The sequence below is a fragment of the Mesoplodon densirostris genome, chromosome 17, assembly GCF_025265405.1.
Source record: "Mesoplodon densirostris isolate mMesDen1 chromosome 17, mMesDen1 primary haplotype, whole genome shotgun sequence".
Lineage (NCBI taxonomy): Eukaryota > Metazoa > Chordata > Mammalia > Artiodactyla > Ziphiidae > Mesoplodon > Mesoplodon densirostris.
This window is the reverse complement of record NC_082677.1, coordinates 74,014,454-74,086,542: the sequence shown is the minus strand read 5'-3', so window position 1 is coordinate 74,086,542 and position 72,089 is coordinate 74,014,454. Positions and strand designations below refer to the sequence as shown.

At 38.7% G+C, this 72,089-nt stretch overlaps 1 protein-coding gene across 2 annotated transcripts; it reads right to left on the bottom strand.

Annotated features, from left to right (window-relative positions):
- Positions 1-32,751: 32,751 nt before the first annotated feature.
- Positions 32,752-66,466, bottom strand: TNFSF13B (TNF superfamily member 13b). 2 transcript variants are annotated; one of them, XM_060080139.1, is made up of 6 exons: positions 66,137-66,466; positions 65,971-66,058; positions 50,190-50,246; positions 36,436-36,548; positions 36,198-36,348; positions 32,752-32,864 (listed from the first exon to the last, which is right to left on the bottom strand). In XM_060080139.1, the coding sequence occupies exons 1-6, from the start codon at positions 66,464-66,466 to the stop codon at positions 32,752-32,754; spliced, it is 852 nt and encodes a 283-aa protein (XP_059936122.1). The 2 variants fall into 2 exon arrangements, with proteins under 2 accessions (XP_059936122.1, XP_059936123.1); XM_060080140.1 differs by lacking the exon at positions 50,190-50,246.
- Between the last annotated feature and the right edge of the window lie 5,623 nt (positions 66,467-72,089).

Here is a 72,089-nt window from a genome sequence, read left to right as displayed (position 1 = left end):
ATATACTTTTACAGTTACAAAAACAGTTGCTTAATCATGTGCTACATAGGGTATCATTGTCAACTCCATTTAGAGGCAAAAATCGTAGTAGTTTCAGTCTTTTTGTGATTCTAAAATCACAGACTTTTCATTTTCATGCTCTGTCCCTCTGGTAGGTAGGTGACATCTCTGACCTATCATTGGGAGGATGTGCCCTTGGGGGCACCTTTATGATGTGGGAGGATTTGCGGGTCACTCCATGTAAATTTCCTTCACTTCTTTTGTCCTTAGTTTGCACTCCTTATAATTAAACTTTTAAATTATAACTCAATTTTATATTGTGAATCTACAAGAACTAAAGGATAATTCGGGCAAGTACTTTGCCCTGTGTGAGAATATATCCCCACACCTGTAAAATGTGGAAAATAATACACATTCCAAAGATTGTTGCAAGGGTTAAATGAGATCGTGGATGTCACTTGGACCACAATAGGTGCTCAGCAAATAGTATTATTTGAAAGCACTCAAGGAGGACCCAGCTCAATTCAGTAGGGCTGAGTTGGGATGATCAGTATTCGTGTTTGCTGCATGTATTTTGCTCCTTGTAAAAAATGCAATTTATAGATCTACTTCACATTTTTGCCTTGTCTTGGTGAGTTTGTATCCATCACTAGTAGCTTGTGCAACTGTGCTACATATATTTGGCTTTCTGCTGTCGATTCTTCTAGCAACACTCCATTCAGACACGTCTTTCATATACTTCATTATATTATAGTATCATACTGTGAGGGTTTTTAAAAAGTATTCCATGCTGCTTGAGAGGTTGAATTCTGTGGCTTGGCTTTCATTTCAGTGTTTTTTTTTTTTTTTTTAAGGAAAAAGAAAACCTTTGCTATGGTAGTAATTAACAACTGGTGCTTGGATGACATCCATTAAAAGTTTACCCCAGAACAGCTGTAGTTTCTATAATCTACCACCCAGCTGTCCCAGATGGTATTTTTAGCATCACACTCTCCAAATACAGGAGGCAGGAGTCAAAATATAGTTAAAAGATAATATTATTATGGGGATTCTCAGAAGAGAATTGGGTTTCTTTCCTTTTTCTAAAATTTATGCTCTCTGCAAATAATAGACCCTAACACAGTTGACAAGTGTACCTTGATGGGAGGGTCAATCAGTAATCACCAAGATACACTTTTGAAAATTGAAATCATGAATATGGAGTCTCATATTAATTCAGGAGTCTCATCTCTGCTTGAGTCCTATAACAATAGTTTAAAATTAGGACCATTATCATGGTTCTAAAAGAAAAATACGGTTTTAAAATTTTTTTATCTCTAAACAAGAAAGTATTCATTGAGGGCTTACTAGGTGTCTAACATTATTATGAATTATGCAAAATGGATCCTTTCTCTGTAAAAAAACAAAACAAAAACAAAACACTTTATTGTCTAGTTGGTAATCTCATTGTAAATGAATAAAACAATTAAGAACAAAATAAAATGCTCAATTGTGGGGAAAATATTTTAATACATGAATATGTTTATTTATATTTGTGAGGGAATATTTGCATCTGCAGAATTACTGACTGAACCGTTCTGCTACTTCAACCCTTCTCCTGTACATGCAATGAAGACTCGGATTTCACAGTTATGTAATAGTCAAAGCCAAGGTCAATCTTTAACCAAGTCAATGATGCACTGTGAAGCCTAACTAAAAGCTGCTCCCAAGGCAGGGCCTGGAATTCCTCTGACATTCCAGCCACCAGCACAGGCCTGCTCTGAACATCCCAGGTTGGGCCAGCCTCAGCTCCAGTCTCTGCCTCTTTGTCTGTTCTGATGAGGCTTTTGAAACAATCTGACTAATTCTATAGTTGGTATCATCCAGCTTCATAGCTTTAAATACTACCTGTCTGTTGATGTGTCCCAAATATATATCTCCAGTTCAGACTTTTCCCCAAATTCCAGAAATCATATGTCCATCCATCTACTGGTCTCTCCATTGAGAATCCTACTAGTATTAAAAAGTTACATCTACAAAACAAACGGACTCACAGATAATAGAGAACAAACTAGTGGTTACCACTGAGGAAAGTGAACAGGGGGAGGGAGGAGAGAGGGGTATGGGATTAAAAGATAAAAACTATTATGTGTAAAACAGATAACCAACAAAGACCTACTGTATAGCACAGGGAAGTCTGCTCAATATTCCGTAACAACCTAAATGGTAAAATAAATTGAAAAAGAATAGATATATGTATATGTATAACTGAATCACTTTGCTGTACACCTGAAACTAACACAACATTGTCACTCAAATATATGCCTCCAATATAAAACAAAAAATACAAAAGGAAATGAAAAGGAAAAAAAGATAAGCCACAAGGATATATTGTACAGCACAGGGAAATACAGCCATTGTTTTGTAACAACCTGACATGGAGTATAATCTATAAAAATATTGAATCACTATGCTGTACACCTGAAACTAATATAAAATTGTAAATCAACTGTATTTCAATTAAAAGTAAATAAAGCAAAAATAAGAATAGTTATATCTAAAAACAAGTTTCTATATTCCCACGAATGTGATCTTATCCCAGGAAGTCTTCCCCATCTCAAGCAGTGGGAACTCTATGTTACGAACCTTCATCCTTGACTCTGCTTCTCCTCTCACATCCTACATATCTTCCAGGAATAAATCATGTTGTCTTTTCTCACTGCCCTCAGGACCAACTCCCTGGTCAAGGGCATCATGAACCCTGTGTTTAACTATTGATCTAACTTCTCCCTGATTGTACCACAGCTTCTTACTGTATACTCTCAACACAAGTATCAGTACAAACCTATTAAAGCCTAAGTCACACATTGTCACTCCCCAGGCACAACTCTACAGGAGAGTCCCATCTCGGAGTAAAAGCAGAACCCTTTCCACCCCGTACAAGGCCCCCACTGCCTGTCTGATATCATCTCCCACTACTCTGCTTCCCAGGTGCCGAGTTCCCCAATGCACAGGGCACCCTCCACCCAGCACTTTCCACTGACCCCTCCCTTTCTGCTCCCCTCCTGTCAGCCACGTGACCTGCTCCTTCCTTCATTCGGTTTTAATTCACAAGTCACTCTCTCCGTGAGGCTTTCTGAATCTACACCCTCTAAAATGTCAATACCCACTCCTTCCCTGGACTCCAACACTCCATAGCCCCACCTCCCTCTTTGATAGTTTCTCTTAAGCACTTATTACTGGTGCATATACTGTCTGCTTTACATATTCAACTTGCTTATTGCCTGGGTCCTCCACTGGAATGGAAGCTCCCAGAGTGGAGATTTTTGTCTTGTTCCTTCCAACATCTCCCAAAACTAAAACAGGGACTGACATGGAACAGGCTGTCAATTAAAATTTGTTTCACATTCATCTACAGGGCATTAAGGATGACTCTTCAAGGGTTGTGGTCTAGATAGCAAGACATGGGATTATGGTTTTATAGAGGAAACACCAAAACAGCCCATTAAGAGAGTACATTCAGTTAAATAAATGAGCAAAGAAACAGGTTGACTCATATTTGAATCCACTCATGTGATCAGTTAACTCAATAGCCTAAAGACACGTAGACTGTATGTCCCTTTTCACGTCTGAGTCATGATCTGTTATGTTTCCAAAATACCTGGAGCTTCCATGAGTTTGACTATTTTCAATAACTCTGATAAGTAGAAAGTTGAATGGTGGCATTCAGGGCCTGGGGAGGGGGGGGGAGATGAGGAATTGCTGTTCAAGGGACATAGAGTTTCCATTATACAAGATGATAAAGAAGCACTAGAGACCAGAGATAGGACATTGGGCTTGAAGTTAACAACACTATATCCTCCACTTAAAATTTTGTTAAGAGAGTAGATTCTTGTTATCTGTTCATCTGTTATCACCACAGTAGAAACACAAGAGGAGTGTCAAAGAAGCCAAAACACCACCTTCCCTGAGATGGACACCAAACATATGCACACGTGGCGACAGCCCTATGACTGACATAGCAGCCTTACAAAAGAAAGAGGTACATGATAGTCCTCACTGCCCAGAGCCTTAGGCTCTAACTGCTCCTCAGAGGGCTGAAGAAAGTGTTTGGTGACCTTCCCGTGAGCATCTTCCTCTGTTGCTCATGAAGTGAGAGGAATATTAATTATGAGTGTTGACTGCCCGCACGAGGGCTCATCCCCCCCTCCTTGGATGAATATTTCCTTCTCCATGACCCCTTCTCTGGTTTCATCTGTAGCAGAACAGAATTTAATATAAACATCTGTGAGAGTCAAATAGCACAACAGGAATGGCAACCTAGCTGCCGATCACTCACTAGATTAAAATTTAAAAGTGCAGAAGTTCCATTCTGGGGAGTTGGAACCCAACATCCCCAAAGGACGACTGAGTCTTCCTTGAAAAGAGGGTCCATGTCTTTTTCATCTTGAACTCTATGAGTCTGACAGCTATCTCACATGTACTCAGGAATGATTGTTGATGGAATGAGACATGTGAAGCTTTTAGAATAAACTATTGCATCTCAACTTTCCATTGAATATTTTAAGTAAAGCTGATGTGCCCCCAAAGATAAACCCAACAGAACGAAGCAAGAGAGCAGACCTCACCAGTGTGTCTGTCAGCCTTACTTACAATTTTTCATTTAAGAGCTATACTGTCAATATCATACTGATGAACAGAAATGCTGAATTCATCTTCCTGTCTTTCTTTCTATTCAGGCTTCGACTCAGTGATTCTTCAATTACCGAGACTCAATGACAGGACATTTTTGCTCCCCTATTTCCTGTATGTCAAACAAAGTTCAAAATATGCCAGATCCTTCCAACAGTTTGTCTTCTTTGACATGAGGTAGTTTTGAATACGTGTGTATATCACTTTGGACATAAGTACCTTGCTAACCTGAGAGAGCTCTTAGCACGGAGCAGTTCAATGCATCCAGCTCTCTGTTTCAACTTTACATACAACAGCTCTCAGAGGATTATCTAAGAAAAAGGTGAACTTGACAAAGACTTTGAATTCTATTTTCAATCTGACAAATTGTCAAAACACAATGACATTCTTTTTCCTATAGCAGTCATAAAATTCCAGAGTCTTTGAAACATAGCAGAACACAGCTTGGGCTCTTGAAATAAAGAATTATATCCCCAAAGAGCCAGAGGAGCAACTGTGACAGTAGGGTCATGCATTATTTTTTGGCAGAGCCACGCCAGAATCTCTAGAGGAAGAATTGCACAATTTCCCTCGGCACACAATTGCAATGCTTATGTGTCACTTTCAGGAAAAATAGAACCTGAATACTGCATTCTCTGGATCTCTTCTTGTTCTGCTGTCTTTGAACAGTGAAAGCAGCCAGCTCCCCCACCTTCATATTGAAGGTCATCCTTTATTCTCACTCCACCCTTTGCTTCTCTGGCTGAGATAATCCATGGTGACTAGTGGATTTATATCAAACCAAACAGATTTAAAATTTTTCATTAACACTATGACCTTAAGAGACTAAAATGACAATATTAAACATTAGCAATATTCAAAGCTTTCTATCAAAATGGTTCATTTAATGGTTTATTTCTCATTTCTTCACTATTCTTTTGCCATTTTTAATTTTTGTATGCTTTGATATGGAAAATATTTGTCTTAACCCATCTGTGTGCATGTCCTGTTCTTTCCCTTTCAAACGCCCCTTCCCTTTTTACAATGCCTAACTTTGTCAATGGATACTGGCCAAGACTTATATTTTCACAGTACTTTTAAAAGAAACAGACACCAATTTGCTAAGATTTGAGAACGTTCCAAGAAGATCTTACAACTTATCATTTTTCCTTGTTTACTGTACTAATAAAATTCAATTATTGTATATTTATTTCTTTGGTCAAATGCCATCCTTACCACAAGGGCATTATTTACAATATGAAGTATAAACTTTTTGGGGTCTAAAGACACTATAGAGCTGAGAGGAGATGCATGAGAGAGAGGAAGGAGACTGTCACTTATTTAGTGAGTATTATTCTCTAGACGTGTTTATATATATTCATATTCAATATCTGGAACAACCCATTTTATAGATGAGTAAACCAAGGTTTAGCAAATTTAAGAAACTTATCCTAAATAATCATCTAATAACTATCAGATTCTAAACCCAGTCAGTAAGGCTACAAGGAAAAATGCTGAAAAACATTGTCACCCTCTTCAGATTCAGTGCTCACATCAAAGTGGCTGGTTAATTTATTCCATTAAGACTGCAGGCACAAAAGCAACTTGCATGAAAGGTAAAAAGAGTTACCAAAATGATTCTGACTTTTCTCTATTCAAACTAGTTGCTTTTGCCTAATCAAGAGGAAATATAATGTAGAAAGAGCATATTTAATTCAAGTGTATTTGTGTACACTTGAATTAAAAGACAAGTTTTTCACTTTCTGGTTGTGTGACTATGGAAAAATTAGTTAATCTTGCTGATAAAATTAAATTGTTCTGAGAATAAAACAACTTGAGAATGAAGAATAAGTACTCTTATTCGAATACCTCGCACAAAGTATTTACTGAATAAACTAATGTCAGAATAATATATAATAATAATAACAACAACAACAGAAAACTGTAGTGGCAAAAAGCCTAAGAAGAAAGAAAAAACACTGCTTCTGAAATCTTTCAATGCAATAGTCATGGTATAAATTGTAAAACACAAAGCAGAAATCCTCATGTAACATGGAGACATTTATTTTCACTCTTGCTTTCATCTTTGTTTATGTCCTGTGTTTTCACAACAACTTTTTGCATTATGCAGTTTGAGGGGACTTCAAACCTAATCTAGGCTTTGTTTTCTAAAAGATCTATACCTCAGCCACCCTAGTCAAACAGCTGTAGGTCCACTGTGTCCCAGCTGGGCTCCACCTGTCTCTTCAGACAATTGACAGCTGCTACAAGTTTCAGATAGAAACTCAGCCCCACCAGCTGGTGCCATTGCTTCTTGACATAGAGCAAAATTTCGATTGTGCACATTCCCTTGTGCTTGGGAACACTCCAGTTGGGTTTTGAACCACAAGATTTTTGTTTTCCTTTGAGTGAGCACTTTACTGGAGACCTGAAGGCTGTAACCCAGGTCAACAAAGAGGTGGGAGGTCAGAGTAGTGAAAGGGGGTTCCAGGAACTGACAAAGCAGGGCCATGGTGTTGGAGAAACTATTGGCTAAACACAGATCATACACTCTCTGGATCACTGTAACCATAGAGCCGGAGAGGTAGAACATGAGACCAGGAATATATTTGAAATGTACATGGCAAGGGAATTCCATGAAGAAGCAAATGGTAAAGCAGGCCAAGTATGACGGGGTCTGCCAGCCCAGTTATCAGAGCTCTTTCTTTCCCTGCTTTTTACAAGCCTCTGTCTTTCCACTTCTTGGTTCCCAGGCCCTCTTTTCCTAGCCACCTCCAACACTTTCATTTTCTCCCCTCCAACATCCTTCACACTTTTGCCCACTTTGTCCTAGTACATGTACATAACTGCCTTCCTTCTGCTTAATAGAAAAATTGATTCCCCACTTTTCCTACAAGGTTGAATTTCCCTCCTTAGGTGATGTGTGAAGACCTGCACGGTCTAACACCCTTCTCACTCACCAGCCTTAGCCCCTCACCGTTCCCTTCTGGCCACAGACACCGACATGTGGGGTCTCTGGTGGGACTCAACTCGCACCCCCTCAAATATTCTCTTATGTGGATGAGCAGTTGTACCAGCACTGTCTGTTAAACAAGCCACACTTTTCTCACTGGACTAAAACACCATTTATATCTTTTTTTTTTTTTTTTTTTTTTTTTTGCGGTACACAGGCCTCTCACTGTTGTGGCCTCTCCTGTTGCGGAGCACAGGCTCCAGACGCACAGGCTCAGCAGCCATGGCTCACGGGCTTAGCCGCTCCGAGGCATGTGGGATCTTCCCGGACCGGGGCACGAGCCCGTGTCCCCTGCATCGGCAGGTGGACTCTCAACCACTGCACCACCAGAGAAGCCTCCAAATAGGTTTTAAAAAGAGTTTTCTTGGCTACCTCCAAAGATTTGCACTTCCTTATGAATTTTAAGATCATTTTATCCAATTCCAAATTAGATAAATTCCACTGGAATTTAAATTGTAAATTTAATTAAATTTACATATTAATATTTAGAGAATTGACTTGTGCTGTAGACAATTCTCTTTATTATGACTGGCTTTTTGAAAATGTCAGATACATTTTAATTTCTTTATTAAAGGCCCTGTTAATTATTTTACAAAAAGGGTATGACAAACCAAAGTAGCCATTTCAGACATCTCAAAGCTATTCTGCCTTTTTATAGCATTCTTTAGAGTAAGAAAAGAAAACTAAATGTTAAAAGGAAATATTGGTGGGGAACTTCTAGGTAACCGAGGGACTGGCAGCCACTTAACTCTGAACCACTTTACACATCCTTCAAAACACTCTTTAGATCACCAAGAAGAACAATAGCACCGAGTAAATATTATGCCTGCAGCCAAACAATATTAATGGAAAGCACAACAAATTCAACAAAAATGACGTGACAGAGCTGAAACTAATCATATCAGTCACATCAATATTTTAAATTTGGTTTACAAAGCAAGAGACACACTCAAAACAAAGTGATTCAGCAAAGCCAAACTAGAGGATAAGCAAAATACACGAGGCCAATGGAAACAACAGAATATCAGGGTGCTGATACTGATAGCAGACAATAGCATTTGAATTAAAAATGGCAAATGAAATGAATTAAATGCCATTTAGTTATTTTAAACATTTTATACTAAGATATAGGAGGTATGAATAACTAGGCTCTAAATACCACAATTCCTTCATAAGACAGAAACTATGGAAGACACGGGGTAGACTGAAACACACTCTTGGTGCAAGAAATAGCTAGTGGGCCAAAGATCAGTAAGAATAGTAAAGATCCCAAGTTCAATTCTAGATAAGTTTCCCCTTAACCAGACACTTTTTATTTTAAAAAACCCAAAATGAACAGAAAGTAAAGAAATCCCACAGTGATGGGGACATGTCAAAGGCCTACAAGAAATCAACTGAAAGAACATCCAGTAGCCAAAGCTGAAAAAATTTGAGCAATAAAGTAGTATTGGAATATAACCCAAAGTATAGAGCAAACATCCATAAGTCCATATGCTATAAATAAAAAAATTGAATAAATTAATAAATATTAGAGAAGAAACAAATCTTCCATGAAGAAGAACTTCAAATAATTTGTGTAGATACTCTACCCTCAAAAGGTGAAGCGTGACTTCCATTCCTTAGGTATTGGCTGAACAGTGATCTCCTTCCAATGTATACAGTATCAAGGGGATTAAAAAAACAATAATTTTGCAGTGGAGAGATCTGATAAACACTACCTGAGCCAAGTGATCAAGGCTCACTCTCCCAGGCATTCTAGCAGTTTCCATAATCTCAATTCCCTATATTAAATCCTTTATACTTGAAACACAGAGTGATTTCTGTTTCTCTGACAAAATCCTCCTTGGTTCTCAGACCCTGTCTTAGTTTTCTGGGGCTGGCAGAACAAAGTCCCACAGACTGTAGACTTAAATGGCAGACCTTTACGGTCTCATAGCCTGGAACCTGGAAGCCCAGGATGGAGGTGTCCACAGAGTATGTTCCTTCCCAGGGCTGTAAGGGATGCTCTTTTTCATTCCTCTCTCTTTGGTTTGTAAATGGCCATCTTCTTCCTGTGTCTCTTCACATTCCATCCTCCCTGTGAATATATCTGTTTCCAAATTTCCCCTTTTTTTTAAGGACACCAAGCTTACTAGATTAGGGCCAACCCTACTGACCTCATTTTTACTTAATTAACTTAGTAAAGACTGTATCTCCAAATAAGATTGCATCCTGAGGTACTAGGGGTTAGAACTTCAACATATGAATTTGAAGACACAATTCAACCCATAAAAGATCCAAAATAACAGTGACTTATACAAGACAGAAATTGATTATTTCTTGTATAATCTAAGGATATTATGTAAATAGCTGGTTTACTGCCCCAAAACATTCTCAGGTTGACAAGCTATTTTTTCTCAGCTTGGCATCAATGTTTTCCCTAAATTCACCTCATGAGCCAAAACTATTGCTGCAGCACCAGCCATAAGGACTATATTCCAGCTAGCAGGAAGTAGTACTGGACAAAGGAGAAAGTGGCAAAGAACATAAGCAAGTTATCTGTTAAGAAAGTTTTCCCAAGTACTTTTGCTTATATTCTTTTGGCCAGAATTAAGTTAAATGGCCCCACCCATCTCTTGTGTGAGATGTTAATTAACAAAATGTTTATTCTGAGAAGAAATTAACCTAGTGAAAACTTCTGTTGCTATGAAGGAAGGAGAGGATGGATATTGAGGTCAACTGGCAAAATGCTCCACAGTGAAGATATTACATAATTAATAGGCTGTGGTTCCAACTATTTGGTTGGAAAAAGTAGTGAAAAGACTTACATGGGTCAATGGAAATACCATCTATTCTGTGGATTAGTCAAGATCTCAAAGTTATTTCTAAAAGCAAGATTTCTTCTTTATCAAACATCTTTGGACACACTGTATGTCTTGTCAAAGGAAGAGTCAGAAGCAGAATCACTTTAAAGAGCAGAGAAAGCGTTTTTTCACAAAGACTTCTAGGAAAGTCAGGCTTCAGAAGACTGGCTCACCAAACATAAAATGCAACAGATATTTTTAACAGTGGCAAATGACCAAGCTTAGTACATTTATATTAGTCTGCTCATGGTGGAAAAAGAGCAATTCTCAAGCAGTTATCATATTCACAAAGTTATGTTCAAACACCAACACATTAAAAAAAAATCAGGGGGGGCTTCTTTGGTGGCACAGTGGTTGAGAATCTGCCTGCTAATGCAGGGGACACAGGTTCGAGCCCTGATCTGGGAGGATCCCACATGCCGTGGAGCAACTGGGTCCGTGAGCCACAACTACTGAACCTGCGCGTCTGGAGCCTGTGCTCCGCAACAAGAGAGGCCGCGATAGTGAGAGCCCCGTGCACCGTGATGAAGAGTGGCCCCCGCTTGCCACAACTAGAGAAAGCCATCGCACAGAAACGAAGAGCCAACACAGAAAAAATAAATAATTAATAAACTCCTACCCCCAACATCTAAAAAAAAAAAAAATTGGAAAAGGAGAAAGATTAAAAAAAAAAAAAAGATAATTAATTAAAAAAATCAGGGATAAAATTTCTTGTTAAGTCCAGTTTATACAAAATAGTCAAGATTTTATCTTTTGGGCATTCCAGAACCCATAAGTGTGATCTGTTAGTTTTGGTTTATCCCAAGGGCACGCAGTATGTTTTATGACAGTTCTTAGACATCTTAGCAGCAAAGCAAAGTGTTCGATTCTGATTCTGCAACGTCAACCAAAAATGTCAGTTCCTTCTTGCACGCCTCCATTTCCATTTTCCCTTTTATCTCCTTGGCAACAAGGACAAGACATCAACATTGAGCTTTGCTTCCCTTCTTTGGCCTGTAGGTAAAATATTTGGATATTATTACTATATGCCCTCCTGGTGTTGATTTCCGAAATTACCAGCACTTCCACGCCACCCGCGTCCTGCCATCACTGGTTACCTCGCCCTGTGGTCACTTCCTGCTGTTTCTCAGGCAGCACCTAGAGGACAGAGCAGGGATTGGGCAAAGGGCTATCCAAACACAGAACTGGTAAAACAGGAGGCTGGACTCAATGACAATTAAATGATCGATCTCTCATTTTCAAAAGACAGTTTATCAGTTATGTGAGCATTTGAGTGTACAGTTTTTGCAGTTGCTGAGAAGAAACGCTTTCTATTATTAGCCACTGAAGAAATGGAGAAGCAGGCATTGTTGCTGCACCCCATCTAGTGGTCACCACTGCTGAGATATAAGAGCAGCTTTTTGGATTCAAAATCAAGGACCAGGATGGGATTGAAGCCAAATTTTCTTGTGCCTTCAACTGTTCCCTCTTATAAATTAAGCCATCTGGAAAAGTATTAATTTTTTTTAGCTGTGAGATGATCAGCCAGTGAAATTTAAGGCTGATACTTGATGAAGAAATGTATTTCTTTGAAGATTTAAATTAAATGAGAGGTAATTATCAAAGATCATCATAGTTCAAGATTAGCCTAAATAAATCATCACTTCCCTTTAATTGTGTCTTTTCCCTCTTCTCAGAAGAAGGTATCTTTAATATAATTTTATAATGCAGGAATTTAACGTTCTGGCATTAACATTTTACTAATATTAGTGTCTATGTAAATACCCTATTGTTTGTTTAGGTGGTGCTAAAGGCTTAGACTTTTCAAGCAAGCATCAAAATACTAGGAGTGTCTTGCAATTTGGAAACTGTTTCTCAGTCCTGATTTTTTTCTTACAAACTCCAAGCAAATGATTCATTTATCCCTAAAGACAATCTCACTAATGAAAAAGAACCCTTTAAGATCACTCCAATTAATTGGTAGTAGCTACACAAAGCCCTGTGTTAAGAAGTCGCGTATGATTAGGCTGAAAGCAATTTAGCCAAAGCAATTTGGCTTACTGTGATGGAACTGAAAGTAAGATGTTCTGCTTAAAAGCCTAACTGAAAATGAGTATTCTTCCAATGATGTGCTCGTCTTTTAGTATGGTGCTTCGCAAAATGATTTCTTAAATATCTAAGAATTTTGGAGAGAAAGATTTCCATTTTATTCCTTCCTGTCAACTGAAAAAAATGCACAGCCTGAAAGTTGAGACTTATGTTTTATTCGGTGGACAAATCTGAGGACTTAAGCCAGGGACACAGCATCTCAGATAACTGTGAGAAATTGTTCCAAAGAGGTAAGGGGGGAAGGGAGGGAACCAGGACATATAGGAGTTTTTGGCAACAAAAGACAAGGAAATCAGGGACTTTCCTAGCGGTTCATTGGTTGGGACTCTGCACTACCACTGTAGGGAGGAGGGAATAAGATCCCACATGCCTGGTGGCATGGCCAAAAGAATAAAAAATAAAAAGACAAGGAATTCAGAACATCAAAAGATTACTGTTAATACAAGAAAACCAGATATCTCAAGTTAAGGAATTTAGCACTTTGCTATGTATGGGAAGATGCAAGGGTCTGGGCTCACTGAAATCATTCCTTTGATCTGCACCTCAGCTCTCTGGGGCCCGTACCCTGTGCTCTCTCATCCTGTGGCTGCAGCAGCTGACTGCTAGATGGGCTTGCCAGTGGGCAGACCTTTTGTCTCCATCCTGAGTTCCCTCAGGGCTCACCATCCGGGCACCTGTAATGTGATGGTGTGATGGCTGCAACATCCTTTGTTTACTGACATGACAGGCAATATTTTAGTTCACATTCCTAATTTGCTTTTTTAAAATTTATATTCTTCTATTACTGCAGTGCATTCTTTGCAATAGCAGAAATATGGAAAAGTCCAGCTACCCACACATGGAGAATTGTGAAGTCTTTCTTGTGATTATCTCTAGGTCTTTAATGTTGTGATATGTCCTTTGGAGGGGGAACACTTTTATTTTTCTACTTCAATGCATTACAAATAGAACTAAATCAATTAGAAAAATTATAAAAAAGAAATTGAAGCTATTGGTAAAGATCTAAAAATTCGATGGAAATATTGAAAGACAGAAAGAGGGGCAAAGCTCCAGTGAGGCACCAAAAGTATCACCATTCAAGGAATATTGTATGTTAATCATTACCTCTAACATTATTATTTGACTAAATTATCCTGGGGCCCAGCTGACACTTGGCTAAATAATATTGATCAACCTATGAGCACAGAGGGATGGACAAAAAGACCTCAGGGCTCAGCCAGGGAAAAGAATTAGATTGATCAGAGATGAAGGGGCAACTACATTACAATATGCTCACCTGCTAGAAAATAAATACTATTCCTACAAACAAAGAGAAAATGTTTGAGGAGAACACCTTGTCATCATCGTGCTGCAATAAAAATAGCAAAGAAATCATGAAGACTTTCCCAAGTGTTAGCCTTTAGTGGAGAAATATAATTTAAAACAGAATACTCTTCCAACCCGGAAATCCTCTCCATAAAGTCAGTAGAGAAAGAAAATAGTTTTATTGTTGAATAAGCATTAAACCAGAATGTGATGCACATAACAGGTAGTCTGCTAAGAGGTTGCAAGGAGAGAAAGCCCTCTTTTGTCACCAAGGGGATGCAACCCGTTTAGATACACGTTCTCAGGATAAACAGTAACTAGTCCTCAAGTAACAGGACTTGACAGAAACATTTGTCCCATGTAATTCATCCTAAATCTACCTGGTATTTGGGGTGACCATCCGTGTTGGTTAATTGACTTTATACAAAGGAAAAACAAACACCAATCTCTCTAGGGCAGAAGATGGAGCCCTTACCTTCCTTGATGTTATATCTCAAGGAGATGGCTCCCAGGTCCTTGAGAAAGACTTTCCCGGGCTGGGAAACCTAAGTTGAGCTTTTGGAAAGATTTAAAAATACTTCGAAGAGACAAAGAAAGAACTTGCAAGTTTTTTAAAGAAAATGTTCTAAGCAAAGGGAGGGGAAGCAGCTCCTCCCTGATCTCTAACAGGTAGAATGATGCCTCTTCTTTCCACTTTTATTTGCCCTACATCTTCCACATTTGCTTTTCTGGCAGCAGCCTCACTGCCTCTGCCAGCCTGCATCTTCAGGGCTTGCCGATCACCTCTGGGAGCCTGCTGTCAATGTGACCCCTTCCCCTCCAGAGTTGCCTGTGGCCACCTCGCCTCTTCTTCCTCAGTTTGCTCCAGAACCAAGCTGCCAGCCTTCTAGCAAATCTGAAGTGCTTGAAAACAGCTGTTCTCAGGGAATTTCACCAGATACTGTTGTTATGTGGTCTATCATTTCCTTTATATACTTCAGTATAGACAGAAGGATGCACATGTGTGTGTGCAAGTTGCCTTTCGTTCATAAGGGAGGGATGGGGGTCAACAAGGAGGAATCAGGAAACAAACTCCGGGTGGTCAACTCGAAGACCCTTGTTGGTATTCCAGCCTCCAGGGGGCTGTGCAGCTCTTCCTGTGATGCCAGATCCATTCTGCACTGCAAGACTGTGAATCTGCATAAGAGATGTCATAAATTATAGTTCATGGGAGGAATGAGTAGTGTTCACCCCGTATGGCTGCAAAAGTTGTTTGGGGCATTTCAACTTTTACATGATCATATAGAAAAACCTGGAGAGTAAAGTAGCTTAACTTTCCAAAACGGTGCCAAAGGTTTAAAGTTCTAGTCAATCATGTGACCAGGGCCTCCCTGGTGGCGCAAGTGGTTGAGAGTCCGCCTGCCGATGCAGGGGATACGGGTTCGTGCCCCGGTCTGGGAGGATCCCATATGCCGCGGAGCGGCTGGGCCCGTGAGCCATGGCCGCTGAGCCTGTGCATCCGGAGCCTGCGCGTCCGGAGCCTGTGCTCCGCGACGGGGGAGGCCACAACAGTGAGAGGCCCGCATACCGCAAAAAAAAAAAAAAAAAAAAAAAAATCATGTGACCAATAGCTTCAAAAAATGTGGTACATCCACCTTCAGAACATTGCTGAATTTGCATCTGAGGCAACTTTTCTTGCAAAGTCCTGGGCTATACACCTGACACTAACACGACATTGTAAATCAACTACACTTCAATAAAAAATGAAATTAAAAAAAATTTTTAAAGTACTTACTGAAGTACCAAAAAGGACAGAGAACTGACGATATGACTATAGGCAAAACACAATTCTCTCTCTCTGGAGCACACCTCCTGGTAGATAGCTTGCCTGGGTGCAGAGAAGTACCTGCCTCTAAATATTAGAAACCACTGATCCCCCCCAAAAAGGATATGGCAATTATGCATCACCAGACTATGTCCATTTTCAACAGATGTATATCTGTCTCAGAAAAAGGTTAATTCATTAAGTAATGAGATAAATGATTGCATATGTCAGTATAAGACACTGAAGGTAATCAAGCCAAAATTTAAGAGCATAAGTACAGTTTAAATTTTTTCCAGAAAAAAACAATGTTAACAATAAATAAGTGAAAAAATACATATAGAAAGAAATAAAATTGGTTTCATAAATTATGAATCCACCAAAAAAGACTGCAATGAAAATCTAAAAAGATAAATCGGTAGGGCATTTTTCTTTTGAAGCTACTTGTTAAAAAAAAATTAAGTTAGCTGAAAATAGCCCACAAAAGAAACAAAATTCTCAATTACAGTTAAATCAGGCTTTTCTGACCCTGGTTTACCGTCATTGTTTCTTTTTTACTAAGATAGTGTTTATATACAACGGCATATATAATTTTAGGTATATAGGTAGGTGAATGTCAATAATTGTAGAAAATCATGTTAGCTGAGTTTGGGCTACAAACTGGATTTCTTCAGCAGTTAGTTTGGGTCTCAGTTCAGATATTTTGTCCTCAGCGTTTGTGCTTTGCATCTGTTGTTTAGAGATGAGGAGGAGGGACTTCCCTGGCGGTCCATTGGTTAGGACTCTGTGCTCCCACTGCAGGGGGCACAGGTTCAATCCCTGGTGAGAGAACTGAGATCCCGCAAGCCAAGCAGTGGGGGGGGAAGGGGAGAGAGAGAGGGAGATGGGGAGGTAGACTTTGGACATCCATTCTCAGACTCCTTCCTTCCAGGATTCCCCACACTCCTCAACAGTCATGTTTTACCAGCTCATTTCTGATTTCCTAGAAATCCTTCTGGATTTTTCCACATGTGCCCCCAAGCCCCCCAGAGAAATCTCCGTGTACAGTTCCACCTCCCGGTTCAAGCATGTGTGCTCTCCCCCAACCAAGTCTGCTGGCTTCTCCCCATCCCCATGGCCTCCAGGTAGTTTTTGTACATGTCCAGTCTTTATAGTTTTTTCTTCCAGGGCTTTGTCTGGTAGAGACTGGGTCCATTTTAGGAGAAAGATAGACTCCTGCCAACAGAAGCTCTCCGACTCTCATCCTAACAGTTAATTCCCATCATGATCAGAAATCTCCAAAGAAGACGATGCTTGGATTAAAGAGGGAAAAGTAAGCCAGGTGCAAATGCCCACAGTTTCTCCATTAAAACATGTAGACAGTTGTATTACTTTTCCAGTTAACCTTTTTCTATGGCGTTTAAATCCAAGGAATCCAAACAGTATCAACTTTACATCAAATCTTTACTATCTGAATTGTGACTTAGCTGGAGTCATTTTTATTACTAGCTATTGACCACAAGTGCTACTGAACTGCTGTGTGGACACAGCAGGCGTTGTGTACACAGGAAACAATACAGCATCCTCAGCAAATTCTCTGTGGGCATTTCCACTTTCTCTATCTACTGGAGATAAAAAAATGTTTTACTTCTCTCAGTAAGACCATAGACGATGCACAATGAAAGGGTCTCCATCTCTTGACAAAGTGGCATAATATATGGAAAGAAATTGATGTAGGTGCAAGAAAGTAGACATGGCACCGATTTCCAGATTTTCTTAAGTTAGAGGTTATGAGGCACTTCATGCCCTTAATAATTTTTAAAAATTTATTTTATTGAGGTAGAGTTGATTTACGATATTGTGTTCATTTCTGCTGTGCAGCAAAGTGACTTAAGTGCACACATATATGCATTCTTTTTCACAGTCTTTTCCATTATGGTTATCACAGATTATTGAATAGAGTTCCCTGTGCTCTACAGTAGGACCTTGTTGTTTATCCATTCTATATAGAATAGTTTGCATCTGCTAATCCCAATCTCCCAATCTATCCCTCCCCCACTCTCCCTCCCCCTCAGCAACCACAAGTCTGTTCTCTGTGTCTGAGTCTGTTTCCATTTAAGTTCATTTGTGTCATATTTTAGATTCCACATATAAGTGATATCATATGGTATTTGTCTTTCTCTGTCTGACTTATTTCACTTAGTCTGATAATCTCCAAGTCCAACCATATTGCTGCAAATGGCATTATTTCATTCTTTTTTATGGCTGAGTAGTATTCCATTGTACATATGTACCACGTATTCTTTATCCATTCATTTGTCAATGTACATTTAGGTTATTTCCATGTCTTGGCTATTGTGAATACGTTCCTTTAATAATTTATTTATCAATTAAGAAACATAAGCTGATATCTTTTATGAGCAAAACACTGGGCTAAGTGATTGGAGATAGGAAAGTGGGTAGGACAGAGACATCCTTTGCCTTGAGCAGCATCAGCCTGGTAATAAAGGCACACATGGGACGGAGATCATTACCACACCTGCCATGGGCAGGAACTGAGCTACTGAGTGAGCTTATAAGTTTTATAAACTTATCTCTGGTTCCCACATCAACTCTGTACAGATTCCTATCCCTGTTTTACAGATCAAAAAACTGAGACTTGGAAAAGTTAAGGGCTTACTCAAGAACACATACCTAAAATTAACACAGTTGCAATTCAAATTCAAACCAGTTCATTGGACTCCAGGACCCCATGATCCTGTCACAACTCTATACTGCTTTTCAGGGTAATTTAATAAGATACACCAAATAGGTAAAAATGAAGTTCTGTGTCATTTCAGCAAAAGGCTTAAGCAACTCCCAAATGGAGAGAAATGCAAAATCTTCATGGCAAAGAAAGTAAATTCCTAGACAAGTACACACTGGTATTAAATTTTTAATTAATCAAGCAAAATGGAAGTGATTCCACCCCAACTGCCATTTTAGAGACGTATGTACACCGCTCCACAATTATTAATTCAAACTTATATGTTCAGAGAAATGTGTGCAGGTGAAGATTTACAGAAGGCTTTTCTTAGTTAAAGAGTAAAATATGTATGGTCTTTGAAATATCAAATATGCCCTGTACTTTTACATTGTTTTGGTCTGGTGCATAAATTTAAAAGAAAATTGATGGTCTGAAACTCCAAGATAAAGATGAATAACACAGTCATTAAAACTATAATATTTCTGAGTGTGGGTAACACGATCATTAAATTTTTCATACTTTATAGTATGTTATTAATACGATACCCAATAGAGATAAATCCGTTTACTCCTAGTGATGCATGGCTGGTCCAGTTCAAACAAAAGGAAGTGAAATTCGGTGAGGCTGCCTCTAGACTCAGGGTCTATTAAACTTAATTTTTTATTAAACTCAGAATCTAATTAGAACTGAAGAGAAAGGGATACAGCTGCGCTCTCTACCATGAATGGAAGCAGTTGGGTTCAGAAACAATGTGAAGGTTCTGATCATTTAAGCGTGAACGGAACTTCACCTCAAGAGCTTCAATGGGACTTGCGAGTATTCAGTTTAAAGAAAATGTTTTGTCACCATTTAAAGCGAAGGCGCGGAGGCTGTGAGCAGGTGTGCAGCTCACAGGAGGAAGAGGTGGGGAGTTTGGCTGCGGGGCGGAGTGGGACCGCGTGCCGCCCCACCGTCTGTGCATCTCGCAGTGGACAGTGCGAAACCAGCTCGTTAAACCACTCATTAAAACGATCTCATTGTTGCCTTATTAAACGGTTTGAAAATAGAACCACCAAGTCCTTTAACAAAGAAGCCCATCGGGACTTTGGATGTTCACGCAGAGCTGATGGGGGGATATCATGAAAAAAGCAACGGAATCCAAAGCTTCGACCTCACCTGTGCGGATGGTGGGGGGGTGGGAGTGAGGAGGCGAGGGGCACCCAGTGCCCGCAGCTGCACGGGGCGGGCGGCTCCCCGACAGCCCAGCAGAGATGGGAGCGCAGATGCTGGGAGGAGCGGGCCACAGAGAATCAGAGCCCTTGGCCCTGAATCCGGCGCCGCCTGCGCAGTCAGGAAACTCACCTCTTAAGTCACAAAGAAAACAAGGTCTCTCGGGCCTAGTGTCCTTTTCCTTCTCGGGACCTGCCTTCTGCATCCTCTACGCTGAGGTACTTCCGGCCTCTGCCTCCGGTGAAGCGGTACCTAAAGCGACCTCCTGCTTTTCCGCCAGGTCCCACGGATCTCACGCTCCCCGGATCTTGCAGGGCCTCCCTCTTGTCTACCCTCCAGCCACCTCTTCCCTGGACCCAGGGCTGGAGCCCGCATGCCGGCCGCAGATGCCCTTCCGGCTGTTTCCCTCACTCCTCTTGCATCATCCGAGGGCTGAGAAACTATCATCTTTCGTCATCAAAGTCCTTGAAATAAAACGCTTCGCTTCGGTTTTCCCAAGGCCCGTCCACGACCCCTCCGCTCCTCCTCGCACACTGCCTTCTAACCGGGCCCACGAGCCTCGCGTTCTCCCCGGGCGCGTCTCTCCTCCGCCCCCGCTCCGGGGACCCCTCCCCTCATCTCCTCCAGGCCCCGCGCTAATGCTGAGAAATTAGATGGTTCCAGCCCTGCAGCCTGGTGAATGTGGGAAAGGCTGATGTACTTCCCGGAAAATATTTCCTTGTGTTGAAAGAAAAACAACAAACAAGCAAACAACTGGCCTCCTTTTTTTTTTTTTTCCCGGTACGCGGTCCTCTCACTGCTGTGGCCTCTCCCATTGCGGAGCACAGGCTCCGGACACGCAGGCTCAAACGAGCATGGCTCACGGGCCCAGCCACTCTGCTGGATGTGGGATCTTCCCGGACCGGGGCATGAACCCGTGTCCCCTGCATCGGCAGGCGGACTCCCAACCACTGTGCCACCAGGGAAGCCCCAACTGGCCTCCTTTTGAACCTCGTTGATTGTGCTCTCAGGAGAGGCGCAGGACCCAAAGATGCTGCTGCTGCTTAAAGAAAGCACTGCAAGAGCGTGAAGGTACCACTCGTGCTGCCCTCCACCGCCCTCCCCTATCCCATCTCCCAAGTCCTCTCCCTCTCCCTCTCCCTCGCTGTCTCTCTTTCTTTTTTAAGAAACATTGGTAGAGGTGACAATACACCCCCAGTGTTACTCATCTACCTTTTCTCCTGTGCATCTGTTTGGATGACGTGGATAGTCTAGCCCTCTGCTGGGAAATTTCCAGGCCAAAGTGATTAAAAGTAAAGATAGTTGACCCCATGGCCTGACTTGTGAAGCTTCATTTTCACTTCTACCAAGGACCAAACGAAAATCCCCTGGGTTAAGTTATAGCGGATTTTTCCCCGCTCTTTCAAGAAACCATTGCATTGTTCTCTGACATTGAAAAAACCCCTGCTGTTGGTCTGAATGCAACGTTTTGGAAGCTGGATTTGATTTTGCAGTATTTCAAAGTCTATTCTCAAACACTGACTGTTGCTAGCTCACTGCATGTCCAAGTAGGCACCAGTATCTAGGGCAACATAAATGGAAAGTGGACCAATATCAGGGTCTCAGCATCACTACTGACCTCAATGGAGCACAAAGGGGTGTAAAGCTAATAAACACTGAATATGAAAGTGAAGAAGCAGTTGGCTCTGCAGACCCTGTCCCCATCAGGGGTCACAGTCCAGATGCACACACTGTGGTTTCTGAGACCTTGCATGAGATATGGCCCCAGTTCCTCGTCTCTAAAATAGAGGGAATAATAGCACCTGCAATCCCATGGTTGTGGTGAAAACTAAATTAGATTTAAGGGAACAGAAAGAAAAATGACAGACTAGAAGGGGACCTGCACAGAACACACATCTGACAAAGGACTTCTACTAAAAACAGACAAAGAACTCTTACAACTCAACAGTAAGAAAACACACACCAATTGAAAAGTGGCCAAAAGGTCTGAACAGACGTCTCAGCAAAGAAGATCTGCAGATGGCAAAGAAACCTGAAAAGGTGCTCAACATGGCATGTCAGGAGGGAACTACAGGTTAAAACAAGGAAGCAACTCTGCTCACCTATTACACGGCTAAAATCTGGAACACTGACAGTGAGACCCTAGCCAAATGCCGGCGAGGACGTGGAGCAAAAGGAACTCTCATTCACTGCTGGTAAGAATGCAAAATGGTCCCGCCCCTTGGGAAGACACTTTGGCAGTTTCTTACAAAGCTAAGCACAGTCTTACCATATGTTCCTGCAGTTGTGCTCCTTAACTTTTACCCTAGTGATTTGAAAATGTACGTCCACGCAAAATTCTGTGCACAAATGTTTATAGCAGCTTCATTCATAATTATCAAAAATTGAGAGTGGGCTTCCCTGGTGGCACAGTGGTTGAGAATCTGCCTGCTAATGCAGGGGACAAGGGTTCGAGCCCTAGTCTGGGAGGATCCCACGTGCCGCGGAGCAACTAGCCCCGTGAGCCACAACTACTGAGCCTGCGCGTCTGGAGCCTGTGCTCCGCAAAAAGAGAGGCCGCGATAGTGAGAGGCCCGCACACTGCGATGAAGAGTGGCCCCTGCTTGCCACAACTAGAGAAAGCCCTCGCACAGAAACGAAGACCCAACACAGCAAAAATAAATAAATTAATTAATAAACTCCTACCCCCAACACCTTCTTTAAAAAAAAAAAAATTGGGAGCAACTCAGATGTCCTTTCATAGGTGAACAGATTAACAACTGCCAATCATTCATACAATGGAGGATTATTCAGCAGTAAAAAGAAACAAGCATCAAGCTACAAAAAGACATAGAGGAATCTTAAGTCATATTGCAAGTGAAAGAAGCCAGACAACTTATGGATACCAAACGGGATAGGGGGAGGATAAATTAGGAGTTTGGGATTAACATATACACACTACTATGTATAAAATAGATAACCAACAAGGACCTACTGTATAGCACAGGGAACTATACTTAATATTTTGTAATAACCTATAAGGGAAAAGAATCTGAAACTGAATCACTGTGCTGTACACCTGAAACAACAAACACAATGTTACAAATCAACTATACTTCAATTTAAAAAATAAACATTAAAAAAAAAGACTATATTCTGTGTGATTCCAACCTATGACATTCTGGAAAAGGCAAAACTATGCAGACAGTAAAAGAGCTGAGTGGTTGCTAGAGCCTCAGGGTGGGGCGTGAAGGGAGTGGAGGGGTGAATGGGGGAGCACAGGGGACTTTTAGGGCAGTGGAAGTACTCTATATGATCTTGTGATGGTGGATACATGGCTTTAAGCATTTGTCAAAACCCATGGACTGTCCAACACCAAGAACCCTCATGTAAACTGTAGAACTTTAGTTAATAATTATGTATCAATGTGGGTTCATTGATTATAGCAAATTTACCACATAAATACGATATGTTAATACCATGGGGAGTTGAGGTGGTGATGATTAAGTGGACAGGCTCTCTCTGTTCAATTTTTCTGCCAACACAAAACTGCTCTAAAAATTGTCTATTAATTTTTTAAATTAAAAATTAGATAGTGTGTACAAATTGGCTTAGTGTGGTTATATATATAAATTATTATTATTATTATTTTTTTTTTCGGTATGTGGGCCTCTCACTGTTGTGGCCTCTCCCGTTGTGGAGCACCAGCTCTGGACGCGCAGGCTCAGCGGCCATGGCTCACGGGCCCAGCAGCTCCGCGGCATGTGGGATCTTCCCGGACCAGGGCACGAACCTGCGTCCCCCGCATCGGCAGGCAGATTCTCAACCACTGTGCCACCAGGGAAGCCCCTATAAATTATTTTTTTTAATTAAACAGATGTAGACAGTATGCATTATATATTGGTATTAAAACATACTGCTCACCATTTCCTGGTTAAAAAGTCAGAGATGGGAAGAGATTTCTGCGAAAACTTAGGGAGGAGGCTGTCCTACAAACTTCCTGTGTCCAGGTTCTTCCTGCCACCCTTCTGCCCCTAACGTGTGGACTCGACACATTGGCCACATTTTCCAGGTTTGCCAACCAGTTAGAACAACCCCACAGGAATCAGCCTGCGTCACACGGGACAGAGCAGAAACTGTGACATTGCAAAGCTTTCATTCGGAGTTGGATGTGATTGAGGAATCACTAAACGGGTCTGGTTGGTCTTTTAACCCTTGTCCAGTTCTTGGTTTTATCATTTTTAGTATTTCTCTACCCACTTAGTTGCATTTAAAAATAAACCATTTGGACTGAGTTATTTGTAGTGAGGTGGATGGACCTAGAGTCTGTCATACAGAGTGAAGTAAGTCAGAAAGAGAAAAGCAAATACCGTATGCTAACATATGTATGGAATCTAAGAAAAAAAAATGGTTCTGATGAACCTAGGGGCAGGACAGGCATAAAGATGCAGACGTAGAGAATGGACTTGAGGATATGGGGAGGGGAAAGGCTAAGCTGGGACAAAGCGAGAGAGTGGCATGGACATATATACACTACCAAATGTGAAATAGATGGCTAGTGGGAAGCAGCCGCATAGCACAGGGAGATCAGCTCGCTGCTTTGTGACCACCTAGAGGAGTGGGATAGGGAGAGTGGGAGGGAGACGCAAGAGGGAGGGGATATGGGGATATATGTATACATATAGCTGATTCACTTTGTTATACAGCAGCAACTAACACAACAATGTAAAGCAATTATACTCCAATGAAGATGTTTAAAAAAAAAAAAAAAGACCATTTGGGACTTCCCTGGCGGTCCAGTGGTTAAGACTTCGCTTTCCAATGCAGGGAGTTCGGGTTGGATGCCTGGTTGGGGAACTAAGATCCCACATGCCTTGCGGCTAAAAAACCAAAACAAAAAACAAAAGCAATATTGTAACAAATTCCATAAAGATGTAAAAAAAAAAAGACAATTTACTTCAGTTGTTCTAGGTTTCCCTCTGGTGGTTGTACATGGGTACAACACCTCAACAAGGCAAAGGTGCTGTTTCCAAAGTAATGAGAAACATGAATTTCCAATTGATCTCTTGGGAATTTGGCAAACACTACCTAGCCAGATGATTCTGTCTGATTTGATGTGATGAAAAGGACACTTCTTTGGTGTTCTTCCCCAAAAGGCATAATAACTCCATCCTAACCATGAGAAAAATATCAGGCAAACCCAAACTGAGGATCATCCTACAAAACACCCTCAAAGCTGCCAGGGCCATGAAAATAAGGACAGTCTGAGAAACAGTCACAGATCAGAGGAGGCGAAGGGAGTGTGACAACTAGATGCAATGAAGTACCCTGGGTTGGATCCAGGAAAGCAAGAGGACAGCAGTAGAAAAGCCAATAAAATCCTAATAAAGTATGGAGTTCAGTTAATAGTAACATACTAGTGTTTGTTTCTTGGTTGTGGCAATGTCATGTATGTATGACACTAACTATGTGGGAAGCTGGGTGAGGAGTGTACAGAACACGTACTATCTTTGTAACCTTTTGTAAATCTAAAGCCATTTTAATATAGGAGGATGCGCAAAATCTTTTCTCAGAAAATTCTTTTTCTTCTTCTTTTTAGATCTTTCTCTAAGCCTCTCCCTTTCCTTCCTGAGACTATAATTTCAAGTTCCTAAGGTTTTTAATTAAATTTGATCAGTTTCTGCACAACTCTTCAAATGTATTTTAAACAGGTAGATTTTATAGTATGTCATTTGTACCTTAAAAAACTTGTTTAAAAAAGAAAAATTCTGGGAGGGATAAATTAGGAGTTTGGGATTAAAATATACACACTATTATATATAAAATAGATAATGAACAAGGACCTACTGTATAGCACAAGGAACTCTTCTCAATATCTTGTAATAATCTGTAAGGGAAAAGAATCTGAAAGATAATGTGTGTGTGTATATATATATATATATATATATATATATATCTGAATCACTTTGCTGTACACCTGAAACTAGCACAACATTGTGAATCAACTGTACTCTAATATAAAATAAAAATTGAATTAAAAAAAGAAAAACGTCTGTAACTTCTATCCATTGATTCTCGTTTTACCCTCTAGCATGTTATGCCTCTTTAAATATTGAAAAAGTTTCTTCCTTCCTTCCATCCTCTCTCCCTCCTTTTCTCCTCCCTCCCTCCCTTTCTCCCTTTCTTCCTTCTTTCCTTCCCCCCTCCCTTCCTTCCTTCCTTCCTTGCTCTTCCTCTCTTTTTTGACTTCTTTTGGGGGCAGAGGCTTTCTTTTTCATTTTTTTCTCTTGTACAGAAATTTCTAGTTTCTTGACACTTCCTTCCTTGACCTTTTCCACATTTCTCACTATCAGGTGACAGTGGGAAATCCGGGGCCTCTTTCACCTCATGTGCCAAAAAGCAGGCTTCCTCCTACATGAGACCCAAGTGCACCACCCATTCCCTGAGATAAGACTCAAGCAACAGCTAGAACTCCAATTGGTTTTAATTTTCACAAATGAAAATTCTTACAGCTTTCCAAACTCTTCCAAATGGCTGGACGTATCCACTCAGATAATGGGGGTTAAAAGGAACTTCTGCTAAGTGCTGAATTTCCTCTTCTGGGAGGTGGGGAGAGGGATCTCTGAAAGCACAGACCGCATCCTAGTTTCCTGAAGGAGATGCGGATTTCAGCACTAAAGCAGGCTGTCTTCTCTGGAGGTGTGTCCTCTGAGGCTGGATGACAACCTTCCAAGGTGGCAGAGGGGAGTCCTCTGCAGGTGGGAAGCTGTTTAGATATGTCTTGTTCACTTCTACTGTGATTTTTAGACTCTAATCGGGCAGCCCTGTCAACTCTGATGTTAACACTTAAAAAAAATAATAATCAATTTTTCTTCACTTCCAAGGGAGTCAAATAGTCATGTATTATGCAATAGGCTTCTCTGAAATGCAAAAGGAGAAAGTGGGCTGTTTTCATTTCCAAGTGACTCTCTACCCACACAGTCCTGTTCATATTGAGTGTGGTTCCTATTCCACTGGGGGACCAGGGACCCCAACCCTATGCTCTTCCCTGACAAGATCCCTTAAGAGGATCAATCCTTTCTCAGCACTTAGAGCGAGGCTAGGTAGGGGCGGTCCTGAGGGATGTGAGCAGACCACGCCCTCGTCTCCCTACTTGCCCCAGCTCGTACCTGTGGGCCGCTCCCATACGGACAGCCCCGCGGCCCCGGAAAGACTCTTTCCCATGGACGTTTTCTTTCTCATAAACTCCCCTTTATTCTGCTTTCTTGCCACTCTCCCCAGATCTCCTGAATCCTGGTTCCTTTCACTCCTTCCATCAAGTTAAATTTAGGGCGACTTTCTGCTTCCACACTGAAGCTCTCACCCCACCTGCCTCTTAAATCCTGGAAACACGGAGCCTCCGGGCAGGATGTGGTCAGAGATGTGTGTTTCCTTTTCCATTTGCACTCCTGGGCAGGAGAGGTGCTCCCAGTCCCAGGGGGCTGCTTTCTCTCTGGTTCAGTTTCTTTTTTTCTGGTCTATTCAAGAGATCTTAAAACAAAATAATAAAACTAGATTTCTCAATTTCCTTCCAATTTAACTTTCATATTTTTTCTAAAATAAAACTGAATAGTGCATGTCTATTTCCTTCTTTTGAATTCTGGTTCAAATCCCTGCTCTTATGTGTGTGTTTGAGGATGGGGTGTCTTTTAAGCAAAAGTACTTAGTACCTATACGCCAATTGTTATTAATGGAAAACATGGAATAATAGATGTAATAATTATGTAATATTCTGAAGCTGTGCAAATGCATAGGCCTAAAAAGAATACTGTTATAGGCAGTGATCACATATGAAAACCTGCTAAGAAATTTCCCTTGGTATTTAAAGGTGGAACTATAATGTTAAAAACTGCAAATCCTTTAGAACCACGAGACTTTTCTAACACTTTTTTATGTTAATGTGATGGTTTGGATAGGAGCAGAAAATTTTGGCCACTTTGTGGGTCTTTTATTGACCTGGAAAACAACGGCAGCAATGTCTATGCCACAGGGAAATGTGACTCATTACTGCAGTTACTATGGCAGACCCTCTGCCACAGAAAATATGGAAAAGCATCGTAACAGGCAGAAGAGCTGTGAATAAGGACAGCTTGAAAGAAAGGAACAACAGAACATCCAAAGCAGCCAAAGTCTGAAAAGCACAAGGTCTAGAGTCACTATCGAAGTTTTATATATATATACACACAATAAAATGTTTCATCCAAAAAGTTCTCATAGAATATATTCTACCACTATAAATACACGCCTAAAGGTAATGATATAACCAGTGTTTCCCTCTAAGTGGTCTAAAATGGATTTTGTGAGTTTTCCCATTCATTTGTGAAAAAAATCGTTGCTAAACAGATGGAAAAAATAAGACCCAGAAAAATTAATCAATTGTACTCCGGAATACCAGATAAATCATAGTTTTGTGTTGTTGGTCTTGTTTGTTTAGTCCTTTAAAGTGACAAATTAACTAGCCATTGGGAGATCTAAATTGACAGTTCCATATCATAACACCAAACCTAACAGTCCCTCACACAGAGCTACCCAGTCCATCTTAGCCCATTAGTTCCCACCTTTGTGATTACTTTTAAATACCGTGTGTGATCGCAGCGGGGTCTAGAAACACAAGATAAAACAAAAACTAAGCAAATGCTTAAAATCTTTTCACGTGCACAGAATTAAGTATTCAGGAAAAGTATCGCATACTCTGAATACATGATCTTAACTTTTGGGGAGGATCATGCTAGCATAAGATTGTAAAATAAATCTAAATAAACAACAACTTGATACTCATAACTGTCATTAGCATCCTTCTACAATTTTATTTTATTATCTTTATTTTTTCAATGATCTTAAATATTATTTCCTTTTTTTTTTAAGTAACAAAAGACTCAGTCAACTTAGCAATGGGGAAGGTGAGGAGGAAATCAAGGACAGCCTCAAATGGAGCTTAAAAGAAAATTGCATTTACTTCTTGATGGCCCGGGCATGGCTAAGCAGGGACATCCCCAGTGTTTGGAGTTGCTGAGGGCCCCATGCCAGCCCTTGGGGCCCTCCCCTCCTCCACAGGAGAAAGGAAACCAGAAAGGAGAAGCTGATTTGATGGACACCTAGAGATCTTGGACCCCCTTTAATGATGATGAATCTGTGAAAGTTAATTAGATTTATGCACATTTACAAAATTAATTTAGAAAAGTGAATGAGCCCACAGATATCCGGAGTAAACTCTCTTTATAATCCCCAGGATCCTAGCACAGGCCAGACAGATAACAGGGGGGCAAAGAGAGTCCCAGGGGTCTGCAGCAAAGCAGAGAGCACTTGTCTGGCTGCAGTGGGCAGAGAAAAATTAGCCCTGTCAATTGTGCCCTTGAATAGCCTGGTTCTGTGTGATTTTCTGGAAATTATCATTCAGAAATCTTTTTAGCAGTATTAACTGAAGCTGGACATATGCATAGTCTATGTCATAACAGTTCCACTCCTAGGTATAGATCTAGTGGAAATAGGTACATAGGGTCCCCAAAATATTTTCAGAGAATATTCACAGAAACACAACTCATAATAGCCCCAAGCTAAAAATAGCCCAAAGGTCTTTCAATAGTAAAATGGACAAATATATTGTGATACATTCACAAAATGAAATTCTATTCAGCAGAGAAAGAGAATGAACACTTCCTACAGGAAACAGTGCGGAAAGATTTCACAAAGTGGTGAGCAGATGTTCAAAAGATGACATCCCGTAAGGTGCCATTTGTATAAAGTTCAAATGTTAAAACTCTTCCTTTAAGACAGAAGTCAGAATGGCGATTACTTAAAGTCAGGGAGGAGGTGACAGGCTTTGGGGTGCTGGAGATGTCCTGTGCTGAGATTGCAGAGGTAGCCTCAGGAGGGGTCCACTTTGTAAAAATGCATCACCAAACCGTGCCCTGAAGATTCTGAGTATTATTGTACGTATATTATATATCACCCTCCAAGGTTGTAAAATAAAACGTCTGTATTTCTGAAAGAAATGAGTGTCCTGTTCAATGTAATGAATCTATATTTTTATCTTAGAAACCAACTCAAAAATTGCGAAGCAACATGGGAGCCAAACCAAACATGTCAGGGGGCTGCACGGGTCTCCTAGGGCAGGGACATCTTCATAGTAATATTTTCTGGTTCGGACTTCGAATGACAATAGGATTTATTAAGCCCTTCTATCAGTAGGTCATTGCACCCATAACAGAATGCATGGGAGGAGCTTCTCTGCACGGTGACCAGACAGTGGAGGGGTTTCCCCAGGCGCCAGTGAGGCCAGCACATTACTTCCTCAGGATATTCTGCTAATGCGTTGAGGGCCCTCACTGGGTGATTAGGTAGCATCACGAATCTTGACTTCGGATTTAAGACATAAGAGTATCTGGCCTGGGCCCATATACTTAAACCTTAGAAATTTTCTTTTCTAGGAAATCCCAGGATAACATCCATTTTCTGCTAAAAGAAATTGGAGGAAAGATAGCAAAGGCTGAACTTGGGCAATCTCACTCACTGTTGCAGTCACATCCCCCCACACCTCTATATTTACCTAATCTTTTTTTTTTAATTTATTTTGTATTGAAGTATAGTTGAATTACAAAACCATGTTAATTACGGCTGTACAGCAAAGTGACTCAGTTATACATATATCTACATTCTTTTTCACAGTCTTTTCCATTATGGTTTATCCCAGGTTATTGAATATAGTTCCCTTTGCTCTACAGTAGGACCTTGTTGTTTATCCATTTTATATATATACCAGTTTGTATCTGCTATTCCCAAACTCCCAATCCAACCCTCTACCACACCCCTCCTCCTTGGCAACCACCAGTCTATTTTCTATGTCCCTGATTCTGCTTCTGTTTCATAGATAGGTTCATTTGTGTCATATTTTAGATTACACATGTAAGTAATATCATATGGTATTTGTCTTTCTCTTTCTGACTTAATTCAACTTCTTGATAACTGCATAAACTTTGACTCAACCAAAGTCTGATTTTCCTCACAATTTCACTGACGAGGAAGATATTCACATTTTAAGGCTGGTTTGAACAGAAAGCAAAATAAGATTTAAGACCATTTTATGTGGCTGAATTCTACATCTGCTGACAAAATATGCTAAGCCATTTAGAAAGAAAAATGTTGCAAGCTGTAGATTTACAAGAGATTAGGGTGCAAGCCTATTACAATGTAGTTTTATCTTTTTTTAACCTAGGCTCTAAGAAATATTTAATCCATAACTTTATATATATAGTATTGAGGTGACCAAATCCTTTTTGGAACATGTAAAATATTTATGACTTCAAATACTTTATATCATACCCTAACACACACTACTTTATAATGTTCTACAACTTATGCACCTAATTTTTTTAATCATTTTACTTAGTCTTTTTTTAATTGAAGTATAGTTGATTTACAATATTGAGTTCATTTCTGTACAGCAAAGTGATTCAGTTATACATATATATACATTCTTTTCCATATTCTTTTCCATTATGGTTTAATCACAGGATATTGACTATAGCTCCCTGCATGCACCTAATTTTTAAGACAACATTCAGTGTTATGGAGAGAAACCAAAAGATGAGTAGTGTTAGACAAACAATCCAAAAATGAGGCAAAAGGCACTAACATTGTTTTATTTGGCAATCCACTTAGCAGCAACACTAAGAAAATCTCTGGCTTCCTTCTAGTATCGAAACTTCTACCTCACCTATCACTTCTTTTTTTATTACAATATTGTAGAACAGAATAAACTGCAAAGTGTATTTTATTTTAACCAAAAAGCCAAAACTATAGAAATCAGTTTTAAACAAAGTTTAATTTTAGGCACAAAATACAAATAATTTTGTTTTGAAAAAAATACCTTTAAAAATATTTTAATGTAAACTGGGGAAAACTAGTGTAGACCAGGGTCTATTTTTCCATCTGTTTAAACAATGAAGTAAACTGTTTAAACTGATGACATTTAAAAATATAAGCAAAACACATGATGTTATAAAAGATAAGTATTACAGCATTCTCAAAAATGAGTCTTTATAAAATGAAAATTAGGACAATGTCTTCTGGCACGTGATAATCTTTGGAACAAGCACATGGCATATAACATACTCAGGATGCCAAGAACTTTAATTAAACCTCAACTTCTGTAAAGCTAATAACATGAATATTTTTTAAAGGCTGGGATATGTGAACTACAATACCAGCAGTTTAAAACAGAAGGATAGGAAATTAAGGGAAATTATATTACATTATTACAAATGTACTTATTAATTTCTATGGCAGATTTTATTTTTAGGTAAAAACACGTATAGTTATTTCTTTCAATTAATGCTTATATGCATGAATTGGAATTACCCTACATTAAAAGTTTCTGAAGTAACTGAAATTAGCTATAAAAAATATACCTAAGTGTAAACACATGAGAGAATTATTTCCCTCCTGTGAAAGATGTCCAGGAGTGTTCCAGCAGGTAATATATGATATTAGAGCTAAAAATTGCAAACTTGAAATAAACCTAAAAGACTTAAATAGTAACAATATCCTATTTTGAGTCCGAGTGTTTAATATGATATTTAAATTTAAACTTTTAGTTACTTTTTCTTGTATGGAATGTAAGATTTCTATACTTTTTTCTTTTTTTTAGTTTCCTCAATATTAACTGAAAATGGAGAAAGGGTATTTAACATAAAAATAGAGGATAAATCCTGAGATTTCCCCCAAATGTCTTAATGTCCTACAGGCATGGGTGCTGTTCCATAGCAAAGAGTGGGATACCATTTTTGAAGAAATGATTACTGCCCCTTTGTATCTTGTGCTTCTTCCAAGGTAAGAAACTATGACTAAGGTGTTCAACATGGCATTATAGTGAAAAGTCTTTCTAGTTCTATTTTTCCTTAAACGGGCTTTAGTTCTTGTAATTCACATGACACCCTTTGGCTGTGGTTGTCTGTTAAATTTCCTGTTTTGGTCTAGTTTCAGCAAACCAGGCTATGGTAACTACCTTTTTTTTTTCCTTTTGGTATTTCCAGTTAAGTGTTTTCTCTTTAGAGGTACAAAGAAAGGGAGGAAAACAGCCACACCAAGGTGTGTAAGTAGGTCACAGAAGTTTCAGTGCACCAAAAAACGTGCCATCTCCATCCCGGGATATTTTAGCATCTTCGCGTGGTATTGCCAGCTGGAGTTCATCTCCTTCCTCCAGCTTTGCGATGCCTGGAAAATGATTTTCAAGAACTTTAAGCAGTTGTACACGGAAAGGAGGGGGAGGGGAGAACATTAAAGACAACTACTGTGTTTTGGAAAAAAATAGTAACATAGGCATTCACCCTTCAAATTACACCAGTGGACTTCTAAACCACTTATTATTTGCCTAAACACCACCCCCACCCAAAAAAAAGTAAAAGAAATAAGCAGAAGGAGTTATAACAGACATAAATGGATGTATCACCTACTGTTTGTAAAATGGAGAATCTAAACAGGACCCAGACATCTAACTATAAGAAAAAAAGTTTAGGAATTCATAGCATGTCCCTTGATGGAATGTTATATAGTTTAAAGTGGTCTTGGGCATCCTGCTGATGCAGGGGACACGGGTTTGTGCCCCGGTCTGGGAAGATCCAACATGCCGCGGAGCGGCTGGGCCCATGAGCCATGGCCACTGAGCCTGCGCTTCAGGAGCCTGTGCTCCACAATGGGAGAGGCCACAACGGTGAGAGGCCCGCGTACCACAAAAAAAAAAAAAAAAAAAAAAAAAGTGGTTTTGCTTCATTTTATTGACATGGGAATCTTTAAAAAATAATGTTAAATAAAAATACAAAACAATGAGCACACCCACGTATATATAGTGCATAGTCCTAAATATACTTTCAAATGTGCATATAAAATGCATAAATTATTTAAAAGTGAAAAACAAAACACTACTTATTCATAAAGCACATCTGCTAACATAGTCTTTCTCTAGAGTACAAACTATGGGATGAGGAGTCATTTGGATTATTTTTATAGCCCTCTATAATTTGTGTTTCCATACTTGTTTTTATAATCAAAAGCAACAAGGTAATTAGCTTCTCAAAACTGATCAACTAATCTGCATTCATGCACCTAATTTGCAATAATGCAGCCTGTGATTCAGGAATACAAAACACAACTCAGGAACTACACTCAGTATATCAGGTCGTTCTTGACATCATTTTAAAAGAAAAAGATAAAGAAAAAGAAAGAGGAGGAGGGGCAGAGAATAAAACCAACGAAATAACAAAGGAAATAGCATCTAAATTGTCAATACTTTCAACTAACAATTTTTAAAGTAGTTGCATTGTTTCATTAACATGCCATGAAAATGTATTTACAGGAACACATCTACGTTAACCTCTATTCCACTGTCAAGCCAAAGCACCTGGGTGTCCTGCAGCAACAGCCAGTGGGTATTTATTTACTGAGCATCTCAGATATACCAGACACCTTCATAGGCCCTCATAGGGTGGTGATCAGAATAACCAAAGAGTCTGTCTACAAGGATCTTGTTTTTTGTTAATAGACCAAGACAGACAACAAACAAAAGAACATAGTTCTATGTATTGTTAAGGGTAAAGTGTACACTTTTTGGACTGGCAAGGCATTTATGACTACATTAAGTAGTAGAAAAAAAAAGATTGAAGTTATTTGTTGAGTGGATTAGTCATTATCATAGACATTGAAGATAATCTAATAATTTGACAAAGGCTATAGATCACAGATCATTAAGTAATAGTAACTCTCAAAATAAAGTCTGTGTGAACCAACTACGTTTCAAAGTAGGTTCTATTTAAAATTTCAACACTGGGTTATTGGCTATTTCAATTCTTCCAGATTATAGCAATCAGCTCTAACTTTTTCTACAATAAACACATTCAATTTGTTAATGAAATAATAAGATTCAGCTTCATTGGGCTCCTCAAATGGACCATTTTAATTTTTTCCAGATTATTATGGAAGCACTTTATACACGTATACACCAATGTGTGGCTTTTAATGGTTTTAAACAAATTCGTTCTAGAACAGATAAAGATTGAAAACCTGAAATTTCCTAGAAAACACTTTTTCGTAAATAATACTAAGCTACTAGCACTGAGAAATATCTTCAAGTTAATTACTCTTAAAAAGTAAGACACCTAGGAAATCTGGCTGAGAAAGTAACCATGAGGGGCTGATGATTAGAAAATTTGAAAAAGAGTGCGTTGTAAAGCTCTAAGTACTAATTAATGTAAATAAATATAACAGACTGAAGTGACCTCACCATTTATAAATATTTTGCAACACCAAAACACTGGTTACCACTGGCTGCAGGGAAACATTTCTCTATGAAAATTAGGGAATTCCAATTTAGTAAACTTCCTCATCACCCTGTCAAAGGTATTTATGGCTGTGGATCCAGAATGACAATCGTCTCCATTACTGGGAACTACTTTGCTTCCTCACTTGTTTCATCGTGCCTTTTCCAGTAAACGCCTTTGGAATAGAGTGCTTCAAATCGCACAGCCCAGCTGCACCCCATGTTCCACACTGCCATTCATGCTAACTGTCTGGAAGGGAAGACATTCCTCGGGGTCCTGAATGGATTTGTCAAAATCACCAGAGAGAAATAAATGTGTCAAAGGCAATTATTTTTTTCAAATACTGGCCTCGATTACTTTGAAATTACCCCAAGACAAAATGAAGGCTACGATGGCAATTACAGCCCAAACAGACCTGCAATGAAGCGAGCCTGCCCTTTCCCTTTTCTGAGTTGAAATGCAGCCTCACTCTTACATTTTCATATCCCAAACGCATCCACCTGGTGTCCATTGACACCAGCAAAGCCACTGGGCCACTGGACCTGACCCTCAAACCGGCCAAAGGCACTTCTTCTGCAGGAGGTAAAGAAGAGATTCTGTGAGTCCCACTGGGGTCAGACTGGCTGGTTTAAACTAAGTTCTGTGCAGCCTAAGACAATGTGTGCTTCCCCTCTGTGCCTCAGACCTGACCTCCCTTCAACAGGGAGGATTAAAGGCAGGGGCCCAGGTAAAGTGCCTGGCACATGGTTATCATTCTGTTATTATTCCAGCATTGTTATTACAGGTTGAAGAAAACACAGCTTACGACCATTCTAGTTTGGATTGCTGTGAAGTTACTGCCCTTTCTAAATGTATATAAAAATGATAAACCTATTAATAATGATTTTGTCTCTATTAAAACAGACTAGCTGGGCTTCCCTGGTGGCACAGTGGTTGAGGGTCCGCCTGCCGATGCAGGGGAAACAGGTTCGTGCCCCGGTCCAGGAAGATCCCACATGCCACGGAGCGGCTGGGCCCGTGAGCCATGGCCGCTGAACCTGCATGTCCGGAGGCTGTGCTACGCAACGGGAGAGGCCACAGCAGTGAGAAGCCCGCGTACCGCAAAAAAAACCACAAAAAACCCAAAACAAAAAACAAAAACAAAAAACAGACTAGCTTATCATTCAAGATAATAAATACCACACAGTATATTGAGGAATATCTTTCTGTCTATGTATATAGAACTATTATTTACCAGCTGAATAACAGGAATTATTGGGTAGTGTTTCAGGCATATTTTGAATACATCGGAACAAAGTCACCAGACTCAATTCGTCCCCAAAGACATGGACTTTTTTCCTCTGTATTAGGTGTCCCATGGCAAAGGTGTTATCGGTGTATAAAACCTGAGAAACAAACCAAAGAACTTTGTCAGAAGTCAGCACAAAATGGGAGGCACTGGACAGTGACAGCGGTATTAGGGTTGAACCTACCTGACCGTATATAAAGAAGTAACCCGTTTCTTTGACCAATATTTTATTCTCTTTTTCTTCTAGCGCTCTTCCTCTTTTAAAGCTGAGAAGCCATGGAACAAATGTGTAAGCTCCTACAATGAAGAGAATGATTTATAAGAAAAAAAAACTGAGAAAAGCAGTTCTTCACCTCCACTTAGCTGCTATCTAAGTCTGAAACTTAGAGGAGAATTTCATCTTTTAAAAAAAGGGGAAAAGAAGAGAAATCACAATCCTCCACTGGTTTTTCAGCCATCATGTACATACTCACCCAGGCAATTATCACATACAGGAACTTGAAAGCAAACACTTCATATGTAATGTCTGGGGTTTTGATTTCTTCTGTATTTCAGCAATTTTCAAAATATAGTCTGGTCTGGATGGGACAGTTTGAGGCCAAAAAAAAAAAAATGCACAAACTGTCTCTGAATAACACACCAAGAGAAATTTTTGGTTTTCTTTTGATTCTGTTGGGGAGGAAGAGATTTTCCTCTACCCTTCTTGGTTCTTCTGTCTGGTCTAAGAATTAAACTGACATGAAACAGATCAACAGGAGAAAAATCACACAAAAGTTTAACCATATGCATACATGGGAGAGTCCCAGGAAGACTGAGTAACCCCCTAAAGTGGGCAAAGCCCTCACTTTGAATACCATCTTCAGCTAAAGACAAAGGAGGATGTTGGGGGTACGGGTGTAGGACTTCAAAGGGGATGAAGGCGATTCACAAAGAGATGGAAAAACAAATGTCTGCTGGGCCACCAGAGACAGTGGGACACAGAGTGGACTCTGGTCGCTAAGCCCTACCAGAGTCTCCCCCACTACCCTCAGCCCATATTCTTTGAAGACGTCTCTCATGATGGCTCTGTTCTAGGAACAAGTCCTCTATCCAAATTCTTTTAGGCAGTTAAGGGGAGAGGTAACAAGAAAAATTTCCTGAGTCTTCTTAAAAATAATCGCTAAAAATAATCAGCCTAAATTAATCCTCATGTCAAAGAGACACATTTTGGGGCAGCAAATTTTGCTCCCCTCCAGTTCCCAGAGAGGAGGGAGTTTGTATGTGGAGAGTTTAGCAAAGAATATGGGGAGGAAGCCACCCTCTCACCAACATGGCAATAAGACAGAGCTTAAGGAGAGGGAGAGAAATTACTGAGATGCAATCTCTCCTGGGAAACGGTCTGGGAATGTTGTGATAACCATCCGTAATGTTCAAGTTGAAGTGGTTTCTGTTCAATACACCAATTGCCCTCCACTGTCCCTCAAACATCACTTGGGGAGTGGCAGGAGAGCCATGGTTCTTAAGAGCTGGATAAAGGGGCAGAGAGAAGACAGAGGCCAAAGAAATGCATCGGCAAAAGGGGTGCAGATGGCTGAGCTGGAATGCCCACTGAAAGAGTAAACACTACTTTTCGGTGAATTCACACGCTAATGAGGTCACTGGAGTTCCCACCATCATGTTATGCATATATTGGAGTAAACAGTGGACCCTGAGGCTAGGGGCTGGGAAATTTGGGGTATAAATAAAATGGCATAAAGTAAGGGAAAAGAAGATTAGGGAAATGGCAGTACAAGAAAAAAATAGTAAAGTGAAACTGTGGTAGTCTAAAATCACATAAAAAATGTTCCCATATAATTGGCAACGTTGGACCACATGTGTCCCCAAGCTTCACTTTGGTCATAACAAAAAGAGAAACAAAATCAATAATAAAATTCAGAAGTCTACAAGACGGTATGACAGAAGTGCAAGAGAAGAACAATTTGTCCTACATTGAGCATAAAGGAAATTTTCCCCTGTGGATTTTCCTAAGGGGGTGGCCTAGGATGCAATAGTTGACAATGCTTTCATGTTCATAAATACAATTTCTAAGTGGACATGCCCACTTCAATGGTGCCCCCAAGGCAAAACCATCCTACTGGAACTTTTCCCAAATAGGATTCTCGAGGGAAGAATACAAAAGAAGAACCACATATTTTCTGAATATTTCTGAGGCATTAAGAACCTGAGTGGTCAAAGCCACTATACCGTGAATTCAAGTTACAATGAAACAACTCCTTAAGGCAGCCCTCCAGGATCACATTCCACAGACAGAGGGAGGGAGCTGAGAGGGAGGGGTGGGTGGAGAGAGGAGAGAGGGAGCAGCAGGAGGGGACCCCACAGATCTCCACTCCTCTCCTGTCCTCCCCTGAACAGCTCCATCTCTCAGGAGGAGTGAGTGCTCCCCCCGACACATGAGGCAGGCCTGATCTCCCCAATCTGCTGTCCAGAAAGACGGTCTCTGAGAAACCATTTCCTTAAATGAAAACTCTCCAGTGCCACACACTGGGTAATGACAGTCCATGAATAAAGATCTCCTCATTTACAATAACAGAGGTAATCTCATCATCACCTGTTTTTATAAAATATTATTCCTGTGAAAAGATTATAATGATGTAGTTTTTAATTCTGTTTAAATAAAGATCACGTGCCCAAAGCATTCTTTAAGGTAGAGCTCTGAAAACATGAGGAAAAATTAATATCATGGTTGTTATTATTGTAAAATGTAAGCTGATGACTGGACCTGATTGTTTTCATGGAAATGATACTTATTTGGTACTCTGACCACAAAGGGTTTTCCTTCCCCTTCAAAACTGTACACATCATAGACTCTAATTTCTCTGAGCTTGGGGACTGTTTCTGTTTGGTTCCCTACTTTTTCCCCAGGGCCTAAAATGATACTTGGCCCACAGCAGATGCAGCAAATAGTCACTGAGTCAACTAATTGAAATTTAAACATACAATAATTCAAAATGGTGGGGTACTAGGCAATTAGTCACTAGCATTCGATTGTTTTTTAAAAGCATTTTATTACCTGGTTTCTGAAACTCTTGGAAATGAAACACCCTCCATTATAGAGGTAATATGAACTCCTGAAGTAAAACACATATTTCTAAAACTGCTTGTTTATATTCTGACTAGAGATACTGAGTAAAAAAATTTTTTGGCCATACCTGAAATTGATCCTCTATTTATACAATACTATATCTATAAAATTAGCCAGTTCATACCAAATTCCACTGCTGTATTGTCATAATAGAAAGAAAAACAAGTAGTTATTAGGTTTATATTCTTATTTACTCTTTTGCTTTTGTCATTTCATCATACCTCGCTGGAAATATTCTTATTAAAGAGAGAGAGAGTATACATTTACTTGTCTTTATATACTGTCTATGTTTCTCCTCCCAACCCCACCCTCACATAGGAACGTGTGTGTGTGCGCACGCACACACATGCACACACACACGCACAGATTATACTCCATTAGGCCAAGGCACTGACTATGCTGTAGTCACAGCTGGCAACTCAGATGCCAAGAATGGAGCCTAGCACACAATATGCACTCAATCAATATATGCTGCTCAATGAATTTTTAATTTAAGAAAACAGACTGAACAATTAATTAAAAGCTAAAGTAATTATAAACTTAAGCATAAATGTTATAATATGTTTCTACATCTTAAAATTCACTTAGATTTTTTTGCCTGCTAGTTAGACCACAGATAGATGCTAACAAGAAAATAGGCATTAAATGACTATTATGTAGGCTGCTTATCTAAACTAGTATGAATCACTCCTTATAGTATTTAGGAATTTGGAAAGGAAAAATTTCAATGACCACAGATTCTTACATCTTCTCCTCATACATAGAAAAGCACTAAAGTCATTAAACTGAGAGTCTATTCTTTGTGATTAGCAGTAATCTTTTGATGTTTGACTAAACATTATTTTCCAGAAAAAAAAAATTAGATATATCCAGGTCTCCCTTGCTTTTTTAGAACTGTTTCTCAGAGCTATCTGGGAGGCTGTCTCCCAGGCTACAGTCCTCAATAAGACACTGAATGAACTCCAACTCATAGATCTTATATTGTGCGTTTTTATTTCAGTCAGTGGAGGTAAATCCTAGGAGTATTAATGCTTAGTTTTGCTAGTCAACAGCTAAAATACTGATATATCTTGGTATATAAAGTGTGAACTTCCCAGCTCCACTCAGCTTTAAATACTTGATGTATTTAAATGTTTTGGAAAACTTAATAAATTACTGTGTACATTAATATGTGAAATTAAATAAAAATAATGCCAGTATTTAAATGTAAAAATAATTTACATGTATTTCTGAAAATGCCTGCTTTTGAAAGAGTAGATATTTCCTGTACTGATATATATGAAAGACTTGTAGATAAATTTTAGGACAACAAATTTTTATAGGAAAATCAGATCCATTTCATTAATATTTGTTTTCTATTCTATTTTATGAATAGGAAATTTCCTCCCAAATATTTATACTTCCAGTGTTATTTCCCTCAGTAATTGAATATAAATGCTCCAGAGAGCAGCTATCAATCACAGCTATCACATTTGGTTACTGCTCCTGATTTTCTATTTTATTATCTTAAAACTCCTGGAAATAGTTTTAAGGGAGAAGATACTAATAATATTTTTTGAAGATAGATTAAGTAAACCAATTTAAGAAATCGGGATTTTTAAAAAAGAAATAGGGATTTTTTTAATTGAACAAATATAGTTTAGCAGTGAAATTCATGTAATCATATGCCTGATTCTGTAGATGAAGCAGGACTAGGAAAATCAAAAGAAACAGAAGCCAGACAGGCAGAGCCATGCAGGCTGAGCTACCAGAAGGGCAACAAGAAGCCCTGTAGGGGCTGTTAGCAGTGGGGGAAAAATTACTATATCTGTGTTTTAGAAACACCTCTATGTAGTTACCAGGTAAGAAATGTGCAAAACTGGAGGCAAGGAAACCAGCCAAGGTGAGAGACGATGGTGGTTTATACTAGGATGGTGAAATGAAAATGAAGAAAAACAGATTAGTTCAAATTATATATATGAGGAATCACTGATAAAGTTTTGAGAATAACGTACTGACTTCGAGGAAGCAGTCAAGAATGACACCCAGAATTCTGGATTGAACAGCTGAAGACATGGTCAGCACTTACTGAAATAGGAGACCTGGAAAAAGACCAGACTTGGGGAAAAGTTCTAAAGAGTTCACGCTGATATGCCACCAAGATACTCAGGAAAAGATGTTAAGTAGACAGAGGTACATATAGGCTTGGATCTCGGAAAAGTCATCTGGGCTAAAGAACTACATTTAAGCCATCACACAGGCATGCTAAGTGACAACATAGGAGGATTTAGGAATGCCAAAGAAATAAGAATGAAGACAATGGGACTGTGGCAGAGGTCTGAAAAACATCAATACTGAAGAAATTTAAGAATAATTTGCAAAGAAATTTAAAAAGCAGTGGCCAAAAAAGCTAGGAACATGGTTGGAGAAACAAACCAAGAAAAGCACGTGTTTCAAAGAGAAGGGAATCACCATGTGTCAAATTCTACAGTGAGATTAAATCTCATCATTGCCTCTATGAAATAATTATGTTGAAAAACAGAATAAACAAGAGACTTCCACTATCAATGACTGTGGAAATCACATCTCTCCTTTTTTATCTCCTGTAAATCCTATGAAAGAAACATAGATGTGTGTTCTTCAAAATAACTGCAAGGGATGCCAAAAGCAACTGAGATCACACTGAAGCTGAGCATAAAAATGAAGAGAAGAAGCAAAGGAAATAGTCAATGGGCTGGAACAGCAAAGTTCACATAGAGTCAGTAAAATCAACTCACTAATGGTGACGAGTCCCTCAAACACACACACAGAGAAATCTACAAACAAACAAAGAGGAAATGTCAATGTTAGCTAAAAGAATTTGGGAAATTAGGGGGGGAAAGTGCTCACTTAAATGAAAGTAAAAATTTCAGAAGGGAAAATAGGTTTCACACAAAACAAAATGAGATGGAAATTTAAAAAAGAGCTAAGAATTTGAGAAAAATTGTAAAACTATAGAATATAAAAGATAGGTAACGAATTACCAGTATATACATAATTGGAACCCAGAGAGACAAAACAAAAACAACAAAAAGTCAAGCAGAACAACCACTTAGAACTACTGCAGAATTAAAAGACCCATTATGTGTCAGAGAAAGTTGATTCAGAGTTTTATTAGTTTCTTAATGCAGCTGTAACAAATTACCACAAACTTAGTGTCTTAAAACAATACACATTATTATCTCCCATTTGAAACATCAGAAGTCTCACTGGGCAAAAATCAACATGTTGGCAAGTTGTGTTCTTTCTGGATGCTGAAACGTCCATCCCTTGCCTTTTCCAGCTTCTACAGTCTGCCTGCTTTCCTGGGCTTGTGGCCCTTCCTCTTCCCAGAGAGCAATCACATCATTCTGAAGTTTGTTTTCATTGCCACATCACCTTCTCTGACTCTGACCCTGCTAACTCTCTCATACAAGGACCTTTGTGGTTATACTGGGACCACACGGATAATCCAGGATAATATGCCCAAATTCCTTATCTTAATCACATCTTCAAAGTCCCTTTTGCCAGGTGAGGAAATAAACTCACAGGTTTCAGGGATTACAGTGTGGACATGTCTGAGGAAATATTTTTCTACCCACCACAATAGTCTACCTTCAGATATATAATAAAATAAGTACTGAAATTTTAAGGTAAATATATAATTCTTTGTGTAACTAGGCAAGATAGTCAAACCACTTATGAGAAGAAATTTTCTCTTACTTTAGTTTTCTTCAAAGTGCACATAATGCCAAAGGCAAAAGACAGTGGAGAAATTCCTACAAGTTACCCAGGTAAAGAAAGGGTAAACTGAGGATTTCACACCCAGGCATCGGTCCTTAAAGTATAAAAACTACAAGGAAACAGTTTTATTAATGCAAACACTAAGAGAACACTAATTGTTCTCCTGTGGCGATTTTGAATAAACTAGTAGAAAACAAAATTCAGGAAACTAAGATATGAATGAGGAAACCATAGCAAAAGGACTTGCAATGGGTATTGAATATATTTACTGTAAAAACACATAAAGAGGATGGTTTGATGATAAAGAATACAACAGTTTTATACCATACAATGTAGAGATTATATAACTAGCAAATACTGAGAAGTAGTGGAGAAAAAAATGTTGACAGTAAATTCATCAATTGCCTCATTTGTAACAGCTGGGGCTCAAAGAATATAAATTAAAGTTGAGAGATCAAGTAATAGAAATATAAACATTGTAACAGTATGTAGATAAACATTAAGAAATGTAATATCACTATGTAAAAAAATGGATGGTGGAGGACAGGAATGATAGAGAAAATAAAGAAAAATCATATTTAATTTTATTACAGACCAGAGTAAACAATCAATGTATATTATCTAAAGATATAATTATAATGTCAGAGTAACATCATGAAAAATGACAGAGTAGAAAGCTCAAAAATAAGTCCCTTTGTGGAGGCAAGGGTATACAATAGAGAAAAGACAGTCTCTTCAATAAGTGATGCTGGGAAAACTGGACAGCTACATGTAAAAGAATGAAATTAGAACACTCCCTAACACCATACACAAAAATAAACTCAAAATGGATTAGAGACCTAAATGTAAGACTGGGCATTATAAAACTCTTCAAGGAAAACATAGGAAGAACACTCTTTGACATAAATCACAGCAAGATCTTTTTGGATCCACCTCCTAGAGTAATGGAAATAAAAACAAAAATAAACAAATGGGACCTAATGAAACTTTAAAGCTTTTGCAAAGCAAAGGAAACTACAAACAAGACAAAAAGGCAACGCTCAGAATGAGAGAAAATATTTGCAAATGAGGCAACTGACAAAGGATTAATCTCCAAAATTACAAGCAGCTCATGCAGCTCCATATCAAAAAAAAACAAACCACCCAATCCAAAAATGAGCAGAAGACCTAAATAGACATTTTTCCAAAGAAGACATACAGATGGCCAAGAAGCACATGAAAAGCTGCTCAACATCACTAATTGTCAGAGAAATGCAAATCAGAACTACAATGAGGTATCACCTCACACCAGTTAGAATGGGAATCATCAGAAAATCTACAAACAACAAATGCTGGAGAGGGTGTGGAGCAAAGGGAACCCTCTTGCACTGTTGGTGGGAATGTAAATTGCTACAGCCACTATGGAGAACATTATGGAGGTTTCTTAAAAAACTAAAAATAGAATTACCATGTGACCCAGCAATCCCACTACTGGGCATATACCCTGAGAAAACCATAATTCAAAAAGACACATGCACCCCAATGTTCACTGCAGCAATATTTACAATAGCCAGGTCATGGAAGCAACCTAAATGCCCATCGACAGATGAATGGATAAAGAAGATGTGGTACATATATACAATGGAATATTACTCAGCCATAAAAAGGAACGAAATTGGGTAATTTGTAGAGACATGGATGGACCTAAAGAGTGTCATACAGAGGGAAGTAACTCAGAAAGAGAAAAACAAATATTGTATATTAACGCATATATGTGGAACCTTGAAAAATGTTACAGATGAACTGGTTTGCAGGGCAGAAATTGAGACACAGATGTAGAGAACAAACGTATGGACACCAAGGGGGGCATGGGGGTGGTAGTGGTGTGATGAATTGGGAGATTGGGATTGACATATATAAACTAATATGTATAAAATGGATAACTAATAAGAACCTGCTGTATAAAAAAATAAATAAAATTCAAAAATCAAAAAAGAAAAAGAAAAGTCCTTTTGCTAAGGCAGCAATTAAGCTTGCAAGAGGTTATAGAATCCATGTTTTTGGATATATGAAATCTAGTAAAAAACTTATAGAGACCAAGGGAGTGTTTAATGAAACAAAAGGTGTAAATTTCAGTAAGAAAGTATTGTGGTATTTTTGCTTACTCATGTACCACCCCTCAATTTCCAGCTTCGTGGCAGCCATGGAGATGGTGGCCTGAGATCCAGTTGGTGTCTTGCTGATGCCAGGAAGTGCAATACTCACTTTGTTCTCAAAACATTGTGACTCTGGATTTTGACCTGCCTGGAGTTTCCATTTAGATGGGAGCAGCTCCTCAGCCTGGTGTCAGTCAAAAGCTTTACAGAAATACACTACCTGTAGCCACCTGTAACAAGGAACAGTGGATAGGGCAAGCAGCAGATTGACAAAAAGCCTGAGAAGGATGAGGCTAAGGAGGAAGATACTTCAAGGAATAAGGGCTTTGAAGTATTACCACATACACCAAGGAATCTACAGTGGATTGTGCATGACCAGAGCAGGATGCATGTTCAGAAAACACCTGAAAGAACCCTAAGCTAACATCTCTAGTTGATCTTTGCTCTTTGCTCAAGCAGGATGGGAACTCTAAGGCACAGTTGCTGGTAGCCTAGCTAAATGTTGAAGGAGTGCCCCAGCCCAGAGATAATGTGCTCAGAAAAAGGGAGTTTGGTTTTTGTTGGTGGGGGTTGTTTTGGTTTTGGTTCCTGGCATTAAAGTAAATCTCTATCAGGATTAGGATTGGAGATAAAAGAATCTCCAACAGGATTACTGCAGAGATAACAGAAAAAAGACTTCAGTGATCACACAGAACAAGGAGTACAGTTTATTTTTTGAAAAAATATTTTGGAAAATTCAATAAACAAATGGACAACTGCAGCCCACAACAATCAACAACAGCAAACCCTGGGGATGGGATTTCCAGAGTTACCACACTGTAATATTCAAATTGTCCAATTTACAAAGAAAAATGTAAAGCATACAAGCAAACAGAAAATTATGGACCATTCACAGGGAAAAAAAATGGCGTAAACCATTCCTGAGGAAGCCCAGATATTGGACTTACTAGACAAAGATATTACATATTTTAAATATGTTTAAAGAGCTAAAGGATACCACGGACAGAGAACTTAAGAAAACTGGGAGAAAAGTGTATGAACAAATAGACACTATCAGTTAAGAGATAAAAATTATTGTAAAAGGAACCAAACTCTTTCTTTAAAAAGAACTTGTGGAGCTAAAAATTAAAATAGCTGAAATAAAATTTTTACTGGAGAGGTTACACAGCAAACTTCACCAGGCAGAAGATGGAATTGGCAAACTTGAATATAGGACGATTGAAATTATCCAGCCTGAGTAGAAGAAATAAAAAGGAAAAAAAGGAAGTGAAAAGGGCATAAAGGACCCATAGGACACTCCCCATCAGACTAATATATGCATTATAGGAGCCCTAGAAGGAGAAGAGAAAAAGGCAGAAAGAATATTTGAAAAAATAATGGCCAAACTCTTCCCAACTTTGTAGAAAGAATGAATCTACATATCCACAAAGCTGAATGAATTTCAAGGAGAATAACCTTAAAGAGATCCATACCAAGATGCATTATAACTAGCAGCTGAAAGACAAAGGCAAGCACAGAATTTCGAAAGCAGCAAGAGAAGAGCAATTCCTCAAGTACAAGGGATGCTCCATAAGATCAACAGCTGATTTCTTACTTGAAACTATGTAATCAAAAGGCAGTGGGATGACATATTTAAGGTTCTGAATGAGGAATTATGCCAGTAAGATGGTAGAGTAGGGAGGCTTACCCCTCATCCTTCCACAGAAATGCTGATTTAACAATAATATTGTTATCAAAATACCGTGAAGAGACATTCAGGATCCAGCTAAGAAGTAGAAGCAGCCTAGAGGAGCACAAACTGAGAAGCAGTCATATTTATACAGGTAAGAAAAGCAATTTCAATTTACTCACATCAGTCCCTCCTCCAGACAGGCTTAGCTCCACCCCAAGAAGACTGTCTCAGCCCATGATTCTCACATGGAGGGATGGTGACATTGGACTGTGCACAAGGCCTCATGGCCTCCCAGGGTGCATTCTGAGGAACTGGTTTCTATCTTGCCTCATACTGAGCACTGAACAACCAAAAGATCTTGGTCCCTTGAGACAGTTAGAAACAAAAAAGGGGAGTGCATCACCTTATAGTCAGAAATTTTTTTGTCGTGATTGTGGAAAAGCAGAGAACTGATACTTTTTCTCAGGAGGGAAGGAAGGATGCAAAGGAGCTTTGCTCCCAGCCTCAGAGTGACTAACAGTGAGCACTGCCGACAGGGAAAGTGTATACCAGTCAAAATCAGTCCAAGAAGATGGGGAGAAGTAGCTGCTTCTTCAAATGCACAGACAACAAAGCAAATCTACAAGGAATATGAGGAATCGAGAAAACACAACACAAAGGAAGAAAAAAAATCTCCAGTAAACAATCTGAGAGAAATGGCTATAATGAGTTGTAAATCACTTTCAACTCTAGTAAATATAAAAGTTAAAAGACAAAAGTATTTTTTTTAAAAAAGAATTATGACTACAATAATGTGTTAATACATACACAAGGTAAGCAGATGTAAGTTGTCACATTAACAAGCTAAAGTGTAGGGGAGGGATAAGTAAAAGTGCAGTTCTGGGATAAGATCAAAGTTAAGCTGTTATTAGCTTAAAGTAGACTATTATCACTCGGTTGTTTTATGTAAACCCCATGTTCAGCAGAAATAAAAACCTGTAGTAGATACACAAAATGTAAAGAGAATCAAAGCATACCACTACAAAAAATAATCAAAGAACACAGAGAAAGACATTAAAAGAGGAAGAAAGGAACAAATGAACTGTGAAACAGCGAGAAAACACTTAACAAAAGGGAAATAATAAGTCTTTACTATCAATAATTACTTTAAATGTAAATGGATTAAATTCCCCAGTCAAAACGCATAGAGTGGCTGAATGGATTGGAAAGAACAAAATCCAACCATATGTTGCCTACAATAGACTCACTGTAGCTTTAAGGACACACATAGACTGAAAGTGAAGGGTTGGAAAACAATATTCCATTCAAATGGTAAACAAGAAAGAAGAAGTGGCTTTTCTTAAATCAGACAAAATAGACTTTAAGTCAAAACCTGTCACATGAGACAAAGAGGGTCATTATGTAATGATAAATGGATCAATTCATCAAGGGGATAAAACAAATATAAATATATATGCACTCAACAGTGGAGCTCCTAAATATGTAAAACAAATATTAACAGATCTGAAAGAAGAAATAGACAGCAATACAACAACAATAGGATAATTCAGTACCCCATTTTCAACAATGGATAGGTCACCCAAAAGAAAATCAGTAAGGATATAGCATACTTGAACAACCCTACAGACTAAACGAACTTAACAAATATATAGAGAACATTCTAGCCTACTATAGCAAAATATACATTCTTAAGTGCACAAGGAAAATTCTCTAAGATAGATGAAATGTTAGGACACAAAGTAAATCTTAACAAATTAAAGAAGACTGAAATCATATCAAGCATCTTTTCCAACTAAAATGGTATGAAACCAGAAATCAGTAACAGCAGAAAATTTGAAAAACTCACAAATATGTGGAAATTAAACAATACACTCATGAACAACCAGGGAGTCAAAAAGAAATCAAATGATAAATCAAAGAATATCTTAAGACAAATAAAAATGAAAACACAACAAACCAAAACTTATAGGATGCAGTAAAGCTGTACTGCTGCAATGTCCACACACACTAACATTTACACGTTCAAGGCTTACTGGCATCACAATGCATCAGCCCAAATGGCAAACACCCAGATAAGCACCCAGATCTTCCAAGGAGGATCAATGTAGAGTAGCCACCATGCGAGGAAGATCACAACACTCTGTGAAATTCAAGCTCACAATGGAGTAGCAGCTGCATTGTTTTTGCATGATTTATAGCATTTTTGGTTTTGGCCAAATGTGTAAAATAAACCTTTTCCAAGTTATATTTTTAAACTGGTCCTTAGGGTCTTCTTCTGGCTCTATTTTAATTCTTAGGGAACAATTTGCTACCTAATAAAAGTTGCAAACATATGACTTTGGAAAATGCAGAACAATAAATAATAAGAGAATTTCAAATATTTTAGTATTTGGGTTACATTTAGGATAATTAAAGTCACATAGAAAAATACAGATGAAAGGTAGTGTTCTCCAGGAATCATTGCAAAGGCCAATCCAAATTCATTATCTTTCTTGTGTCTCCACTCCTGGCCCCCAGCTTAACCTCTTGACACTTCTGAACTCCCCCTTGTGGTTCACAACCCAAATATTCCCTTGCTCCCACCTGCTTTATTTTTCTCCATACCATTTAATTTTATCATTCTACATTTTACTCGTTCATTTGTTTGCTTTTCTGTTTTCCCTTCATGAGAAGGTAAATTCCATAAAAATGAGGACCTACATACATGTTTCACTGCTGAGCCCCAACACCCACACAGTAACTGGAACATTGTATGTTTTTAACCAGTATATGTAAAATATAAAGCAATAATTTCATACTGGAGATTTATCACAAAATGTTATATTTATTTGTACATATACTTACTGATAAATTAATATAAAATGTATGTTCAGTTTAACTTCATCCTATTGTAATATTCTACAACCTAATATAACAGATAATGAATAGTTGTGAAGAGGATCTTAAGGCACCATAGAAGCCAAAATCATTTCTAAATAATAAAATACTGAATTTGATTTAGTACTGATTTTATCATGTGCTACTTATTTAAAATTTGTATGTATTAGTATCCTTAAGGTAATTCTCTTTGTTAGGTTATTACATTAGCCTAAATATTTACTCCCCAATCATTTTAAATAAATTTATTATTTTAAATCTGATTGTAAGAAATTTTGAGGCAGATAGGTGATTTGAGATGGAGTTTGAATACAATCTTTAGACTTGAAATGTACAGGTAATTGGACTGAATTGAATTCTAAGTGGAAATGTTCCTGGGAATATTTTATTACCTTTTCGTATGGTAGGCGTGTCACTGTCTGCAATCAATTGCAAGCAGTCTTGAGTGACTGAAAAGCAAAAATATATCATTTTAGTCACTTGAATAGAAATAGTAAGGGAATAAAGATGACCAAGAATACAAAACTGTAAACGCACTCCTCCAGTGACACCAAATCAGTTATACTTTCTATATGGCCTATATCCTGTTCTTAAAATTACTTTAGGAAATGTGCCCACAGGTTCTTAGTATAACTTTTACTTGAAATACAATATGTACTTGAAATTCAAGCTTTAGAAAAACTCTATATGCTGTTGAAATACAGTAAGTATATCATCTGAACAGTTTAGCTTAACTTATTCTAAAATGTTATGCCTGTATAGAAAGCAAGTTTAGCCACTGTCATTTGTTTTTCAATTCTCTCAAATACACAAGCCAAATTATCAGATTACTCTAAAATGATTTTTTGTTTAAAAAAATCTAACATTAAGTAATAACTCACTAGTACTGAAAATATCACTATTAACATTACTGAAAATAAAAATAATTGCTAAAATACATTGAGCTAATATAAATCCAGGCAACTTCACAAAAATCCCAAGATTTACATACTGAAAACTACGTCATGGAAAGTGTAAACAACTTGTCCACTCCCCAGGGATAGAAAATGACAGGGCCAGAATTTAATAACGCCTGTTTCACTGTGGAGCCAGTCAGGCTTTTGGTAAAATGTTTTGGACTAGAAAGAGAAAGAGAGCTACAACGTCTTTTTAAGATAAAATGGAAGATTTCCCTGACACTGCATCACCAGTAAATCTTCTGGGATGCATCAATTCACATCACACATCACATACAGAATATTACACAGAGTATTCCAAAGAATACATAACTACTCTATTAAATAAAGACAATGCCTTCAGGTAAAAGCAAAATAGGTACGCTGCCTGTAGGAAAAGAAAACAAAGCAGTAAATATCTATGAAAAATATGAAACATGAACCTAAGTGTGCCTATTTTAAATTAAGAAAATATTAGTTTAGATCGTTTATTATATAGCAAGTATTTTATTCTGCATTGAAGTAATGCTTTAAAAACATTCTTCACAATGTATACATTTTAGGAGCTTATTAACACAGTGGAGAGTTCCTGCTGCAAGTCACTAATGGAAAACATGGAATAACAGATGTAATAATTATGTAATATTCTGAAGTTGTGCAAATGCATAGGCCTAAAAAGAATACTGTTATAGGCAGTGATCACATATGAAAACCTGCTAAGAAATTTCCCTTGGTATTTAAAGGTAGAACTATAATGATAAAAACTGCAATTCCTTTATAACCATGAGACTTTTCTAACACATTTTTACATTAATGTGATGGTTTGGATAGGAGCAGAACATTTTGGCCACTTTGCGGTTTTTTTATTGACCTGGAAAACAATGGCAGCGATGTCTATGCCACAGGGAAATGTGACTCATTACTGCAGTTACTATGGTAGACCCTCTGCCACAGAAAATATGGAAAAACATCGTAACAGGCAGAATAGCTGTAAATAAGGACAGCTTGAAAGAAAGGAACAAAAGAACATCCAAAGCAGCCAAAGTCTGAAAAGCACAAGTCTAGAGTCACCATATTAAACCTATTTTTCTGACAAACACTTCTTGAGGAATTATGACATACAAGGCACCGTGATAAGTTTTGTGAGGGATGCAAGGGCCAATCAGAGCATGAAAATCTTTAATCTTTCCTCCACAATGAAAAAGAAGAGGATCTTGATGAAAGTCAAAGTTAAATTTCCAAATTTTCCATCTTTCCTTTGTCATGTGCATGCATATTGTAAAGATTAAATGAGATAATAAATCTGAAACATTTAGTACTGTACTTGGGACATAATAATTGCAAAGTCAATCTTGGCTATTATTAGTGGTATTGTTCTTAGTAGCATCGAACCAAATAAACTGGGAACACAAGGGGAGGACATTAGGAGAGCAAGAAGACCAAATGAAGCTGATAAAGGGCTCAAGGATATACTATTTCTTTCTTTTCTTTTTTTTTTTTTTTTTGACCACACGAGGCACCTGGGATCTTAGTTCCCCAGCCAGGTATCCAACACTTGCCCCCTGCACCCCTACAGTGGAAACACAGAGTCTTAAACTCTGGACCGCCAGGGAAGTCCCTAGAAATACTATTCCAATTAGTCCTCTCCTTGACTGTTTCCACAAACTCCTGTAGGAGACTTACCTTTTCTATTTAGACAGAAAGGGGTTTACCTAATGAGTGCTGCCTGGAGACTACCAAACTGATATGAAAATATCTGAATTTTAATCTCCAAAGCCCAACTAAAACTTGGCCACAACCTACACATTGAAAATTTATGATCTATTCTATCACACAGTAGCAGAAATCTAACTTTTAGAAGAAAATACACTATGGAGAGAAATTTTTATTTCATGAAATACTCTTCAGAAAAGAAAATGAGATATTAAAATGACAGTTCAAGGGTAGTGTTTGAATTATATTCACTAAAGCTAGTGCTATTCATTAGTTTTCCTTATTCCAGAGAAAGTCACTGGGCTTTTCAAGGAGATAAGTTCTTGGAAATAAGAACAGGACTTTCCATCCTGCCCTCATTAGATGCTGTTCAGGTCCCATCAACCCTATCAGTGCTACTTACCTCTTCAGCTTTCAACTCTTCCTTTTAAGGAAATTTGATATCTATTATCAACTTATCTCCAGTTCAGTCTTTTAGGACTCTCTTTCCAATTCACCATAGATCTGATTTTAGACTATAGATTATTGTTCACAAAAAGTTGGCCAAAAGAGAGCAGTACTGTTTTTGTATCTCCCAATAGCATAGATATCCAACCACAAGAGTTTTGAGAATGCATAGCCTAATATAAGAAACATAATATTGATATCAATTGTAGTATTAATTGACTGTGTTTGGTTTTCAAATGTCTTTCACACATCTTTCCTGCTGCTACAGTTGAGGGGAATTATACAAGAGTTTGAGAATGGTTTAGCTTTTTAACTAAGCAAGGCAGTAGCATACATTAAAACATTTCTGTGTCAGTGGGGAGACATATTTCTAAATATATATATATATATATGTGTGTATATATATATATATATCTCATATTATAATGATGTGAGAACCACAGATAATTAATCTTAAGTACATTTTTACAGCATAAGAAAATTTACTCATAATATTAAACCATGTGAAAAATATTTCTAAATACAAAACATTATATTGATGACAAAACTAGCTTACAAAAGAGAATTCCTAAAATAAGAACTTTTAGACAAAAGTCATTTGCTATTGCTCAATATTTGATACAATAAAATCCAACCAACTTCACAATTAGAATAGTGGTTGGACTGACTGTGATTGAAAGCCACCTTTTAAAGGGGCTTTTAATCAGGAAAAGAGATTTATAGGTTTATGGAATTGCTAATATCTGTTGTATTGTTTTCTGTGTTGGAACCAAACCTTTTCAAACTGGAATCCAGTTTATTATACATTATTTCAACAAAGCTAAATCTAATAGAAACTACCATAAATAATACAATTATTGCAGATTATGCATGGTTCCCATGAAAAGCATCCCACAATGAGCTTTTCCCATTACTCGTGTCCTGTCCATATGACCTACACCCACTAACTCCCATATTTCTCACGCATCTCATTCAAGAAGCTTCTTCTAAGCTCTTCAGTCTGAATGAGATGCCCTTCCTTCATCCTCTTTTATCTTTCTTCTTTTTTCTGTTGTCTTACTTATTACATTGTACATTTTTCAAGAATGAGGACTCTGAAGATGATGCCTCTCTTCATTTCTGTAGAGCTTTCATTCAGTACATGGAAGTCATGACAAATGTAGGAGTTGGAATTTTCTTGAGCTACTTTTGAATAAATCATCAGTGGCTGGAAAAGTTTAATTAAGAGAAATCCCTTAAAGATCTAAATATTGACCTAATGCTGGACATAGATTTATGAAGAAATCAAAGAAATCATGGTTTTAGGATAAACATTTCTACTGGAATGGGAAGACAAAATTTTAGGGGTAGAAACTGGATTATAAAGTTTTATATGATCAGGGATAAGCAGTTTGTGTAACTGGCAAAATTTATTAAGTTACTTATTGGTAACTCACAAAAACAATGAATTGAGTTTTGAAAGAATTTCTAGAGAGCTAGGTTGAGAAGTCTGTATTTGACTTACTAGAAAATAGAAAAAATATTAAGAATTTTTAATCTTGAGAGGGGCTTGCCTGGTACATGTTGTGCTTGAGAAAGACAATATATGTGTCTATGTGTAGAATGAACTGCTGTAAAGGGAGAATGAAAGCCAAGGTTTAGCTCTTGACTGGTAATAAATATAATATGCGGATGATTTGGTTTAAAATGAAATTATATAAGCGGAGCACCCAAGACAAACTGTGAAAAAAATTTAAAAGTTTCTAATGAGTATATGTGCTTGAAGGAGAATTAAAAACTAATAATAAAAGCAGGTTTTCAATTTTGGGGAATTCACAAAGATGGCAGCACTATAATGGCCTTGGGGAAGTGAGAAAGGGGTGCTGAATTTTTGGAGGTCTTGGAATGAAGCTGATAAAGTAGAAATAAATATAGCAGATAGAAGTAAAGAAATATATTTGAATTGAAGATTTTCTCTGTGTATATGTGCACAGAAACAGTCTTGACATGAACTGGAAGTTGCTATGTACCACTCATAATATAATCATGTTCTATGACTAAAGTAAGGCAGGATATGTAAGATGGCAGCCCTCTGGATAGCCTCATAAGAGTAAAGTAACAAAGACAAAAAAACCCAAAAATACCATCTTCATCTAATGTTGTTTAATTTTGCAAATGATCAAATATTTTAACTTAAAATTACCAATTTTATAGTTGTCATCATCTCCACAGGATATGTTTTTTCTTTGGTCATGACTTCTTTGCATTATTTTAGGATATTTCACTTTACTAATGACACATACTCAGAAGGCACTGGCTATCACTAACTTACCAGTGAAGGACATTAGCTTCATAACAAAACATGCAAACAGGTCTGAAGTCAAGGAAGGTAAAACCAAAAAATACAAATACACCTGAATATCTGGAGAAAGGTGGCAATAAATTGCACAATTGGCTGTTACATATTCAACTCCCGCTTGGACATTCCCACCTGAACGCCATAGTGATCTCAAGTTTCATCTGCCTCAAATCTATTTCTTGATCTTCTCCACAAACATTCACCTCTCACTCCTTCTCTGTTTTCTCTCTTAGTGGGTATATAACTGCCCTCTGAGTTGCACAAACTAGAAACTTTATAAACATGCCTTATTTCTTCCTCCTCAATCTTGAAATTCAAATAATAACCAAGTTCTAATGGTTTGAACTTTTAACTTTTGTTCAATTAAGATTTCATCTCTCATTCATCCATTCAACAATTTTACTGAGCACTAAATTTGTGTCACATGTTGCACTTAGGGATACCAAAAAAAAAGGAGATATAATTCCTACCCCCATGGAGCTTACAATATAGTGGGAAGAACAGGCATGAATCAGTAACACCAAAACAGAATTAAAATTGCAACTGTAAGAGAGATACAGTGCCCAGATGTCTGATCCAATGAGGAAGGCTTCTTTGAACGGTGGCAAGTTTGGCTGAAGGAGAGAGAGAGAGAGAGAGAGAGAGACAGAGAGAGAGAGACAGAGAGAGAGAAAGAGGGAGAAATGGTAAGATGGGGAGCATCGTAGCCTAAATTCAGATCTTTACCCTCACCATTCTTCACAATTACCTTAGCCTACCTAGTTGTGCCTCTTCCATTTTCTACAATTCCTAGTCCATCACTTGCATTTCCTCGAGTTATCTTCCTAAACCCAAATCCTATCTTGTCCTTTTCATATTTATAATTCCTTCAAAAGGTTTCTTTGTACACAAAATCCAAGTCTACCTGCACAGCCTCATGACCCTCCTCTCCAATCCCCGCTGCACTTAAACACACCTTCTCAGAACAGGAGGTCAGCTTCATGTTTCCAGGCCCTTGTATCTGCCATTCCCTACGGCCAAATATTCCTCACCTTTCCAACTGGTGAAACTTCATTCATGCTTCAGGGCTCAGGTCACATACCAAATCTTTCCCTGATCCTTCTAGCTAAATATTTGATGCCATTACACTTTGTACGTACATCTATTGAAATACATTTCACTATATGTACTAATTGTTTCTATAACTGCTTCCATCCCTATACTGTGAGTCACTTCATATTAAGGGCCATCATTTACAAATTTGCAGTGTCTGGTTTACAGCACATTTAAAAAAATCTGTGGAGCAATTTAGAAAAGAAAGTAGACATCATACCAACATCTAACCTCTCCAAATAATTCTTAAAAACCCCATCCTTACATCCAAATGTATAATACATGTTAAATCAAATTAAATTAATGTTTTAGGGAAAATAGCTTCCATTAAAAAAAAAACACCTATGTCCATGATGTCTGAACTCTGTAACAATAAATCTTTGGGTCCATGGTTTTATGGAAAACATTCTTCATAACGAATAATCTCAATAAGTTTTTGAAATGTCATCCATAGAACTGTAGCACGCTACAATATTTTTTTAAAGTAAATGGTTGTGTGCTATTTCTCTAGAATTTCTTACTCTCTAGTTGCCAGAAGAAGCTCCAGGGTAGTAGATAGAAGAGAAAAAAGATGAGCTGAAGTGTAGCTTCACCACTTGTGTCAGTAGATACCATGAAGCAGTTATTTTCCATTTCTTTGTCTACCTGACACAGGATAGTCAGAGGAGAGGGATGGAGAGAAGAGGAAAGCCTGAACTTCAATCAATCAACATTTGCAAAATTCCCCAAGGAGATGGCAGCTTACTATATAATGAGGTCTTTTCTTGTATTTTTTTCTATTTCCTGTTTTACTACTGTTACCATATCTTGGATATACTCTCCTCTTACCCACATCTACTCAACCTTTAAAACCCAGCTCAGCTTTTCTCCGCCATGGTCTAGATAGTCTTTCAGTCTGTGATCTTGACTACTGACATTCTGTGATTCCATAACTAGCCATCCTTCTCACTGGTATAATACTGATAATAATTTAGGCTTCTCCAGGATCCAATAACTTTTCTCAAAACTGGTGCTTTATTTGAACGTTAAGCACATATAGCTCACGTGATCAAAAAAACTCAGAATTTATAGTCAAGATAATAAATTTAACCTTAGTTCTTAAACCAATTAGCTATTTAATCATGAGATTGACACTAAATTTTGAAATACTTTTTCTTATTTGTAAACTGAAAAAAACCAATATCTATTTCATAGTGTTGTGAGAATTAGTTGAAGTCGTAATTTGCATGTGTTTTGTAAAGGCAAAAACATTGCTATTTTTAAATTATTTATTATCTTGAAATTACATTAGCTTTTTAAAATTTCTCCAACTCAGTACTGGGTTTCTGAAAAGAGGGGTTGGCTGTGCCTGCTTCAATTTTCTCACCTAAAAGGCAGACAATAATGCCAGCACTGCAGGGTTATGAAGAGGGCAAATGATAATCATAGGTCCACCGGGCCTAACCCAGAGCTTTCACATGGACCATACTGGGCTAATTTCATTCCATTTCTCTCCCCTTTTCTGTATATTCTGGAGAGCCTACCTCAGAGCTTTGCACAGCAGGTGTCTCCTCTATTTTGAGAAAAGTCTGTTTCTTCTCTAACTCCTCAGAAATGGGGATACTTTTTTTTTTTTTTGATATGTCCTTTGAGGAATTTTTATTTTTTTAACATCTTTATTGGAGTATAATTGCTTTAAAATGGTGTGTTAGTTTCTGCTGTATAACAAAGTGAATCAGCTATATGCATACATATATCCCCATACCTCCTCCCTCTTGTGTCTCCCTCCCACCCTCCCTATCCCACCCCTCTAGGTGGTCACAGAGCACCGAGCTGATCTCCCTGTGCTATGCAGCTGTTTCCCACTAGCTATCTATTTTACATTTGGTAGTGTATATATGTCCATGCCACTCTCTCACTTCGTCCCAGCTTACCCTTCCCCCTCCCCGTGTCCTCAAGTCCATTCTCTATGTCTGCGTCTTTACTCCTGTCCTGCCCCTAGGTTCTTCAGAACCTTTTTTTTTTTTTTAGATTCCATAAATATGTGTTAGCATATGGTATTTGTTTATCTCTTTCTGACTTACTTCACTCTGTATGACAGACTCTAGTTTCATTCACCTCACTATAAATAACTCAATTTCGTTTCTTTTTATGGTTGAGTAATATTCCATTGTATAAATGTGCCACATCTTCTTTATCCATTCATCTGTCGATGGACACTTAGGTTGCTTCCATGTCCTGGCTATTGTAAATAGTGCTGCAATGAATATTGCGGTACATGACTCTTTTTGAATTATGGTTTTCTCAGGGTATATGCCCAGTAGTGGGATTGCTGGGTCGTATGGTAGTTCTTTTTTTAGTTTTTTAAGGAACCTCCATGCTGTTCTCCACAGTGGCTGTATCAATTTACATTCCCACCAACAGTGCAAGAGGGTCCCCTTTTCTCCACACCCTCTCCAGCATTTATTGTTTGTAGATTTTTTGACGATGGCCATTCTAACTGGTGTGAGGTGATACCTCATTGTAGTTCTGATTTGCATTTCTCTAATGATTAGTGATGCTGAGCATCCTTTCATGTGTTTGTTGGCAATCTGTGTATTTTCTTTGGAGAAATGTCTATTTAGGTCAAAGAAAATCCCACAACAAAAGAGCAGCTGCCCAATGCAGATCCTGTAAGTAGGACTTGACCTATAAAAAGCATAATTAACCATTAAAACTAATATCACCCATTTCTATGAACTATTAATGAGAATGCATCCCTCGACATTATGAATTTATTTTTAAAATACCTAGGCATGTCTGCAGTTTTTTTTAATGTTGAAAGTATAAAGAATTGTTGAGCTTTCAGGGATTAGATAGAAAGACTTACCCTGGCCTCCCTATTTAAAATACAGACATGTCCTCTTACCTTTCTTCACCCTTAACTCTGCTGGTTCTCTTAACCCTGCCCTAAATTTTTCACTTTTGCAATGTATTTGACATTTTCTAGTATTATAATTTCCTCATTAATTATGTTTATTGATTATTTTCTATGGCTTTCCACCTCACTGCAATGTAATCTCCAATGCATGGGAAACTTTTATCTGTTTGTCTTCTAATCAATACCGAACAACTAGAACAGTGCTTGGACCTCCTAGGTCAGGGAAGATTGGAAGAGATACAATATCACTTCTGGCTGAACTGGTTGATTCGCTTCCTGGCTCTTCTGTTTCCCAAAACTTTAAACTTGATAAGAACAGGGTTCAAGGTTTGGTTACCAGGTCACTATTTTCATTTTAAATACTTTTGTGGAAACTGAACAGATTCCAGCTCTTGCAACACTGAAAAAGAAGGCTCTCGTTATTTACAGCAGGGGAAAAGAAAAATGACACTCAGGGAAGATTCTGGTCAAAGATCACCATGACAGCAGCCAGCTGTTTCTGTTCTAGGAAGGAACACACCCTTGCTGGGTAAGAGGCTGCCATTAGCCTCATCTGGGGACAAATTGGATGGCTGAGTTATACACTGCATGCTTTTAACACTCACTTTACAGCCTTGTAAGTTACAGCTGAGCCCAAAATGCCAATGAAGCAAAGACTGGATGTTACAGACCCCTTAGATACCCCATCTTTTCTTGCAAAGGAAATGGACAATGGATTTCAAGAAAGAAATATTAATATTTCAAAAATATTAATAGTATTGATATCTTTATGTTTAACAACAAAAATGTTTACCTCAGAGAAATACTTTAGTTATACTATTAGGTGTTAACTTATGTGCATTATATTCAAAACTCTGATTTTTAAAAACTATTAAATGCATTCTGGTGTCCTGGATGGCTCCCGGAACATGATAAGACCTTAGCGGAAAAGCTGGTGAAATTCAAGTAAAGTCGGGAGTTCAGTTAAATCCTAATGTTGGTCTCTAAGTTGTGACAAAGGTACCATGGTAACATAAGATGTTAACATTAGGGGAAACGGCATGAGGGATATATGGCAGCTCACTGCACTGTTATTGCAACTTTCCTGTAATTCTAAAATAATTTCAAACTAAAAAGTTTATTTAAAAATGGAGAAAAATAAAGTAGATTGGTCAAAATTTTACAAGAAATATTTGAAAGATAAAATATGGGCAAATTTTTCTGCTCTTGTTTTTATATTTCTTTGAAATGCTCATGCTTTCACCACTTCATTACTTTTTTTTTTTTTTCTTAACTTTTTGCCTGTGCCATGCAGTACGGGGATCTTAGTTCCCCAACCAGGGATAGAACCCACACCCCCTTCATTGGGAGCACAAAGTCTTAAGCCTGGACTGCCAGAGAAGTCCCTTTCACCACTATTTTTAATATTACATTTGAGATGAGTATAATAAACATTATTAATAAAAAATAATTTTTGTCTTTCTATAATCTAAAATACATGGGTTTAGGGGCTTCCCTGGTGGCGCAGTGGTTGAGAGTCTGCCTGCCGATGCAGGGGACACGGCTTCGTGCCCCGGTCTGGGAAGATCCCACATGCCGCGGAGCGGCTGGGCCCGTGAGCCATGGCCGCTGAGCCTGCATGTCCGGAGCTTGTGCTCCGCAACGGGAGAGGCCACAACAGTGAGAGGCCCGCGTACCACAAAAAAAAAAAAAAAAAAAAAAGAATAAAATACATGGGTTTCTGATAACTTAAATTCCCTACTGAATAACAAGGAAAAAAATGAAAGGTCACCTAATTTTATTAATAAACTTTTTTTTTTTTTTTTGCAGTATGCGGGCTTCTCACTGTTGTGGCCTCTCCTGTTGTGGAGCACAGGCTCCAGACGCGCAGGCTCAGCAGCCATGGCTCACGGGCCCAGCCGCTCCGCGGCATGTGGGATCTTCCCAGACCGGGGCACGAAGCCGTGTCCCCTGCATCGGCAGGCAGACTCTCAACCACTGCGCCACCAGGGAAGCCCTAATAAACTGTTTTAATTCAGTTAGAACCCATTTGGAAGAATTCACTTTCTTGATGGACTCTGAAGATGCTTATCTTTAGATTCTTGAAATGAATAGAATTATAGGTAAGTGCAGGTTCAAAACATGGGTCATCATGATTTCATCTGTGAACAAATTTTCATGTGTAATATTTTCAAAGCCATGTCACTTTAGTGTTTTTGTTTTTGTTTTAATTGGGACTATCTCCAAATACACTTATGGGCTTAAAAGTGAATTTTTGGCTATTGTAGGCCATTTGGCAATTTTAATCCTGGATTTCCCCACATTTCTGTTTGTTATATTATAACCAGAAATTATCTTATGAAACACATGAAACTGAGACTTTCACTTGAAACACAACATAATTAAGAAAAACAAAACTGGAGCCACAGCGCCAAATTCTAGAATGAAGTAAAAGCAGCACGTTTACTCCGGGGGTGGTCTGCAAGAAATACTCAATGGATGTGGAGACTGATGGTGATGTCTGCCCTTCATCTCCTGCTGTTCAGCTTGTGAATTTCACTGACCTGTGTCCTGAAGATACATGCCCTTTTCTGTATGTAAATAATATGTCAATTAAAATTTTAAAAAATTAAGCTAAAAACCCATGAAATTATAGTTAAAGAAATTGCTGAATATGGGAGCTTCTCTATGACTTTTCAATGAGCCCAAATAGTGCCTCTACTTGGTGCACCAAGAGAGTCTGAGGCAAGGGGTTTCCAGACTGCCCCTGCGACTTTAGCCTTATGATCATGCTCATTCTTTGGTTAATTAGTTATTTTAAAGGTCAAGTTAAAAAAATTTCATAAGATGGCCTTTGATCAAAACCTGACAAATGAAGAAATATGGGAAAATCCCTTCCCCCCCAAAATGATGTCAAATCATTCTATCTTATTTGATATTGGCCCCAAAATTGATTAACACATATTCATGGAATACCTACAGGGTGCAAGTGTCATGATGAATATACAAAAGGAGAAATAGGACCAGACCACAGAGGTCTCTACTCTTTAGTTGAACAGATGGGGTATACACAAATGAAAAGAAAACAACCTTCCTAGGTAATATGTGATGAGTATCAAATACCAATGCAATAACTAGGCTTGCTGTGTGCTGGGGAGGTTCGACTTTCTAGCCCACAACATACTGGAATTTACTTACAAACTGAATATCCACACAATAAAATTGAGATGCCTGGTGATATTTGGGTTGGATTTATAGAAAAATAAGAATGAGTAACATTCTGGTATGTTACTTAGCAATATTCAGCTGTGAACCTTTTTGACACAGTTATAAAATAATGGCAACTTGATGTTGAGGAGTATATACAGAGAGCAGAGTATTTTAGAAAAAATCTAGAATAATATTATAATTCTGTTAAGTATAAATCCACTGAGTGTACTACTGACGTGGCTTAAAAATAAGCGTGAGATCAAATACTAAATCGTTTACTGAAAATTCTATGTTTTTTAGCAGTTTAACAAGCTATTTGAAAATGCTAAGACTCCTAATAGCAATAAACCCTTTTTAATTTACCTATGAAAGAATAGTGAAACCTATATAAGGAAAACTGTCTTATTGTGAAATTTAAAATTCTGTATTTAATAGAGATATTAAAAATTCTTGAATACATCAATTCAAACTGTGAAAATTCATTTTCTTCTTCAGAGTTACAGTTTTTCTAAAATTCCAACAAAAACGTTTATAGAAAATGAATAAATAAAATAGAAACTAATACTTTGAAAGTAAAAGGGATAACTCTGGCTTTTGAGTTTTACCTAAAATAAATCACAACAACTAGAATGGAAACCAAAACCAAAGAAAGTTGCTAGATTCAAACTGCAAAAAATTTTCTCAATTCCAAAAAAAGGACCCTACCAAACAGAAAACAAACAAAAATCATGGAGTTTCAGACGACCTTCTTGTTATATATATATATATATATGCATTAATTTTGGAGTAAGGCTAAACAAAATAAATGTTCCCTGCACAAAAGGATAGTGCCTAAAACAACATTCAAGCCAATTTCATTGACCGGGAATAACTGACTACATCTGGGCTATGGAAACCGGGTCCATTCTGATTCATTGGTTAGAACTTTCTGCTATTCTCCAAACTTTCTAAAAATTGCAAATTATTTGGGGAAAATTTTTGTCAGTATACAATTTTTGGATGCCCTAGTAACACAAATATGAAAAAATATTCACATGGGAGGAAATTTTAAAATATTAATAGAACATATTTGGTCAAGTGGGACTCAGGGAGTTATTGATTTCTTACTCAACTCTTTCCTTCTTAAATCTGCTGTAATGATTCTATATCCTCTTTGGAATGGAAATGTTAGGGTTTAGTTTTAATATTAATATTTAGAGGCAGGGGAATACTAGCAGACAAGGTTGAAGAAGATTGAGGCATCCTCACCCTACTAGGCATTGAAGCTCATTTTATTATAAAATTACTTAAAATATTTAATGCAGATAAATAGGAAATAAATCAATGAAAAAAAAGTCTCAAAATAGATTCAACTATAAATGAGGAACTTAATATAATATAGTAAGCATTCCAATGCAAATGAGCTAAAAAGAATCATCTAATGAATTTGGCCGAGATACTTAGCAACAGTTTGGAAGGAAAAAGTAAAAGAAGAAAGAGGAAGTTAAGGAAGGAAGGAAAGAAGTTCCTAAGAAAGGAAGTTAGTATGACATGACCTACCAAAATAAACTCCAGGACTAATGGATTAAATACCCAACTACAACACTAAATTACAAAAAAAGTCAAAATGGCAGAGAAAAGAATAAACTACTTAAGAGATTATGAACAAATATATTTTTAGCTTTGATGTATTACAGAAAATTTAAAAAGTGTATCACATTAAATATACAGATGCAAAATCTCTGTACAAGTTTTAAAAACTGCAAAATATTGTGAAAATATTTACATCAAAATTTTGATAAACAATATGCCTAATACAGAGTTTATTCAAAATTATTTTAAAAATAGGACAAATGAGGGAAGTTGTAAATAAAAATTAGCAGAAGATAGAATTAGAAGTTATCAAAATATGCAGAAAGATAATTCTTATTTGTAAGCAAGCAAAAAATTAAATTTGAGGCACTCTTTTACAACTACTAAACTAAATATATTTTTAAAGATAAGATGCTGCAAGTATGTGGAGAACTTGTACACTGCATTTCTGATTGCATACATTTGTAATTCATTTTGAAAACAGTATGGCAACAGGTAGCAAGGGTGCTAAAGATGTTCATCCTCTTTGGCTCAGCCATTCCATGTATGGAATTTATATTGAATATATGCATAAAATTCCTCAGAAACAAAGAGATCTGCACAAAAATTTTGGCATGTTCCATTCTATCAAAAAAATGGGAAATGATAAATAATTGTATGATAACAAATAAATATGGATGTGTGAGAATTACTTAGAAACAAGGAAAACATTTATTGTGTAATAAGTGAATACAAAAATATACCACAGTATATATACTGAATTTTTTCAAATATGTAAAAAATATAGATAAAATGCAAAATATGAAAATAATCGATGTGTTAAGCATAGTAAAAATATGAGTGTTTTCCAGTTTTAAAATGTTTAAACCCAATCCTTTCTGATAACTGGTACAAAGATATGATAACCAGATAAAAAATTTACAGTTGTATAAAACGAGGAAGAATTTTTTCCACGAATAAGGCACTGAGTGAAAAATAAGTTTACAGAAGGAGCATTCTGTGTGTGTGTGTGTGTGTGTGTGTGTGTGTGTGTGTGGTGTGATAGGACACCTATTCTGTCTCTCGTGCACTTCTGTTCAGAAGTACAAATACATGTAAATAATTACACCTGTTGGGTCTGCCTCACACTCACCGTGAAGGTGAAAGGAAACAGGAGGTGGGGCGATACCTCTCCTAGTACAAGCCTGCCTGGCACATTCTAGGGGCTCAAGAAAAGGTTCCTTCAATATAAAAGAGAAACAGCACCAAGGATTTGTTAAATTGCAATATTAGTAAGTGCCATTCAAATGCTCTTTCTCAGCCTTGAAATGAAGGAACTAGAGCTGAATCACGTCTTGGGAGGCCCCACCAAACCTGAGGGGTCAGGAACCCACACCATTCTGTGGGACACATGCAGCAGGAAGAAAGGTAGCAATCGCTAAGGAACTATTACAAGGAGGCTATAAACGTGTGGAGCTCCAGGAAAAGCACACATTAAAGAAAAGCATTACAATCTGTGTGTGTGTGTGAGTGTGTGTGTACAATAAGCTTTTTAAAAAAAGCAAGACAGCAAATAAAGCACAAACATGCACCTGCTTCCCGGGTGATCTACACGTGGTTTCACAGCGGCTACGCCCCCCAGGAGATGCTGTCTGGCTGCTCTTCTCTGACAAAAGCTCATTCTACACTGGCATGTGGTGCTTTTTTCCTGCACTGCCAGATGATGCTCCTGACATAGGAGTGAACTATCAATTTGAGGGGAAACGTGGGCCCCTTTCCCCTGTTCTAAAGTGCCGCACAGATAAATACCTCTCCCCACAAAATCTGCTCACTGTAGGACAAAACATGCTGTCGGCCTATTACATCGGCCAGGGCTTGGCTTTGCCCTGGAGCCACACCTGGCTGGGACGGTAAGTTTCCAAGTTTCTAGGTCCTGTTTGGCTCCCCTCTCCTCCTCACCTGTGAACTGGGATCCCTGACTCCTAGCCGCTTCTGTGCCCCCAACATACCTGTTTCTTCTGCATCCTGCAGGCCACGCTTACTCCTGCTGCTTTGGCTGGAGTTGCTTTCTCCTGGAGTTGGTAGCGCAAAGCTCCCCTGCCAAGAGAAAAGCCCCCCGTTATTGCCAGGGCGTCTGGGTGCGGGAGCATGGGGCTGGGGCTGCCGCAGACTCACTTTCAGGGCGGAGGTTGCAGCTGCAGCCTCCCGCAGGGCGGCCCTGGGGGCTGCGGCTCCCGCCTGAGGGACGCCGGGCAGCTCCCGCAGCTCCTCCCGGAGCCTTCCCAGCTCTGCTTGCAGGGAAGCCACGCGGCAGAAGGAGAGCACCGCGAGGCAGCACGACAGCAGGGCCAGCAGCAGGGTCACGGCCAGCAGCTTTCCATCTTTGGAGAAGCGGACAGAGGGGCTTTCCTTCTGGGGGAGGATGAAGACTGTCCCCTTCAGTTTCATTTCGTCTCTGGTCTTAAGGCGAGAAAGGCGTGACTGTTCCCCTGTGGAGTCATCCATTTCCCTCCTTGAACTTTGAAGGTTCGGGCCCTTAGAATAAGTGACCACAGAGAATGGATCATTTCCTGTTATCTGTGTTTGTTGATGTCCTACATTGACTACATGGCCCAGCCCGGCGCTCACTCTCCGGAGAGTTCTCCTGAATTTTCTTCTCTCTGCCCGGCTGCATCTCTGCCCCTACTGTATGATAGGTCTTCCTGGCATTCGCCCTTCTATGTGATTGCTCAATCAGTCTTCCTCATTTCACTTTCAGTTTTTGTAAGAATTTTAATGGCATCTCAGAACACTCATGCACAAACGGGCCCCTTAAATCTACTGACGGCAAGGAGTTGGGGGTTTGGACCAGCACACTGCAGACAACTTTTAAGACAGGAAGGTGTTTAAGTAGCTCCCCCTCAGGCATTAGGAGAGAACTGGGTCCACTTGGGGCCACGTGGCTTTGTAGGGAAGGAGGAAAAGAATATTAATAAGTTCCTGCTGGTGTGATAAAATTAATGAATGCCAAGGTCAGATAAGCTAAGTACTTTAGCATTGAACTGTAGTCAACTGGAGAGTGATTTATTAACAGTCTCTAAGTGGGAAATAAAATGAAATGTTCTTAGACGAGGCATAAAAGTCCGCTGGGGAGTACTCTCCCCACTATCACCTTAGCAATGTAATAAGAAGAACGTGCCTCAATTTTGGGGACCTACTTAGATTAGGTATGCAGGGGATTCTCTATATGCAGGTGTATGCATTTTGAAAGGGACCCTAAGTAATCCTCTTCCTCGTGGGGCACACTGCTAGAGAGGCAGCCACCCACAGGATGGCCAGTCCCCAGGAGCTGTCCCACCTCTGCTGTCCCCACCTCTGGAGCTGAAAGTCCCTGCTCCGTCTGACACCATTTGGGGGAGAATCGGTCTTAGCTCAGCTCCAGATGCCTGGGTCCCGTCATTAACTGCTCTTTCCCTAAAGCAGCTTATCTGCTCGTCCACATTAGGCCGACTCTGCCCCAATCTAACCTGTATACAAGACGACCCGACTCGACTCAGACAGAATTTAGTTTCAAATCTCTATTGTTGGAGGCTTCCCTGGTGGCGCAGTGGTTGAGAATCCGCCTGCCAATGCAGGGGACTCGGGTTCGAGCCCTGGTCCAGGAAGATGCCACATGCCGCGGAGCAACTAAGCCCGTGTGCTACAACTAACGAAGTCCACACACCTAGAACCCGTGCTCTGCAACAAGAGAAGCCACTGCAGTGAGAAGCCCGCACACCGCAACTAAGACACAACACAGCCAAAAGTAAATAAATAATTTTTTTAAAAAAATCTCTATTGTTGGATCTGGCGTGGCTGTAAGGGCACCAATCCCACCTGTGATTCAGTGTCCTCATCTGTTGGATGGGGTGATAACTGTCCCCGAGAGCTGTAAGGAGACTTACAGGAATGTAGAACAAGCTACCTTGAAGATGTTCCCATTTTTCATTCATGCCATTCATTCATCATGTGGAATCTATTTCACTTATTCACGTTATGAACGGCATGTTTCATTTATTTAGTCCATGGAATCTTTTTCATTCTTACAAACAGTGCTGCAATAGACGTCTTTGTACCTGTCCCCTGGTCATAGCTGCACACACCTGCTGGAGAAGAGCACAAAGTCACCTTGACTAGGTGTCTCTGAGCTCCCTCCCAGGACCGCCTGTTTCATCCTTGTCGCAGTAAGCGTGATGTCATCCGCCTTATTCATTTTTACCTCTTGGGATTGCTGTTTTTTTCCTTTGCATCTGCAAGTTCCAAGACCTTTCAAAATGGCTTTAAAATTTTTTTCTGTTTAAAAAAAGGTTTTAGTGATTCCCATGGTCCCCCCAGTTAGCTTTTCTCAGGTGGAAGTTGTCTTCTCTAAGTGAGCATGCAGACTCTTTACCGTAACACAACTCCTTTGTGACAGTCCATGTTTCCAGATCAATCATGGTAAAACATACTAGATAACATTTCAATTTTTTACAAAAGGATTAGTTTGGGGATTACTTTCTGACTGAAAGTAATTGAAACTCTCTCAGATTATATGTGTGTGCATTCATAGTACCTAAATACATAGAGAAATAAAAGAATTCAAGGCAGTGCTAGAAACCAATTACTCTTTTCCACCCTGGACACCTGCAGCCACCGCTTCTTTCTGTGAATGGACATTCTTCCCCTTCTGGCAGGCCACTCCGCTCCGTGTTCTGCTGTAAAAGTTCTGAAGAAAGAGGGAATAACTTGCTTTAGGGAATTACCTTCGCCTTCAGCTGCTCTCCTGGGAGAGCCACTGAGCAGTCTGCCTGCGGCCAGTTTGGAACCAGGAGCTGGTCTTGGACCACCAGCAGGCAGCCCCAGCAGAGGAGGGCTAGTGCTCCCTTGACCAAAGGCAGCAGGGCAGCGGGCCCAGACTGGACATGGCCAGGTGATGTCCTCCACAGCCACCACACAATGCAGTTTCTCAGAAGACAGGTAGAAAACCAAGTGGCATTTATGTGCTCTCGAATTTCTTATTAGAGGAACAAAAGGAAGTTATTACTCCATCAATAAAGGATCTGTTTCCTGCAAAGGAAAGGGTGTGACAATAATTTAACTGAAATTCTGTTCAACAGATAGCAAGCACGTCCATAGTCACTGACTAGCTCACCACATTCACGTTTATTTAGGGCTGGACCTGAGCCACAGTTCTCTTCCATGGTTCAGCTCCTTTTCACCCATTTCCTTTTCTCAACTGGAGTGTAGAACATTCTCCTGCAACAGAGCTGAAACAAAGTGAGTCCCATGTTCCCTGTCCCATCTACTCAGGAGAGGGTAGATAGGAACATGGGAGAGTATATTTGAAAAGAACTGAAGTCACGAGTTTTTCTGATGGATGAAACACAGCATAAAACAAACATCTACTCTGACTGCTTGCTTCTTATAGTGACAACCTCAAAAAGATCCAGAAAGCTTAATTTTAAACTTCTGGCTTAACAATCTTTTACAAAATTGGCTGGTTTGAGAAATCTATCCTTTACCCATTTCTTTGAGGAAAAAAGTGTCTTTCGTAAGGATTTGGACAACACAAGCATGGAGACAACAGCTCTTCTAGAAATGCATATGTACCTAAAAATAGACCTAGGTAAAACTGGCTTCCTCAGGTGCTCAGAATATGGAAAATGGCTTGATGCAAATAATTATTAATTTCAGAAAAAAAATCATGTTGTTTTCTTGTAGAAATATATACGTGCAGTCAGTTGCTATTATAATTATAGTGAAACTTGAGTTGGAAGGCCAAGTGCTAATCGCTCTGTGAAACTGAACCAGGAAGTAATGGTGTGATTTTAAACAGACAACACTGGTCATTTCTTATACAAAAAATAATGTCAGTCCCTGCGATGTGGATTTCTATTTCTTAATAGTTATATTCAAATGAGGAGTGTGTATATATTTATTTGAGCTTAATTTTTGTCAGTTTTGGAAAAAAAATCTGCTAAGAATTCAGTTTTATTTGTGAATTGTCCTCAATTTGTAGTGTAACTGCTTTCAGATTTAATTCTCTTGAGTGTTTATTTAAGTGTGTTTTTAAGAAATTTCTGTTTAATACTATTTTCAATTAAAGTGCAATTTAGTTTGTTATTCTTTACCTATATAATACTTACGAGAATATTTTCATTAGTATTAAGATGAATATGTGTCAGTCCATGTGATCATCTATTTCATATACATCAACTCATTTTTCTATTCTACATGCATGACACAGACAATACACATTGACACAGAGGGGCACTCAAATAATACCTGGTCAGATTTGACCATCTCAAAAATGTTGGGAGAAAGGATTAATTCTATCCATGCAGGGAACATTACTTATGAAATTCTCTGTCTTTAAAAACGAATAAAGCAGAGTTTGCAAACATTTTTAATAATTTATTTGAAATTTTGCTTATTAAATGTGAGAAGTAAAATGATGGGGGTGAGATGTATGGCCTCTGAAGTCAGACGCATCTGTATGCCCAATTTTGTTTTACCATCTTAACGGACTCTTTCTTGCCCCAAATCTAGAAACTGACTTTGTTTAGATAGACATTTTGGTGGGTGGGATGCTGACCCACTGCAAGCTTCAGTTCTAATCACTGCAATGCAGTCCTGGTGATTCCATCCACATCAGGATTGATTGCTAAGAGTGGACGGATAAGAGAGGTTTCTAACAATCAGATGGGAGGGGTGGTCTCTTTGGGGGCTCCTGAGAAAGAGTTAATCATCTTTAAAGAGAAACCCAAGAAAAAGACATCCTTCCTGCACCGCCACATGTTCACATATGACACCACAGAACTGTGCTGGCCATCCACCAACTGCTGTGCTGTCCAGGCCGACAGGTGGAGGGTAGGAAGAAAACCTGGGTCTCTAACTGCACTACTGTGCTGCTGAATTAATCAACTCTTCATGTTCCCTATTTGGGGATGTTTTATACTGAGTAATACTTTTGCCTTATTCTTTAAGCCAATTCGAGACAAGATTAGATGTTAATGGATCCCAAAACATCCTAACTAATTCTGCTAGCTTGAGGATATTTATATTCCTACAACCAAAAAACTTTGTGTTTCGAATGTTCTTCCAGAATTTTTCCAAGTGTCTTCATGTTAAAAATTACAATGTAAAGAGAAATTTTTGTTTTATATTTCATCTAGCATTTATTGCTGGGAAAACTAGCTCATTCACTAAGAAGAATCTTATTTCCATTTCTACTATAAAGTTACTTTTTGATAACTTCAACTATTTAGTAGAATTAGGAAACTTAAGAAAACAACATCTTTACAAGTTTATTCTGTGGAGATGTATTGAAGGGACCTGTCTTTTCTAGGTGGACCCAGAATAAATTCAATCACCTCTTCAGAAAGGGAAATAGGAAATCAAAATTGTGGGTCACCACATAAGGAGGGGATCACCTCGAATTAAAGAAAAACCAAAGGAAGCCCGGGGTGTTCTGAGAAAAATGCAGCCTGAATCCATTTTTCTTCTCCTTCCTACAGGCTCTGAGTTATCCGTCTTTCTTGAGCCAAACTACAGAGGAACCCAGAGGCAGCTGGATGTTGGGCTCTAACAGGTCTCAGACAAAGAAAAATGATGTGAGGCTTCTTCCCCCAGAGGAAGGTTAGGTAGTATTGAATCTGGGACTGGAGTCTCAGCGGATCTTCGAATAAATGGCAGAGCAGAAGTCTGTGGGCACAGGCAGTGTGCCTATGAGTGTGTCAGGTGTCCTTGACCTGGAAAGGGCATGGAGGAACCAGGTGAGTGGAGGTATTCCTCCCATCCCTGGAGCTGGGACAATGTAAGGGGTGAGAGGAAACGAAAGCCTCCCCAACGCCCATGGCTCGTCAGTAGACAGCAAGCTTCTCTTCCGGCACCAGGCCGGCTTATCCGGATAGAGAGGACTTGGTTTCCCAGCAGTTGAGCGAGTAAAGAAAACTGATAGGATGCTTAGGAGAGGTGAACAGGCCCAGAAGGAAAGAGAAACAGGAATCCTCTTGCCAACATGAAAACAGAGGTGACGGACAATTTGAGTTCTAAAAATTAATGGAAAATTCAATTGCAGTAAGATTCTTAGAAACTAAAAAAGATCCCCATCATTTTCCAATGAAACAGT

Bases quoted from the DNA above. Each gene is read 5' to 3' on its own strand.
- TNFSF13B (XM_060080139.1), bottom strand. From the start codon at position 66,466: ATGGATGACTCCACAGGGGAACAGTCACGCCTTTCTCGCCTTAAGACC. The intron at 66,059-66,136 runs GTGAGTCTGCGG...TTCTCTTGGCAG, and splicing joins CTGCAACCTCCGCCCTGAAA to GGGAGCTTTGCGCTACCAAC. The intron at 32,865-36,197 runs GTAAATAATAGT...ATCATTTTCCAG, and splicing joins TAATTCCTGTTATTCAGCTG to GCATCGCAAAGCTGGAGGAA.